Below are 72089 nucleotides of genomic sequence, written 5' to 3' on the forward strand. Positions count from 1 at the left end.
AAGAGTCAATATTTGCAGTGTTGACCCTTCTTTTTGAAGACCTCTGCAATTCGCTCTGACATGCTGTCAATCAACTTCTGGGCCACATACTGACTGATGGCCGCCCATTCTTGCCTAATCAATGCTTAGAGTTTGTCTTAATTTGTGAGTTTTTGTTTGTCCACTCGCCTCGTGGATTGACCACAAGTTTTCAATGGGATTAAGGTTTGGGGAGTTTCATGGCCTTGCACCCAAAATGTTGATGTTTTGATGCCCAAGCCACTTAGTTATCACTTTTGCCTTATGACAAGGGGCTCCATCATGCTGGAAAAGGCATTGTTCATCACCAAACTGTTCTTAGATGTTCTTAGGCAAAATTGTGAGTGAGCCTACTCATTTGGGTGAAACCCAACCCCACACATGAATGGTTCCAGGATTCTTTACTGTTGGCATGACACAGGACTGATGGTAGCGCTCACCTTTCCTTCTCCAGACAAGTATTTTTCCAGATGCCCTAAACAATCTGAAAGGGGATTCATTAGCGAAAATGACGACTTCACCCCAGTCCTCGCAGTCCAATCCCTGTACCATTTGATGAATATCAGTCTGTTACTGATGTTTTTCCTGGAGAGAAATGGCTTCTTTGCTGGCCTTCTTGGCACTAGGCCATCCTCCAAAAGTCTTCACCTCACTGTGCGTGTAGATGCACTCACACCTGCCTGTTGCCATTTCTGAGCAAGCTCTGCAATAGTGGTGCCCCGATTCCGTAGCTGAATCAACTTTAGGAGACGGTCCTGGCACTTGCTGGACGTTCTTGGGTGTCCTGAAGCCTTCCTCACAGCTATTGAACCTCTCTCCTTGAAGTTTTTGATGAGCCGATAAACGGTTGATTTAGATGCAATCTTACTAGCAGCAATATCCTTGCCTGTGAAGCCCTTTTTGTGCAAAGCAATTATGAATGCACGCGTTTCCTTGCAGATAACCATGGTTAACAGCAGAAGAACAATGATTTCAAGCACCGCCCTCATTTGAAGCTTCCAGTCTGTTATTCTAACTCAATCAGCATTAGAGAGTGATCTCCAGCCTTGTCCTCATCAACATTCTCACCTGTGTTAACAAGAGAATCACTGACATGATGTCAGCTGGTCCTTTTGTGGCAGGGCTGAAATGCAGTGGAAATGTTTTTTGGGATAAAGTTAATTTTCATGACAAAGAAGGACTTTGAAATTAATTGCAATTCATCTGATCACACTTCTTGACATTCTGGAGTATATGCAAATTGCCATCATAAAAACTGAGGCAGCAGACTTTGTGAAAAATAGTATTTGTGTCATTCTCAAAACTTTTGGCCATGACTGTATATCTTTTTCCCCTAAAGCTTTACAGTGCCTCTTAATTTACTGCCATTATGTAATAAGCAGTTCTATGCTTCACAATACATTGTATGAACTTAAAAAGGACCACTAACCCTAAAATAAAACTTGTCCTATACAAAAAAACTACATGTCTTTTAAAAAAAACAAACAAAAAAAAACAACAATTATACATACATAAAATTATCAGTTATTTTCATTTTATTATTCTATAAATATTTAGTAAAAAGTGTGCAAAAGTCATTCTGCACAAAGTATCTCACTTTTATGCATATGTACATGTGTGGGAACAGTCAAATATCAGCCATATGCTTCAATGAAGCTTTACTAGGTCCAATTCATCATCATCAATAAAAATACAACTTGCTTGGCTTTACTGATGAATAAGTAATGAAAAAAAAACCCAACATTTCTCATATCGGTTCCCTTGTTTTTTTTCCCCAACAAATTCTCAACATAATATTATTTTTAAAATATGCAAAATGTTTTAAGCATTAAGAATGTGGAGTAGGCCATGTTTTCTCAGTCTGAAAATGTACATCCCTTTCTTCTTTGATCCCAAAGCTTGGGGTGTACTGTAGAGAAAACTATTGGGGTGACTAGGTTGAAGAATCAGGTTTTCTTTAGACATATGGGAACATTTTGATGGCTGTCGATTTCTGGTGTCACTTGCCCGGCTGTCTTTTTAGCACACTGATAAATGCATCTTTAGGCACTTCCACGTTGCCAATTATCCTCATCTTCTTCTTCCCTTCAGCTTGTCGCTTTAGCAGCTTCATTTTTCTTGAGATGTCACCACCATACTGCAAAATATGATCAATTTCAGATATTTAAGCTAGTTAGCAAGCCACCCAAAGTAGCCCTTTAGGTACAAGCATAGATACCAGAAAGACTTCACCAAACTGCAGTTCCAAAGAGCATGAAAGCATGGATGGGAGAGGTCATGGCTGGTGGACAGATTGAAACTAGGACAGGGGTGTCCAATGTTTTCTTGAATGTGTGTCTTGTCCAATCAGATGCCACATTCGCTACACTCTTCCAATACCAGCATAATGACTGTCATCCAGACATGCTGACATCTTTCCCTTCTGCATGATGTCACACAAGGAGGTATAGGTAAAAAGTGGACGTTCTAGTTAAAGACTGAATATGCTATTTTAATGATTGAGTGTCCACTTTTGGGCAGAGTATCACTTTTCATCCATTCTCTACGGACTTAAGAACACTGGATAAAACACAATATGTGACTTTTATGAACAGTGGTGGTGTGTCAATATAGCTATTAATTCTGTCATTTGCAAGTAAACATTAGAAAATAAACACAAAGCAGTAACCAATTTGGTTCAAATTGGCTACTGCTTTTTTATGCTCAGGTAACTGTCCATTAGTTATCATACATGTCCCATGTCTGTATTTCAGAATGAAATGTGTTTTTGTTTAAGTGTGTCGTTCCATTCTTTTAACTGAATGACATCCTGCAAATTCATGAAAAATACATTTGTTTTGTTTTTGCAATCACTAGAATGCAACAAAAACTTTTAAAACGTGGAGAAAGCATTTCACAAGTTAATGTATTCTACAATGCTGCCATACTGTGTTTTAATATTTAATAGGCTCAGAGACATTTATTAAAAATAAAATAAAGAATATCACGCTTCTCACGATTGTCTGATTGAACTGAAAATTCTAAAAGATCTAGTAACTAAATCTTACAATCTAGCAAAATAATAAAAGTTGCATATTTCATAAAATAGGTATAATAAAGTCATCTTTGGATCTTTTAATGGAATGTAACTTAAATCTTACAAGTATATTTTATAATATTATAAAAAATATATTAAATAATTTATAAAAAAAATATATAAAAAAATTGTACTTACACATTTTGCCAAGACATTCTTCCTATAAGCTTTAATTCTGGGGGAAAAAAAACAAACCAAAATTTGTGTAAATATACATCCAAATGAAACAATGCCATTAGTGGTGACAATATATTTTAATAGAAAAAAAAAACACAAATGAAAATTATACTTTGCAATTCTCTCTCAAGTCCACTCAAAACTAGTTTATTATGCACATAACAGCTATTATATTTTATTCTGTGAAAATAAAATAATGTTACAGTGTACTACAAGGTAATTACTGTCTATCACCGCATTGTTTGTCATGTGGAGGGCAGCAAACAACATGGAATACACAGTTCAAAAATGTTGGCTGTATTGCATCAACACATTAATACTTACGTTTCTCTTGCAATTATCTTGCTGCCGATAGCTGCCTGAACGGCTATTTCAAACAGTTGTCTTGGTATAGCATCTCTTAACTTTTCACAGATCGCTTTACCAACTTCATACGCCTTTTCCCTAAATGACCCAAAAAAATTGTTACCCCCTTTAACATTTCCCAGTTAAAAAAAACACAACCTCACATTAAGGTCAGAGTACTAGTCCCTTCTACTTAACTGAGTCTTTGAAATCTGAACAGTTCCATTATTTTGAAGCATATTTGTTTTTTAAGAAAAGTGCATAACACACTGTGTGATCTTGCTTAAGTCTGCCATTCTACCATTAAAATACAGCGGAGGGGGGATATTGTGGTGTGTAGTTGCTAAACATCTGTACCCTATAGTTTATTTAACTGCTGGCAAGTTATAGGTTATCACATGGAAGAAAGCAAGCAAATCTGCACAAGGGTACAGTAGACGGATGATAAAAAGACCATTTAACCAAGCTAAGATAAGGCACCGGGATAACCTACTGTACCCGACAGTATGGAAGATAGAATCCAATAAAATTAGTTTTATTGATGAATATTGCTGAGAGTGGAAAGAGATCCGATAAAGATCTAAGATCTATTTTGGATGATAGACTAAATCTGGCATGGCAAAGAGCCAGAAATCTAAAACACAGACTAGTCAAGAGTAATTTTGCTCATAAGAAAAATACATCATTTGAGATCAAGGGTCATATAAATGTGGGGGCTATAAGGCCTGGAAGTATATGACCAAAAGATTGAGTTTCAAGATAGGTATGGGGACAACCATAAAATCAACCAATTTCTCAATTGTAACTCAAAGGGAGTTATCTACGCTCTTAGATGCCTATGTAATAAATTTTATGTGGGTATGACTAGTAGAGCTATGACACTATGAATTCTTGAACATTTGGGCACAGTAAGGAATGAGAGGACTGAAAGAAAAATTAAAACAATTCACCTCTGTAGCAAGACACTTTCTTAGTCAACATGAAGGAACAGCCCGTGTATTAAGAGCATTTGCCATAGAAAAGATCCAATTGGGGATAAGAGGGGGCGTTGTTCATAGACAACTGCTTCAGAGAGAAAGTAGATGGATTTTTTTTTTTTTTTTTACTGGACTCTCCGATACCCAATGGGCTCGATGAGAATACTAGTTATGCAAACTTTTTGGGTTGACTTTGTTTGATTATAATCCTATGTAGCCTACATGACAAACTGATCTATAAATACATGAGTACAAGATTGGCCTATTTACTATGAATGAATATTCCACCATATAGATGTACAAGAAAATGTAATCATGTGTTGTAAATAAATGGGGCTTAACTTAATTCTGAATCATGTTTGTATGATCCCTTATATATGGGCTAATTGAACCATGAGTGGAATTTAGTAGAGTTAGTATTTGTTCCTAAAAGTAAGATTGGTTAATATTAATATTTATTTATGGAATTATTAATAATACCCCTAATCACCTTTACACACGTTTATGTATACAATGTAACACTATTTTATTATATAATACACTAACTTTTACACTTTATTCTGATGCAAAATTGATAATTTATTCTAGCTCTCAAACCACATAAAATAAATTGTAAGATATTTTATTTTACTCCCACACAATTGATTATTTATAGCACATCACTTATTATTTTTCACATGAATTAGGTATTTATATTCATCGATTTGGAATATCGATAATGCTACTTTATATTTTATCACCTTCTATTAAAGTTCATAATTTAATTAGTTTATCCCAATTATTATTTCATTTATCTATAATTGTGTAATTACAGAGTATCCTCTGTATACATACATGAGGACGGGCACACACACAATAACCTATTTGACTATATATATGTCCATTGAGACTAATGTTTATTGTTAGTTGAACGAATATGGGGAATAACCCTCAGCAAACCTAATAGGCTTATTGATATGTCCATCAAAATCTAGTAATTGGATTGGTTAGTTCCTGTATAAAGGCAATGTCAGTGCCTGTAAATCGGGTTCCCTAGATAAAGCTATACCGAGTGAATCTTACGTCTGGTAATGTCATGTATGATGTCACAATCTGGAAGTGGGGCCAGTAAGCGGCAATGCCGCTAGCGCTCTCCAGTAAAAGCTACACAAATCTGAATATCGATATACATCATAGCCTTCTGATCCAGTATAGAGTTCCCTCTGAATTTATATCTATCTCTCCAGCTGCCCTTGCACTGAATATATATTATGGGTAGAGATTTGGCTGTAAGACTGGTATTCCTTTTGGTTAATCAGCGATAGGAGGTCTGGGGTTTATGCAATAGGAGATTGCCTTATTTAATATGAGCCATATACCGAAGTGAAAAACCACATCTCCAGGATAGTTATTATTGACAGACTATTGAATCGATATTTACAATAACACACAGTGAATGGTATTGCAAGTAGAGTATAATTTGGAAACTATACTGGCCAAGATAACAGATTATAAATAGTTCGGGAAGCTGGGGAGCGGATATTTAGGGAATTCTTTATATCATCATGAGTAACTATTGACAGCTAATTAATGGTGTCCACAAGTTTGCAAGAATAATTAGAATGTGTAAATATACGACAAATTCAATGAAAATGACACCAATACATAAATACAATTGTACATTTTGTTGACCTCAATGGAAGTCACATATGTGGCAAATAAATGATAAGAATATATGTTAATAAATGTAACAATTTCAGTTACATAGTAACTGTTTAATGTTAAGGATCCCATTTACAGGCTTCACTTGGTTGTTGATTATTGTAATACACTATTTCCTTTCTATTCTTAGAATTCTTTCTATGTTTTAATATTTCACCGTTATGGACCAAGGATTAATAATGTGCTCAGAGTTAATTATAAAAAAAAAATCCTTTTTTAATTAAATATAATTCATAAAAGGTGTGAAACCAACATATTTTAACATGATAGTCAAAATAGTATAGGAGTGCCTTCTTGTATCCATGTTTTCTCTTCTTCCTTAAGGTTATAGGTTATGCAATGGTCACATTAAATATGAAAACAATTATTACAAAATGATAAAGCCAAAAAAAGCTGTTAGAACAAGAGGACATGTACTTTGGTGATGTCTGCAAATGTGGTAAAACAAAACAGAAAAAAACTAAAATAAAAACGACTATTAACTTGCCTGGGACTACTATGGTTTAGCCATTTTGTCTTCTTTTATTTTTTTAAAGCCAAACCTCCACCCCCTTCCTGCTTTCTAGATGTACGGAGAAGTCCACTTTCGGACTCCTCTCCCACGCCACACAAATCTGAAGCAAAGAACCAATCACAATGCAAACTTGCAGCAGTGGAGAGAGGGAGCCTGTCCATGCTTCACCCACAGAGCTCAATAGAAGCGTACTTTACATTTAAATTGAGCTTAATCAGACATTACTCCAATTTATATACCTTTGTACATTTTCTTTTATAAATACAAATGATTAAAAGTAAACAGACACCTTCTAAACCACATCACAGTAAATGTGCCGGTTAATGTAAGAAATTATAGACATCTTTGTACAACAGGACTGCATATAAACTGTGCTGTGTGAACAAATGACTTGCTTGCATTCAGCATATCTTTGTGCGTGTTTTCTCTTGTGTATGCAAGAGGTGCAGTTCTCAAAAAGAAAATGTTCATCCAAAACAGACCAATTACATTTAACGATATACTGTATGCGACAATTCTCTACTCACCACAAAGCTTACCTATTTGCAATAGTCACCAATTCTTCAACAGGACGACCATTCAATAAAATATCCATTTTCACCAGATCTGCTAGCTGGTAGCCTGCATCTTCATAGTCAAAGCTAATAAAGCACAAAATAACCTTAACTACACAAATACATTATTTTAGGTGCTAAAACATGATTTTTTTTTTTTATATCAGCCAAATGCTATAAATAAGCAAATAACCCAAATATAAAAAAAACTACAGCACAAAAGGATGTCTAATGAAAATGAAATTATATTGGCTTTTGGTGGCGCAGTGTCTGCTTCATATTCGGTGAAAAATTATTTTTCTTTAAAAACAGAGTAGCAATTATCCTCCTAGTTTGAGAGCAACAGACCACAAAGAGATACCCATGGGCATTGCTAAGGTCATGAATCACTGAAGACCCAGCATTTGTGGTTTCTTCCATCAAGCATACACACTACACAAACACAACACTGGTGTTGGAATCAAATAACCGTTTAAATATATCAAATAGGGAGCTTTAAAGCATTTTTTTTTAAACCACTTAAAGAAAATGAAAAACCTGGGTCACTGAGCATCACGCCTGAAACTCTGGTGCTGGGGCTTAACGCACACCTCCTGAATGTCCAGAGTCAGATGGGACAGACAGATTGGAGGACGGTCAGTGAAGACCGTCTGACTACCGGGAATGTTGAGAGGAATGTACCGATCACCATGGTGAGGAGGTGAACCAGGCAATGCAAGGGGAGGAAAGGGGGCTTACGCTTCAGAAGATTGAAGTGCACATGATCTTGCAAAGTGCATAGGGGCAATGTTGAGATATAGGCTAAAAATATATCTTTTTATTGCACTTAATAAAAATTGGGAGTCATATTCATTAATTATCTTTGTGAATGAAAGAAATATGAGCAAGGTATTATCAGATATTCTCAAACTACACATTCCATTTTAAACAAACATGCCTACTCTTTTGGAACATCCAGGGGAACTTCCAAAGTTCAGGGAGCCTTTCTGGATACTAGGGAAGTGGGCACGGCCAGGATCACACAATTCGCTGCGAATCCTGACATTGATGTGAGCTGGTATGTTGTAACAGGCTTGTATCATCAAGACCTTTTCCCGTTACAAGAAGGAGAGGTGGGAACCCGGGAGAGTAATCTACTCTGCTGGGAGAAATTCTGTAGTCTCCTGGACATTCTAGGGAGTAGACAAGAGTGCTCAAACCTAACATCAACTGAGAGTAATCTTTAGTCTGAAAAAAATAAAAGGGCATATATCCAGCCCAAGCCCCCTTTACTACACAACTTCTAGGTTATACAGTTCACTGTAATATTATAAGTGTCTGTAGGACTTGCCTCGCATATCCAGAAGATAGAGATTTTAAATTATCATAAAAGTCCACCACAACTTCATTTAAAGGAAACAGATATTTTATCAGGATTCTGTGATCATCAATATACATCAAACTTTTATGTTCAGCTCGTCGGGACTGAGGACAGAAACAAATTGCAATAAATTTAAGGAACTATTAATCACATCACAAGGCAAAAACAAGTTTTCCAATGTTTGTCAGCCATATGCATGGTCAGTGATCTAATATTACATCTTGCATTTGTGGTTCATGTTTATAATGTGATTTTATTTATTGGCATAATATACTATACTAATCAGTATGGCTTTTGCTTTATAGAAACAATCACCAGTAAGCTGCATAAACTTTTTGCAGGAATTGCAGATCACTGGTTGTGATCATTGACCCGGAGAGGTTTTTAACTTGAATGGTTATGCAGCGTCATACAGGGCAGTAAGGCATTGGTTACGACGTGCGTGCTCCATCTCTTTCAAACCTCTCCCGTCTAAAACTAGCAATTTAGGTCACGGATTTGTCCAAACCCTTTAACCACATAGACCCAGCAATGCCCTATAAACAAATAAAACTTGTGTTTATGCTTAATATTGCAGTTATTATTTATATGGCATGAGTAATTATTAAAACTTGTACACAATAAAAAAATATTTCAGTGATTCTAAAAAAATAATACACTTGAATTGCAGATAAGCATATAGGTTGTTAGTTATGTCATGCTTGCTTAACCTATAGATCTTAAGAGTGTTATTCAATAAATGTAATAACTGTACTACATATACACATTTGTTAAGTGGAATATTACCTTGAGTGAAAGGGTTGTTTGTTTTTTTTGTAGATTGTACAAAAAAAAAAAAAAAAAAAATTACTATCTATAATATTAGATCTCATCAGAACATTGTCAATGAGTTGGAATAGCTCTGCGTATTTGCTTGCATCTAAAATGGCTGCAATGTTGAAGCTCATTTTTATTTTGCAGTTGGCCCAGTAAAAGGAGAACTACAAAAAAAGAAAAAAACAAAAAAGAAAAAAACAAACAATCTTTAAATGTGGCCCTGATGAGACGGATGCTGGTGTCAGATTCTTGTGGCTCATGGTCCTCTATTATACTGTACGTATATTGTCAGTCTGTACTATTGTTCTAGTTATCCATATAACCTTTGTAAGTGGTGTTGTGTTCCATCATAAAAAGTAAATTATTTATATATATTTTTTTTATTTTTTATTTTATATAACCTATTTTGTTTTGTCAGGAGCATAGAGCTCAATATACTTTAGCTCAAAATAGTCACTCACCAAGCTAGAATACTGGACAGAATTTGCAAAAATAATTTTTTTCTCTAGTATTGGGAAGTCGCTTTAAATAAACCAACTGCAAAGTTTTTGGGAAAGTACCTGTAATATTCCTCCAATGGTGGTCTTAAGTATATGCTGAACATTTGTAGAGATATTTTATGATTTTTACCAACCTGACAAAGAGCCATTATTTTTCCTAGGTAGTCGTCCGGTGAAATAATGCTGCCCAGTATCATAGGCTCGAGATATTCCGCTACTACAGTTTTATCAGGAAATTCAGCTGGGTTTACAATGATTATCTCTTGTGCTCCGTGTTCCTACACAGAATCAGGGAAGCAATAGAGATTACAAAAGCTCTATGAAGCTGAAGCTTACAATTATTGAAAGGAAGAAGATCAGTTAAAATGACAGGAAATGAATAGCTCAATTGCGCCAAGCATACCGTTGTATAACTAATCAAACTAAAAAGAAAAAACTATAAAAGAATAACCTTTGGAAACAAATGAGCAACCCAATTCCATATCAAGAAACAAAATATGCTGTATAATTTTAGTTTTTAAAACAAGTTATTTCAAAATGTATCTACTGTACTAAATATCATTACTTATAATTAAAACCTATGAAAAATGGTCAAATTTGTAAATCAAAATATTTTTGTGAGTTAGATTTATTCTTTATTAGCTAATAAAACCTGCAGCGTTTTACTGTTTTCTTTGGATGGAGAACAATCATATAGGTTGTTCTCTGTTAACATCTCTACTACTGCGTCATCTGCTATAGGCAATGGCTTTTGACTCGCTTTGTAAATAGCTTTTCAAACCTGGTAATTTAAAAACCTCAGATGCTGGGCAAACGATGCGGCAGATGGGAATGGACAAACAGTTTTCAACTGCAGGTATTATTAGATAGACTTTAGAGGATGTATCTTACCAATGAAAAAAAAGCAAGATTTTTGGTTTTATTCAACTGACCAGTTAGTTATGTTCTGTAGCCTTAATAATCCCACCTATGGAATATACTGGTTGAACAATGGCAGCAATGAAAAAACACGGCACAGGCAAGATGGAAGAAAATGGTGCATGCGCTTTCTGGCGTTGTGTACAACACAGGCCTATCGGCACAGAGAGCCATGATACCGCAGCATGTTATCTGCCGCTCCCTTCCATCCATTTTCCGGTTGGAACACAAGTTAATTTGCAAAAGAGCTCCAGTGGATAAGCAGTTAGCCTTTGGTTGAAGAGAGTAGAGGTAAAAGGACAGAGGAGAGAGGAATGAGAAGAGCGCAACATAGCAGAATAAGATCTGAGCACATAGGAAACAAATAATCAGGTGCAGGAAAGCTGGTTAAAGATGAATTTGATGCTTGTTAAAAATACAAGAACAAAATGAGTTTGTTTATGTAATACTTTTGTTTAACAAAGTCTGATTTTCTCTGCAAAACTTTTTAATGTGTTCATAACCTGCTTTGAATTAAAGTGTGGGCTTACTAATGCAATAATAGACAGCCGTCGGTAGCTGCCTCTGTTTATATAACTGCATTGTGCAGGTTGGTAAACGGTGCTACAGGACATTTTCAGTAATTACTCAATTTATAAACATACAAAAAAAAAAAGAAGCTTGCTGAGGCGACCAGAAATGTTTTATTCTTATCGTGAATGCAGTAAAATGTGGTATTATTATAAATATATATATATGTACAATATCCCAGACTAAAATTGGTTGTTTTTTGCAGGCCTACATCTGTGGATTCTCAAAATGTTTCTTTAACCTGTACAAAAAAAGTTGTTGCGTAAGTGTATGCGTTCGTTAAAACAGCAGTGACCGCTATTGTGTGGGTTGTACTAACATTAATGCAACCAATAATTCCCTTGGAGCTTGTGGCATCACTGGGGCATGAGTCCCTTCGAAACTAATGTACAGATTACATCATTGCTTAAACTTAAAAACGGTCTGCCTCCAGTAGGGGGCAGAACAGTGTATCGCTGGGGCCCATAGCAAAATAAGGATAGGGGCGCGGTGATGCCGTTTTCACCTAGCTGGCCCTCCGCTCTGCCCTTAATATAGCCAACCAAGCATTACTGGGCCCCCCACAACCCCAGATTCGATAGTGACCACACTGTGCTCACTGTAGTTCCATCCCTTGCCTCCAATGTGTGCAGGTAACAGATACACTTAATTAAGAAAAAGTAAAAAAAAAAAAAAAGTACTTTGCAAAAGTAAAAAATAATGCAGAACACACACAGTACCATGGTTTATTGTTGTGGGCCGCATTAATATGACAGTCCATATTAATATAAATATATGGTTTCCTACACAGCATAGTAAAGTCTTATTGTGGAGCTAAAAAAATGGAAATGAAAAAGATACTGACCTTTATCAGTTTTTGTGAAGAAAGCACAGCTTTGTATGGGACTGTAGGAGCGGTCATAATAACAGATGCGTTATATTCCTGCTCCAGTCGCTGGTTGAAAACTTCCATATGTAGGAGCCCAAGAAAGCCCAACCTGTGCAAATATTATTACACATTATGTATACAGAACCAACTTGCTCACTGTACACACAAAGTCCAATGAATCCTGTCAATGCTTAATTAAATGTGCAACAGTCCATAAATTGTTACTTTTTGCATCCCTGTATCACCAGTGCATCATGTCTTATAATAATTTAATTAAAAAAAAAACAAAAAAAAACCATCCAGACTCCTTTGTCACCAACTATGGATAAAATCTAGCAATGGTTGTCCAGGGCTGGTGGTTTACAGATATTCTTCAAGATGTAGTTAAAAGAGATGAGAAGCAAGGTTAGTAAATATCATTCACTCATGTGGGTGGATGATTCATCCAGCATACTTCACAGTGCATGCCTAATCCTCTGCTACCTAGAAGTAAGCCTAGGTGGGCAGAGGCGGAAATCCTCATGTGACATCTTAAGTTTTGCACAGTGCACCTCTTCAGAGTCCTCCAACCAATTTGTTACCACCCCCTATTAATAAACTTTTTTTCACCTAAAATACTGCTTGCCTTATACCCCTTTTATAGCTTGGACCAGTGGATCCCAAACTTTCTCAGTTCAAGGCACCCTTAAGGTCTTCATAATTTTTTCAAGGCATCCCCCAAGTCAAAATAATTATCAAGTTGCCCCCGTCTTGCTTACCAACGGCCCTAGCCGTGGCACCTCAGTGAGACTGCCACGGCACCCAGTTTGGGAACCACTGGCTTGGACTATAGCTGGGACTATCTTTAACAATAGTGAGATCGATTGACTATTACATAAGAATCAAGAGCAAGGGAATCCAGATTTGACCATTAGAGATCAGCTGGAATCTTTTGCACATTTGGTATGGGTGCACTTGACCTTGCTATGCTTTATACCACACTTGTAATATACTACACCATTGAGTGCCTATACCTCTCTTATGTTCTACTAATGTAATAATACAGTTCCAGAAGAAGGAATGTAAGAAACAAGCAACAGCTGAATCACCTCCAGCCAGCTCCCAGTGCAGCACTGCTGTCCCGACTGACAGAGACACTGGAGTCATTCAAGGTCAGCTTATCTAGCGCATTCTTCAAATTGCTGTACTCCGATTGGTCAACTGGAAACATTCCTTTAAAAAAAAAAAAAAAAGTTATGAAAACCAAAATATGAATTGTTTAGTTCAAACTTTTATCATTTAAATATGTATCAAAGAGCATCACTGCACCAAAAGAAAAACAAACTTCAAAGACAGAATGAGAAGAGACACAAGATGAATTATTCATCATTGCGTGGCATTATCAATCCCCTTATTTCAGCAATTTCTGACAATGTGGCAAAAACTTGTCAACATCTCACGGCTGGGAGCTGACTAGTTCTTTTCTAAAGAGTGATTTTCTGTTTACATCTCTACTAAGCAACTGAAAAATAAACAAAACTAAAGTAAAGAAAAATGAAATAGTGTGTAAAGAAATGTTGTTTTTTTTTAGTTTTTGTTTTTTAATAACGATATGTTTATCGCCACTGACACACTATCCGTGTTCTTCGATAACCTTACAACATGCTTACGTTATGAACATTTTGTGTTGCAAACTAAACAAAATTGGATCAGAACTCTTGAGTTGAACTTACTGCGCATTTACCGTGATGAAATAACGGGGCCAAAAGTTGTTTCTCAAGTATCGGTACTTGGGAACTGTATTTATTGTGGAGCTTATAATTATGCTATAATAGCTCCATCGCCATTGTGATGTCATATTTTACCAATTTTAAAGTTATTTATCAGGTTAACTCATTTACCACAAAGCTGGTAGGTGCCATCAAGTTAAGTTTGCAGTTACCTGGAGCCCTCACCATTGCCTACATATCACAGCCTGTACTCGCTATTTACCAACACTGATGGGCTCAATAGTTTGTGCTGTGATTTTTTTTCACCCAAGTCAAGGGCAGTGGTGGGACCATCGCTGGAGAAGTTCATGTGGCAGTTATGGGGCCTGGTAGGACTGGTCCATCCGCTACAAAAGCCCTAGTACTACTTTTCTGAGTATGCCCAGCGAAGCCCAGTTTATGCTTTCAGTTCCAAATAGAGCAGGGACCTCAGCATCGGAAGGGCCACTCCTCCCCCCCCAAAAAAAAAAAATATTTTGCCATAGATCCTAGCAGTTCAGTGTTACTTCCCAGGCCAAGGGGTTATTGGCAGAGGATGACATGTTGTCTTAAAATGTACAACCAGTTTCAATTTTGCTTTTTGGGGTGAAAGGCGGTAGGAAAAGACATTACAATGGGCCAGAAGTCCAGGCTAATTCATCTTACCTGCAAATACCATAGGCTTTGCGTCTTTGAATCCTGGCAGTGGCTCCACAGGCTGCTTATATAGATGGAAAGTGTCACCTATTTGTGCTTCTTGTACCTCTTTCATTCCAGCGATCAGGTATCCTACCTGTCCAGCATATCTAAAATAAATACATAAGTAATAACATGGCAAACATTTCTTTTTTCATATCGGAGCTTTAAAAAAAAAAAAAAAAAAAAGTAACACATACCAAATGTGCAGTCTAATGACAAAACATGCTTGGTGCTCTAATAATTCATCAACTTGAACATTACCGCATTACTCATATAAAGACTTCTTTGCTAAATTTTCAATGAGCAATACAGGATTACAATAGTGGATATGGACAGACTGACTGCTCACAGCTTCACTTACCAACATTAAAGAAAAAAAGAAAATGTAAATTACGATGTTTTACTTCCAGGCTATTTGCTGTCATTTATGTGGTGAATGTCCTGTAGGACATAAACCTGTAACATTTGCGCTCTCAGTGTGTCATGATAAAGTGGACGAGTCTCTAAGGAAAAGCATTTTTTTTCCAAACTTGTGCAAATTTTGGGAAAAGGAGTAACAAAGTTTTTCTTTATCTACTCTTCCTTGTAGCACTCACGAGCCAGGGGAGCAGTGAGTAAGGCAGCTGCCCGATCGGAAGGATAGAGCAATAAGTGAGCAGACTCTCAGTCACCACATTTTCATATGGGAAGCAAAGTGTTTACACTAATATACTGCACTAGACACTATGTCATAGTTGCCAACATTGGCAGGTTAAGTCCTGGGAGGTCTGGGGGTCAGGTGGGTGTGTGGGGGCGGGGCTCAAAGAACTGCGCCATTAGCCCATCCCCCAAAGCTGTCACCACCTTTTTCGTCCAATAAAACTAGGGGGCGGGGTCACAATGACGCGTCCATGATGCCGATAAGCCCCGCCTCCTCCATTTACTTTCTACAGCCGCACGGGAATCGGGAGAATTGCCCTCTCACCCAGGAGACTGACCCAGATTTCGGGATCCGGGAGAGTTGGCAAGTATGCACTATGTAAAATATGTTATAGATCCATTTTAAATAAATCTATGTGAAATGCACAATGACATTTTTTCATTAAACTAATGCAAAACATATATTAAAATTTTCTATTACACCAAATTAGCAATGGTATCCATTAATATCTGTTTTGGTTTTTTTTTTTAAAGTTCTTTCAAGTTTAGTCATTTCCAATTATCATACCACCATCTAGTGGCCTAAAAGTATAACTAGGTGCATTAACATACATATTGACACAAATAATTACCTCACATAGCTTACATATTATGAATATCCATTATTTATAAATTTTTCCACAATGCAAACTGGAAAAGTGCAAACAAAATACACACTTTCAAACAGTGCTCCAGCACATTAGTAAACAAACCAAGATTCTATGGCCCTGTTCAGAAACCGCACATACATTACAGTGCACATGATGCTGTCCACTTAGATGTGGATAAAGTAAACTTTATTAAACATTCTCTTGCTCAGTTATTTCAAATTTGCTACAGGCTGCAATCATGGTTCTTCAAATGGAAAGATGGGAGTTACGGCGAGACATCTGCAGCAATAAGGCTTTATCCACTTGTCCTGCAATGTGGTGCCAAATCTCATTGCTAGAAGGCTACAATTAGCTACAGTGTTTGAGCCACAACCCAACCTCTATTGGTCCTTAGATTAGACTATTCCAGTATACATGGTGTTTACATTTTCTTTTTTATATAAAGTAACTCTAAGGGGCTTACATCAACCTGAACGCCTGGAACTATGGACAAGAAAGGCGATTAAAAATACTTTTGTGTTCATTTCATTACCTCAATTATGGTGACTACCAGGAGATCTAATACTTACAATTTATCAGTCGGCATCTCTTCCGGAGTCAGTATGCCAACCTCATTGACGTCATAGCTCTTACCAGTGTGAGAAGACACAATTTTGTTGCCTTTGCACACTTCCCCGCCAAAGAGGGCAATACTGGCTACCACACCTCTGTAGTGATCGAACGTGGAGTCAAAGAGCAGGGCTTTAAGGGGGCTGCCTTTTTCAATTTTAGGTCTGAAACACAAAAGACAGTCAAGCTAAACATTTAATGTTCGTCACTGAAACAACTCACAACCCCCCCCCCCCCCCCCTCGCCAAGACAAATGAACTGAAATGTACTTGACAATAAACAAGAAAACAACTGGAGAAAGCAGGATGACCAGCTTGAGTAATAAAAACAGACACTTTAAAATACCCTTTCTCCTGCATATAAACTGCAACCATATGTATATTGTACGGTAACAACTGTTGCGGATAATAACTGCTACACACCGTTTTAGTATGCGATTATGGGTTTATACCTGTAAACTCATATACAGCTTTTGTAAAATAATAGTGTGTGATGTATTTAACCGGAATGACAGTGCATAGACAGAGCAGGTACTTTTACATGTTTAGTTGAATGTTTACATTTATAGAAATCATATCTGAGGTTTCTTGTAATTTAGGAAGGAGAGTGCCAGAGATAATCGGATACATTGTTCAAATCACTGGGCTTAAAAGAGTTTTAGAGAGTGTATGGGTGGTAATTTCATTATGTCGTCAGTTAACCCTATTATTTGAAGTATAGCCCCAAGTCAGCCAGACATCATGCAGCTTGGGAAAGATCACTAGATTATGGGTATAAAGAAGTGATGCAAAAAGATTTGTGTGTTCTACTTTGGGAGAAGGATCCAGGTTCTGACAGTTTGAGCTTTCCTTCGTCGGTGTAGCCGGCTGTGTGAGACGATATCTCAAGCTGAGAGAGACACGTAGCTACTCCGTGCTCCTATAGAGAACTAAAGACTTGGCGTCTACCCAGAGTGCCATTGGGGACTGCTTGACACCAACATAGCTTGCTAAAATCTGCTATACCTCACCAATTCTGCACTTGTGGCAGACACACTATAGCGGCAACATACTTGGCTGTATATTGCCGCCGATTACATTTTCAATAAAACCCACCATTATTTTATCCCTTTGGTGCTATGTCAGAGTGATTACGTAACCCATAAGAAGGTACCAGTCCTGGTAACTGAAAAGTCTTTACAATAAGCTTGATGTCCCCGAAATTAACACAAGGATGTAGGTGTGATGTCTATGAGCCCTCCATTTGGAATATACTCACAAAGTGGCCCATTTAGAGATGGACATAGTATTTTTTTTCCAGAAGATATTATGACATTACCGTACTAAAAAAAAAAAAGTATACGTCTGTATTCAGATTTACGTCTCCTTGCAGGCAAGCGTAGGGCAAGTACAGTAATGGTGTGTTCACGTAATTGTGACATAACTGAACGTGGCACTGGAGGGCGGGTGCAATAATACACCACTTCTGATTGGCTAACTGCGAACTGACCCCTCTAGCTGATGGTACTTAAATCATTGCATTGCAGCTATATTATCAAGTCACATCTGTCCATTTCCATTATTTAAATCGACATATTTCATTTGGACTACTACAGAAAAGAAGATCCCATTGAAATTTTAAATGGGTGAACGATAGATATGGAGTTGTTTGCTTTTAATTAGAGACTTTATTACATTATTATATTGTGTGCAATAGGGTAAAGTGACCTTAGCATTTGCTAACAATTTCAAGCCACATCTCTATGCCATCATGAGACGCAAGTACACACAACTGTATGTCTGATGTATGTCCGACACAAATCCTACTAATTTTGAGCGAGATGCATATTATAATGTGTCCAAGTTCACCATATACACGATTACATTTGTTTGCATGCATCTCTTGCTGCGAATCTTCAGTGTGCAAATGCTTCCAACTCCAATTGCTATTTTCCTGCCACAGATGACACTTATGTTGGTAGCAGTTTGGTGGTTGTTGTAGCTGCCCAATCAACAGCTAAGTGCATCAGGGACGAAATGTAAGATTCCCCAGACAGCTGTGACAGGGGAACTCTTTTAGAGTGCACTATTTAAATGAGCAAGGTGTGATTATATAATTAGTGTCATTGCAAGACAAGTAGCAATAGGAGCAACCACAGCTGGCACTGGGACCTTCAAGTCTAGCTGTGTAGGCATATTTATTTCTGCTATTTTTAAATTCTGGAAACATCAGAATGACCTGTTTAGCATTAGCTGGAGGCTTTCTAAACCAGAAGCATTGTGATGACAGCATTGCATAGCTCTCCCACGGGGTGTCAAAACTAAGTCTATTATCCAGTCAACATACAATGCTGGGGCTGCCATAGTCACAAGGAAGAAGGAAGTGGAAATAGACACTGAAGACAGATATAAACGACCAGGTGGAACAAATAAAGATAAACAAGAGAAAAGTAGAGAGCAGCCAGCGAGGCAAGCAGGACAGGCAAAGTGTCTGTGGATGAGGTTGGTGGGATGTGTGTATGTGGCAGGTATTATTAAATAGTGGGGAGTTGTCAAACCAGGGCCCAAAGACTTTTCCCCACTGTGTATAGAAAATGTTCCCCTGTATAGAAATCCATACTCACGGTGGGAGTCTTCTAACAACTTCTTGAAGAACTATTTCCACATTAGTTCCAAACTTTGCCGAGATCTAAGGAATGAAAGAAAAAGAAAAGATGAAATACCATTTATTCCGTGTTGCCATAACTCACAAATATTGCAGACAAAACAGCAGAAATAGTTATGACATCAGATTGGTGCCTGTGTAAGAGAAGAAAATCACATCTACACTAGGTATATATAGAAACGGTTGTAATTCCTACACCGTTCACCTGATTTGGATGTAAATACCCTCAAATTAAAGCTGAAAGTCTGCAGTTAAAGCACAGCTTGTTAGTTTCATTTCAAATCCATGGTGGTGGTGTATAGAGCCCCAAATATGAGAATTGTGTTGATGTCCCAATATTTATGGACTTGACTGTATATAGTCATCCGAGGGAGGCTGTATATTATCTCTTAATAGTATTTTATATATCCTTTAGATTTCCACCCTTTTCAAGTTAAGTACATGAGCAGGGAGGTAAGCACTTGGAAGTGGATTCAGAAGAAAAAGTATAAAAGAGAAATGCACTCAAATGATGTATTTAATATGTTTAAAATCTAAATCTTTATTATTTCTCCATTAAAATTAATTAGAAGATCCATGTTCAACAAAATATACAAAACAAGGCAGTGAAAATTGTGAAAGTGATCAATTTGATCAGAATGGCGTATTCCTGCAGATTTCCAATGCCAGTTTTCAAGCAACCATTTTCCGCCTGGGTGCACACAATTCAATGCAAATACATACAATAACTTTATGTTGAACCCAGGATGTCAGTGCTTGTATGGCACTTTATAAACAACCACTAACACACAATAAACAAGATAGCCAGAATGCTATATTGAGTGCTGGGCAGGTAACAAGGTTAACCCAAACCTTCAGTGCACTTTTAAGAAAAATATCATCTAAGATGCCCATACATCCGCAAATCAGGCTGCCCAGCTTAGGCAGAGAAAGAAAACGGTGTCCAAATAACATGAGGCCAAACAGCACCAAATCCTCATGCCAAAATTCTGAATCCTATGGGGCCCAATTACTATAGTTGGCCAATCGTGACACAAACTGGCAGATTGCCTGGAACTTCTAATAACCAGAATTTTGATCTACTCCCATTGAGTCTGGCCAGGACTGTTGATTGTTGTCAGCACACATACAGCGAATTTGCCCATTTTAGATGAGAAAACCAAATAATCCATCCAAATCGATGTGTGTACAGACAGTTTAACAATACTCACACACATCTAGTATGAGCTGGATTTCCCCATAACAACCATATTGGCGAAGTGCTTACACACCCTAATGCAATCACTGGCTGGAATGTCGAACATCTTTTCAATTTGTTTCTCCACTCTCTCAGGGTCTGCATTCTTTAAATCTATCTTAAAAACAAAATAGGTTACATGATACTCATTAAAACAAATATCTTGGTTTAAAAATAACATTTTGGCAAACAGTTAAAAAAAACAAAAAAAAAACAAAAAAAACAAACAAACCTCACAGCATGTTCATACCTAAACAAGCCCCAAATAAAGGCTGAAAAGGAAGCGACTGACCGTTCCTGAAATACCATTTATTCTAAATAATATACTGCCAGGCTTATTAATGTACATACATTCTGACCAGACAAAACAGCAGAAACAGTCATAACAGTTGTCTGGTGCATCCCTCCAAAGGTTTAACACGTTTTGAGGTTAACGTTATTAAAAAAAGGACAGAAGAAGAAAATGGCAGTTTTCATGCGACTATGTCCAGCCATAGCACACACAATTCATACATACAAATGGCCACAAGGGTGTCAGTGCTCTTTAGGCACTTAATAAGTTACCAATAACAATAAACTGCAAAGCCAGACTTCCATATTCAGTGGTGGGCAAGTAATAGGGAGCACTCAGACATGTATTGAGATAAATATTAGATAGCATTAACTCCTCTGAGCAGAGACTTTCTAAGTCACGCTCACACCTACAGATCAGGTCTCCCTGTTGCAGGGTTATGCAGCTAGTCTAACAATGTTCACCTCTTGCTGAGGTACCCGCTTGTGAGTAATATGCTGAATAACTCAGTCAGTAGGGTGAGACACTCGATGTAAACATGAGCCGTACTAAAGCGCCTCTGATGTACGACTACTAGTAATTGAGTAAGTAGGGAGGAAAAAAAAGCAAAACAATAATCTCTATTCACTTTCTGAAGCTACATCTTAATGGACTGTCAACAATTTGCTGAAACTGCGTTAAGACTAGTTAAAGATAATTTGAATTTCTGAGTATTCTGCAGGAATGTCATTAATAATCTCAACATCAGATAACACTAGAAGCTTTATCAACATTTACAATTTATGCACTGTGCAACTTGTTTAACCATGGGTGGAAAAGAAAGGGGGGGGGGAGGGTGAGGAGAGAGAAAAAAAAACAAAAAAAAACGCAGGGTGAATTCTGCTTATCTTAACGATGCCTTTATTTAATATACAGTCGGCTCACAGAGTTATACCTACTTGGAACCACAGGTATTATTTATCATTTTATCCACTACTGGATTAAAGGTTTAGTTTGATCAAGGGTACGGTCCGGAAAGCTCTTTACCTTGTTTATGACGGGAATAATTGAAAGCTGTGCTTCAAAGGCGAGAAAGAAGTTTGCCACAGTCTGTGCTTGAATACCCTTAAGGGAATGTAAAATGAGATACACAAATATTGAAACATATAACTGCACAGATACATCAAACTAGGTGAAATGGTAAATGACTTGCCCTCTAGTGTTTTAAATTTCTGTCATTCAGTAGTAATTTAAAAACAGCTGTACATTTTTCCTGATTGCCAGCCTACAATTCAAATAAAAAAAAAAGCATTTTACGCTTTATTTGATATGCATTTTCTAGCAACTCCGCTCAAGAAATATCCAATTTATTTTGCTGTACGCTATATAACAGAACATGTGGCCTAACCAAATATCTACACTTCCCACATCGCTTTGTAGCTCGTTTCCCCATTTCCTTCAGTACATTGTAGCAAATACATTTTGTGCCGTGTTTTTTTAATGGAAACTGAGACAAGTAGATAACAGACACCAGTTAATACATTTTAATCGTGCCTGGGACCCTCTTTTCAGGAAGAGGGCAGCACATTTTCCTGGGGTTCTAAAATATTCATGTATGAAATATCATAATGTATGTATAATGTTTAAACATGGCAACCCTAAAAGAGCTACAATCACCCCAACGTATCTCCCTTTGAGCTTTGTGTCTTGTTGCTGCTTTTCCCCAATATGCCCGATACCCATATCCCTACAGGAACTATTACAGTACTATCCGTCAGTGAGGACTGCCTGGCCTAGTGGGGCTAGCCCTGCAGGAAGCAACATACAGGATTATAGTACACCCCAGGTTATTAGAGTAACAGGTTCACTTAGAGTGAACCAGTCCTCTCCACTGTAATATTATAATTGTTCCCCAAACCTATCACCATTGTTGGGATCCCCCATCTCTGATTTAGTGGAGCTACCTGCAGCAGGAAACTCAGTGGACTAATGTGCAGACACTCTGTCCCCTTGTCACCCCCAATACAAAGGCAGTCAATACACACCAAACCCAGGTGTGGGGTAGTAGAGATAGTCACTGTGGGCAATCTTCACTGGTCAGGATGGGAAAAATAAGGTCCATGCAGGTATGATGACAGAAACAAAGTTTAAAATCAGGAAAGCATAGGGTAGTGATAAATTGATGCTTTCTGCAACAAGCATATAGCAGCCTCTGGACCCTGCTCTTTATGAACACCATATGATATGATAATGAGGGTCATATGTCAGATTTATTCACCATCTCTTGTCATATATTCGCAGATAATATGCTCCTATTAAGTTATTAAACATCCGACAATTAGCCATCTTAAATCATCACAAAACATCTGATACACCTGGTTAGCTTTTAGATCTCCTCTAATCCATGATGGTACTCAAAATTGTGGTACTGGTATCAATCCTATAAGAAAAATATATAAAAAAAAAAAAAAGACATTACCAGTCTCTTTGCTTGTTGCTGGCCAGAGTTCACCGCCTATCATTCAAACTCTCAAATCTTAAGCATTATGCTGGTGCACAATGGAGTATTCTCCGGGAGTTAGCACAGTTCTATTAGGTATCCTGCAATATAGGTCTGACCGCACATATATACAGTCATGGCCAAAAGTTTTGAGAATGACACAAATATTGATTTTCCACAAACTTTGCTGCTTCAGTGTTTTTAGACCTTTTTGTCAGATGTTGCTATGGTATATTGAAGTAAAATTACAAGCATTTCATAAGTGCCAAAGGCTTTTATTGACAATTACATTAAGTTTATGCAAAGAGACAATATTTGAAGTTGACCCTGTCTTTTTGAAGACCTCTGCAATTCGCCCTGTCATGCTGTCAATCAACTTCTAGGCCACATACTGACTGATGGCCGCCCATTCTTGTCTAATCAATGCTTGGAGTTTGTCAGAATTTGTGGGTTTTTGTTTGTCCACCCGCCTCTTGAGGATTGACCACAAGTTCTCAAATGGGATTGAGGTCTGGGGAGTTTCCTGGCCATGGACCCAAAATTTCGATGTTTTGATCCCCGAGCCACTTAGTTATCAGTTTTGCCTTATGGCAAGGTGCTCCATCATGCTGGAAAAGGCATTGTTCGTCACCAAACTGTTCTCGGATGGTTGGGAGAAGTTGCTCTTGGAGGATGTTTCGGTACCATTCTTTATTTATGGCTATGTTCTTTGGCAAAATTGTGAGCAGCGAGCCCACTACCTTGGCTGAGAAGCAACCCCACACATAAATGGTCTCAGGATGCTTTACTATTGGCATGACACAGTACTGATGGTAGCGCTCACCTTTCCTTCTCCAGACAAGCGTTTATACAGATGCCCCAAACAATCTGAAAGGGAATTCATAAGAGAAAATGACTTTACCCCAGTCCTCAGCAGTCCAGTCTCTTTGGCCTTTTTGACACCAGGCCATCCTCCAAAAGTCTTCGCCTTATTGTACGTGCAGATGCACTCACGCCTGTCTGCTGCCAATCCTAAGCAATCTCTGCACTGGTCGTGCCCCGATCCTGCAACTGAATCAACTTTAGGAGATGGTCCTGGCGCTTGCTGGACGTTCTTGGGCGTCCTGAAGCCTTCTTCACAACTATTGAACCTCTCTCCTTGAAGTTCTTGATGATGTGATAAATGTTTGATTTAGGTGTAATCTTACTAGCAGCAATATCCTTGCCTGTGAAGCCCTTTTTGTGCAAAGCAATGATGATTGCATGTGTTTGCTTGCAGATAACCATGGAAAACAGAGGAAAAACAATGATTTCAAGCACCACCCTCCTTTCAAAGTTCCCAGTCTGTTATTCTAACTCAATCAGCATGACAGAGTGGTCTCCAGCCTCGTCCTCATCAACACTCTCACCTGTGTTAATGAGAGAATCACTGACCTGATGTCAGCTGGTCCTTTTGTGGCAGAACTGAATATGTCAATAAAGAGTAACTGGTTCTCCACTACAAAAGGTAAGTAAATCTCCTGAAGCATTCTTGCAAAATCAATAGTTGTTTCTTCAGAGTTGCCGGTTTTTACAATAAATGTGTACTTTGATTGGGCGCTAGTGTTCATGCTTTCAATTTCTTCAAGTTGTGGTTAATCCTAGTAAGGGATGGCAGGTCCCACTTTGTAAGCCGTGACAATGCTTCCCATAAACAAGTGTGTGATCCATCATTTTTCAATGTTGCACTAGCCCTCCAGCATCCATTAGATGCGCCTCCAAAAAGGTGTATTTGCATATGTGTAACTCACAATTACATGAACACGCCTTTACGTACCCAACCTGCAGCTACCCGCGACTGTTCCTCCTCAACTCAAGTCAACAATACTCAAAAAACAAACACCACACAACCATACATTCAAATGCATTTGCATTTTTGGTACATCTGTGAAATATGGAAATATGTATCATATGCAAAAAAATTAGTTATGTCCCAAGTTTTTTAATAATATGCAATACGTTATATTTAAAAGGTCAAATTAAGCTCATCAATGGTCATGAATTATCAGCATAGGTAGAACACCTAAAATTTCAATTATGGTAATATCTACTAAAGTGCTTAGATTGTGCTGTAAAAGATAAAATTAACAAAAGTACATATGAGACCTTTCCAACAATGATAGTTACTATAAATTCGATCTTGTCCATCATACATGTATAATCAACACAGCATGTAAGTGTGCTTAGCACATTAAGATAAGGTAGCTATTACAAGCTTGAAAAATGCAGGGCACAGTCCTTTACAGTAAAACGTCTATTTAAAAATTTAAAAGGAATTCTTGTCCATACTTTTTGATAACCTGGTTATGCTTTACCTTCATAACATTTCACAGTTCTAATGTGTCGATGTTAAATGAAAAGTAGATCTAAAAATATATAATTTTTGTTGCTGTTTGGTTTAATTACTTTGTGTGTTCCAAGCAATTTCACATTGCTTGCTTGGAATAAGTAGGACTTTCTTTTAGTAGCACAGTGCCGAGAAGCCCATTTCATATAGGCAGCATCTGTACTTTTGGGATAACCTGGATCTAACAGCAGCTGAAGTGTCAGTTACTTTTAGATCTAAGTAACACTGTTGAAGTGCTGACAAGTGGGGGATATCTGAAACCAATCGCACCTGCAGCTCCCTGGCCTTTCCTTAATTCAGGATAATTTCCATGACACTGTTAAAACCTCACAAGATTTCTCTTTATTAATGTGGAAGTGCAGGGTGTCCAGTAGAGACAGAAAGACAAGGGTCCTGGAGAGAGACTAAGAAACAGCAGAGTTCTGAGAGAGGCTGCCCTGAATGGGGTTAGGTGTTATTTTCAATTTGCGGTTTGCTGTTTATTAAAGCACATTTATGTTGAAGTTTTCTGGCCGGAGACCATTAACCGGCATCCAAACACAGTTACAGAATATACTTCTCTTTACTCCAGCACAGTCTATAATCAGTCATTCAGTGGCAAATAATACTTATGTTAAATCCTTTTCTTTTAGTCCATTGGGGGACATCGGACATTGGTAGCGAGTGCAGTATAGGAGCGAAAGCTATTTAAAGTTCAACATTTATACTGTGACTCACCCTCTTTCCCCTCCATACCCCGCACCTGCCAGAGCAATTACTTGTTCCATATTAACTAAGCCCCAGAGGATAGAGTAAGAGAAACACAAAAACAAGGAGAGGAGAACCAAAGCATAAAAGGGTGGGAGTCTGGTGTTCCCTAATGGACTAAGAGAAAAGGTTTTAACACAAGTATAAAATCTCACATTTTTCTGTCCTCCCCCCGACATTTGGGAACATCCCTAAGCTACCCTTATGGATGGGTTTTACACTCAGTAGAAGCACCTTCCTCTCGAAACTGGCATCCTTATATGCACACACATTAAACTTATAAAATTTGGTAGATGTGCGAATAGAGGACCAGGTAGTAGCTGCCACCTGCTCAGTTGAGGACCCATGCTGTGTCACCCAAGAGGCCACCACCAACACAGTGGAATGAGCCCTGATAATTTACTAGAACAGATTGCCCTGCTCCCCTGTAAGCCTGATGGATTGCTATCCATCTTGTAATAGATATCTTGGACGCTGATCAATCCTTCTTATGGGCCTCACACAGGACCTAAGGACTTTCTATTTTGCGAATATCGCGAATCCTCAGAACCCTGACCACATCCAGAGTCCTCTTCTTCTGGAGACCTACTGTGGACCAAAGCCGGAATAAGTATATCCTGGTTAAGGTGAAATCTAGAAACCACTATAGGCTGTAAGAAAGCCCTACCCTCGTGGAAAATAAGAGGAGGATACTTGCAGGACAAAGCTGGCAGCTGTGAAACACTTCTCGCAGTTGATATATTTAGAAAAATAAAAGCAAAAAAAACAAGCACTGAATCCTTACTGCGACTCTTACTTAAAATCTCCCTTCCAGTAATTTGCTGGGAGGGAGTTTACCTACCTTAGACCACTCTCTGGTATGCAGTGTTGCAGCAACTGCCCCCTGCAGTTACTGACTCACTACCTCACTACCTGTGACAGCAGTGACTTGTGCCCCCAGAGCTATCCATCACTGGCACAACTCTGTACCTCCACTCCCCACTCCAGCAACACACAGCTGTCCGTGCTGTACGATGCACTGTTGCTGCTTCTGACACGCTATGTGCTTCCCCTCTCACCGCCGCGACCAGGTCCCTGCTAAAACAATCGTCGCTATACGACTTTAGCAAAGAAAAAGTGAGAGATAACAATACTAAAAGCTGCTATAGCAGCTGTTAAAAAGGTTCCCACTCTAAGAAACTGGCGATTGCGTGGGCAGCAGGTACGGAGGGGAATGGTGAGGAGCTACAGTATAAATGTTGAAACTTAAAATGCCCTCGCTCCTTATATGGCACTCAACAACCCAATGTCCTGGGTTACCTTACAGGGGACTAGTCCCCACAGGTTCTGGTGCTCATTTCATGAATAATGTTTGTCATATCAAATAAGTTAAAATGTCCTAATGTTTAGAATAATGATCTAAGTATACAACATACTGTGTTGCTGTCATAAAGTTCATATACTGATTATGGAAGCTTGGTAGTTAATTCATTAATTAGCTTTCTGCAATAATTATGTATTAAACAGTGTCTTTTCTCATTCCAATCGTAACTCGGTCAGACATATTTCACCCGGACTGATTTCTCTTTATCACACAACTACACTCTGAGGTAATTAAGCTATTCTCCCCCTCACAGAACTCTACACTATAGTATACAGTTATTTTCTGAGGTAAATTCTCCCTCAAATCTGTCACATTACACTCCTGTTGTCTATTCTCATTTCACTTATTCTCTGTCCTAACGTACTTTGCCACTCAAGGCAAAAGTCCTTTTCCCCTCCATCTTGTTAAAAGACCACTAAAGCTGCCATGAATGAGGGGAGGGGATGTAAATGAAGAACCATGGGACAAATATGGAAGTGAAAGGGCAAAAGCAGTTTGGACAATAGTGTACAGGAAAAAGGCAAGTATGACAATCCACAAGCTGCCCACAGTATGTCTGCATCATCTAGTGTTTGAACCCTGAGAGGTAACACCTGCAGAGAAGATAACACAAGTGGGAGAGAGCATTCCCCAAGGCTGCATAGCAACGTGTTACAGCAACCAAACTAAACCATATCACTTCACAGGAGTCCTAGAATGGCTGGATTTTCTAAATAAAAGGTCGCAGGTATCAAAATGTATTCACGAAAAACTAGATTTAGACCGAATATATTTAAATAAAGACACTTGTTTGAACATGGAATTATCCTCAAATTTACCTCATTTGCATCAACCACGAGTAGGACACCTTGACAAGCAGATAGGGACCTTGAAACTTCATAGCTAAAATCTACATGACCCTACAAAAGTAAATAAACCGCATTATAAATGCCACACAGTGAATACTGAATATTGACTAAAATGCTTTGAAACAGACTTGTTTTGACTGATTATATTATTCTTAATAAAACATAATCATGTATTAATTTTATTAAAATATTGCCAAAGCACAACAAAACAGTACATTAATGAAGACTGATTATTTATAACACAGGTAACTAGGTCACTGACCACCAGCTGAAGCCCAGGAGTCACACAGTGAAGACATACAGACATGGGAGCAATTTATCCAGGGAATAAGGACAGGGGAGAATATGTGTAATGCTATAGAAAGGACAGAACTGTCATTGTAACTGTAGTTTCATCCCAAAGTCGCCAACTGTGTGCCCATTTTTTACAGGACACTACTTAATAAAAGTAACTTATACACCACTGCATATAAAACAAAGCCCCCTTACTTGCAAGAGTTATAAGGAAATAGAAACAAATGTTAGTGAGCATACTGGAAGAGAAGTTTAAATGAATGAGAAAGGCCAGGGGCTAGATTTACTAAACAGCGGGTTTGGAAAAGTGGAGATGTTGCCTATAGCAACCAATCAGATCATAGCTTTCATTTATTTAGTGCATTCTACAAAATGACAGCTAGAATCTCATTGGTTGCTATAGGCAACATCTCCACTATTTCAAACCCGCAGTTTAGTAAATATACCCCCAGATGTGATAGAAGACCGTGCTTGTTGTGATGTGCTTACTGCTACAAGACCTTCACAGCCACAATGATCACACATATATATATATACACCTCTGCTAATTTTAATATCTGAGAACATATCATTAAAATACAAAAGAGAACAAAAATCCAGGAGAGCAAAACCTAATTTTCAATAAACCTACCGGTGTATCAATTAAGTTTAAGAGATATTTTTTTCCTTCGAAGGTGTAAAAAAGTGATGCAGTTTGAGCTTTCACTGTAATCCCCCTTTCTCGTTCTACCTGCAGCTTGTCCAGAACTTGCTTATTGGTGGAGACTTTTGGAATACACCCTGAGAGAAAGAAACAAGATACACATATAAACAGCATAAACAATGTCATGTACTAAAGATAGGTAGGTAAGCAAGAAGTCACACTCCAGCACCTAGGTAAAGGTATGAGCAGACAGCATGGAGTAGTTATATGATGCTCATGTCAAACACACAATATCAATTTATTGCAAGACCAAAGACTATTCTATACAATGGAAATGCCTGCATACTCATGTTTTAGATTTGCATGTTAATCATACTTGGAAACTTTAATAATTAAAACTCCAGGAGATCCCTGTCAGGGGAAGGGGGGTTGGGGGTTGTCTGGAGGGGGTGGGACACTATCGCATATTTTGGCCCCGCGACAGAAACGTCATGTGACAGGGGCAGGACCAAAATAAGGAAGTGGGCAAGATGCAGGAGAATCCGGGAGACCTACCCCGATTTCGGGAGTCGGTCTCCCGAAAGCAGAAATGACCGAACTAGACACGGATGAAACTAGAAGTATAACAACTTGTATATGCATGGACAGGATTGAAGGCATATACAGGGAAAAAAACCCAAAACTGATCAATAATTAACAGATGTTTCCTTACCTGTAATTTCAAGAAGTCTGTCAGCAAGGGTACTTTTACCATGATCCACATGGGCGATTATGCTAAAATTTCTAATATAATCTACATCATATTCAGATATGTCAATTCTTTCCTGAAACCGATAACACAAACATCAAAAAAAGTATTGTTTTTTTACTTTTACAATGTATTTTGTTAATACTTACTACATTGATTCATTAATAATGAAGACAGAATATTCTATTTATAAATAAATCCTCGTGTATAAATGGTTATGCAGAATTTGAATTAATAATTCATGTTACTAGGGAGTATATTTAAAAGCTTACAGATACACGTTAGTTGGGGAAGCATCAATGTGCTAGAGCACATATTTACATTCTATATAACTGTCTTCACCTTTTTAGAGCTGAACTGCACAGCCTGTGATAGATTAATAGGAAGAAAAGTTTGCAACAAGCAGCGACTTCCATAGAGCACATCACCGAGCCATTTCTGGGTTGTCAGAGGTCTATAGACCGTACGAATGTTATGCCTCCACTTGCAAAGGTGCAAACATTTTGCAGTGTGATGTGGATTTAAAGCAAACATCTCAAAGAGTCCAGTGTGTCTACAATCAGCTCTGTATTATTCCTGATAAGGCCTCATAAATGCAGTTCAGTCCAGTGTTTGAAACGGTGCTCTTTAATACACGTATACTCCATCTTTTCCATGCAGATATGTCTAGAAGAAAAAATAAATAAATCATATATCAATATGTATTTAACATGCTGTTTGAGAATTTGAAGTGGTTAAAATGTACTTTAAAGTTACTATATGCATAGGTTCCTAGCTGTCCCTCAACCAGAAAAATAGAGATTTTGTTATCTATAACAGTTTTATCAACAAATGAAAGAAAGACAAAAAAATAACTATCCTGATCAGGATGCCGATTCATGTGTACACACTATAAACGTTTTACAAGATTTACCTTCAAATCTGTGCTCTTAATCTGTCATAACCATTGGCTGAAAAGATCATGACTCTGCAAACTCTATGGAGATCCTGTACATGAGTGCATACACACTGCAGGATTGAAATGGCATTGTTCCATCGTTGAACTTCATTTTTAGTCCAGTTTAAAAATCATATGAAAAAATATGAAGGGCTTTGGAATGATAGTCGCTCATCGTTACAGTGTACACATGAACGTGATATCGGTTCAAACAGTTGTGCGATTGGCCAAATAATTGTCTGAAAACCCTGTAGTGTGTACCCAGCTTAACACAGACACTGTATGGACAGATTGTATGCAATTAAAGAGGCAAGCCTGTCTGCATAATAAATATATCATACAAGTTAACCCGTGCATGATACTCATGCATTCTAGTCAAATCAAGCTACTTAAGGTGTTAAAAAGGTACTTGTTATGCATTTGGGGATAAGCCAGGCCTCCTCAGGGGAAGAGCGTTACTTCCCGACGTAAGCGCCCTTTTTTAACGTGGTTTTGACAACATGTCACCACCTCATTATTCTTCTCCATCACCTCATCCTTCATCTTCATTGCCACATACTTAATCTCCATCGTCTTACTGTTCTAAAACCTCTCGATACACAACGTTTCTGCTAAACACCTTATCGCTGTGCTCAATCAGTCTTCCTTGAAGGGCAGTATTCATAACCTGCACTTTCACATCACTGCTTCTCCGTACTCGTGAAAATGCGACATACAATTCTCCATGACCAAACACAGGCTCTGGTAAATAAATACCCACACGGTCAAGAGTTTGAGCCCTCAACTCGTAAATTTAGCCTTTACTACCCCTCCCACGGGGGGAAGGGGGGGATGATGGAAGTTAACTGACTTCACCATTATAATTTTTTCGTCAAATAATGTCAGTATACCAAATTTCAGGTCAATTGGATGAGCCCTTTCTGAGAAAATAGTTTTTTACACACACACACAGCTAGGCTTATATATATTAGATACTCAGCAATTGCACCAATAACATAGTAGCATGCAATAGCTTCTTTAATGGTTAAATAAATCACTAGGTAAGTGATCCATAGATTACACATTTTGTTTATGGTAAATAAAGGGATGTTGAGCCTTATAACACCTTAAAGTATATATCCAGCCAAATAAACTTTTCCTATCCAGGCAGTTAAATAATAAAAATGCACAGAATGTGCATACTATTTAAAAAAAAATGATAGTCTGCAAACCTTATGTAAATAGCATAACTAATCTGCCAACTATAGAAACATATGAGACTTCATTTTGATCAGTATACACAACAAGTTCAAATATATCAGATGTTTTTACTTGTGGACTGACAGCAAAGAGCAACTAACAACACCTCCTCCCTTGTAATAAAGGTCCTATTCGGATGATTTTGCAAACTTTCCAGGTCATCACTACTCTCATTTAAATGCCCGCATGGTAATTGAGACAGATATATTCAATGTAAGTGTGCATAGGAGGTAAAACCACTGCACATGTACTAGGAGAGCTGTATCCACCAGTGTAACACAGTATATACAATGTAACAGCTGAAGCCCAGGAGTCACACTGTGTGCTCAGGACCATGTCCCACAATCACTGCCACCAGCACAGCACACATTATACATTATACTCACCTTCCAGCATATGTCCTACACAGCCCAGGACTCCATGTGATACTAATCACCCAGCATGCACCGCGTCACAGCTAGTCTTAAAGCGGCAATGCCACAACTTGTTTTTAAAAGGGAAATTCCAGGTTCTAAAAAAGCAGCAATTTTCTCTTTTGAGATGTGTTGTTTAGTTGTCATCAACATGGTATTTATTTACCTACATTTTTATACGTTTTCCATGCAAATATTCATATAGCTTTTTCATAAATGTGTTAATGTCTTGGAATAGGGATGTAATAAACAGATAGATCATAGAAAAGTGTGTTCTGCTGTTTTCCTGCAGTTTATCTTTTTGCAGTGTGAAACACCAACTTTACTTTAATACAATTCTCTCAATTTGGTAAAAGTGACATATTTACAGTACCTGTATTTACAAATCAAAGAGTTAATGTTTTATATCTGTGACAGGTTTCTATATTTTGCACAGTGTTTGCAAGTTAAATACATTTTAATATACATACCAGTATGTAAAAAAATAACAATAAAATGTAATTACAAATTACTATTATTGTTTATTGACATGCAGGGCCAGATAAAGGGAATGGAGGCCTCCGGGCTAAGGTTACCGTGAGCCCCCCTTCCTGATATATATAATATAGCACTTACCTGGTCCTCTGCTCTCGCTGTGCACCATGGCGAGACGGACAGCAGGGCAGCTAACAGCATCAGATTTGCTGTTAGTTGCGCCTGCCTAGAATGAATAGGACCCAATCGCCAGCAATATTACATAAAAAACTTTGCTAGGCCCCCAGCTGCCCGAGGCTCTTGGGCTATAGCCCAGAAAGACCATTAGTTTAATCCGGCTCTGTTGACAAGGCTCCACAAGAGTTCTGAAAGCGCCGAACAGTAGGTGGGACTAGATGGGTAAACAGGACAAATAATATAACGTTATGTAACATGACATAATGTAGCATCACACAATTGGCATGACATATAACGTCAACAAAACACGTATCCGAACATAATACGTTGTAGAATGCTAACATTTAGGAGGTCGAGGGAGGGACATGGCAGGGGTAAAAATTTAATAATATCCCTTAATAAAACCCCAGATTAAAGATCAGCAAAAACAGCATTATTTGAGCAGATGTTAATAATATAAATGTTATACTCTACCGCTATCTGGTGGTAGACTTTAGGGTAAGGATACATTTACAAGGTACCTTTAGTATGGAGTACAGAGATTACAGCATTTACTTAGAAATAAGATCCTTGGGAATATTGTGGTGTTAGGTTCATATTAATATATGGATTCTTGGCTTGGGGGCTTTCTTTAACTCATCCCAATCATGCTCACCTTCAGAACACAACCTCCGTCTCTGCCTCTACCTCTCCAAGATACCTTGTTCAGCATGTGCAGGGTTTCCCATCTATAATCAGGGAGAGTAACGGGACAGGGCAAGTAACACGAATATACCAGGTGAACAACACACCACTATAATAATCCAGTTTAGAGTAAGTAGTCAAGATAAGTAAAAGTCATATTCAACCATTGTTCCCTAACTGCTATAGAGCCTAGGTACTCAAACTGTGGAACGAACATCACAAGCAGGGGCTGGCTGGCAAGTTGTAGCCCTGGGGCGCGAGACTCGGGTCAGTAGCTTATTAGGAACATTTTAAAGAAAAAAAATGCAAGTAGCCCAGTGACCCAGCCAAGGTAGCCCACTATGGGACCAGTCTGGGGGGGTAGATGCCCCACAGCACAGTCAGCGCCTTCCACAAGGTGTACCTCAGATGAGATTCAAGAGAGAATTTTAGTGTGTTCATTATAATATTACTTACATTGGTTATTAAAAAGGATATTTTTAAAATATGTATTTGCTTAAGAAATGACTTGGTATTCCTTTACTCAGATTATGAGAAACTTACTATAAAGAAACACCTTAAGGAGTACATGCTGTTTTAACTGATGGTATGGTTGTAGCTTTACATACATGACATATTGATACGAAGGAAAAAAATGACAACAGACTCAAAGTTGTGATGAAAAGAAATATATTGTCTACTTAGCTTCAATTACAGGTTAACATACAGGTAAAATGTCTGTAAGAGTGCAGGAAATCCCATTATATGCAGCCACAAGATGATGCACGCAATGATCTAGACAACTAAAAAAAGTGTACCAGTGTTAGCCATTTTTGAGACCACACATGCTTGTTCTGCTAGTGTCTCTATAATAGAAACTAATTACAAGGTTCTAACAAGATGGTATAGGTGCCCAGCCCAACTAGCAAACTTTTGCCAGGGTGTTTCTGACTCCTGTTGGAGATGCCAGAATGCCCGGGGCACTACTATGCATATCTGGTGGGATTGTGAGATATTCAGACCTTTCTGGTCCAAGGTCATGGAGGTCTCTACTGAAATATTAGGAGATGTGGTTCCTGATAGTCCCGCCTTCTGGCTTCTCAACAAGATCGACGTTCCAATTTCCAGGTTTAAAAAAAACATTTTAAGTTATCTGATTTCGGCTGCGAAAGCAGTGATTCCAACCCATTGGAGATCTCCTAACCCCCAACCATCCGGGACTGGTTCCAGAGATTGGAGTTTTATAGAGTTATGGATGAGCTTTTACTTTCATCTGCTGATAAAGTTACTGAATATTACTCCATTTGGAGCCCATGGCTCGAATTCCAGGACTCCGATAAATTTAATCATTTAAACAAACCAGTTCTCTCACCTACTCTCCTTGCTAGGACTTGAATTGTTTATTTACATAATCTGTACTAGGAAACATTGCCCCCCCCCCCCCCTACCTATCCCCGTCTCTGTCTTTTCCTTTTTTTTCTCTTCCTTATTCTTCTATTATAATTTATTTATTTGAATGTGTTATTATGACATTTTATATTAATGAGGTGGTTTTGTTACCCACTTATCTGTTCTTGTGAATCTCTATTGAAACTGCCTTAAAAACTTCAATAAAGATAAATATTATAAAAAGAAAAGTGTGTACCAGGGAACGTGAATTTTCAAAGCCCACTGGAACAATTTTAAAGAATGAATGCGGAGCTCCCCTGTTGTAAACTGATCATTACAACCATAAGAAAAACATATATTAGAAAGTAGATGGCAGCATTACTCTACATATGTGACTATTATATATTACAGTAAATGGCAGCAGCAATACATCTAAGTTCACATATGAAGAATGTAATGTTCCTTATTTTCAAGGTCTTGTCCCTTACTGCCACAAATACAGAACATTATTTCAATCACATACACCAAATATTTTCTTGTCCCACCTTGGTATTCGCTTACAGACTTCAAACAGTAAACTTCTCTTCCATGACCCTTCTGACACTTTAATTGTTAAGAAGAGAAACAAAATATGAGCCTGATTCAGAATGGACTGCAAGCGCTACTTGCAATCGAAAAAGTTGCACGCAAGTGTATTCAGAGTTGAACATATGTACAGTTCTGAATGAGTAGCAGATGCCCCTGCTTGGCAACAGACACACCCCTCAGACACTTACGTCTAACTTGCTAACATGTACAAAAACCTTTTATTGTATATGTTCCGAATGCGATTGCTATGAAACACCATTTAAACTTGAGTAACCTTGCTATGACAGCAGTAACAATGTCCCTTGATGCATACATGTACCGAGCAAGTGCTACAACATGACTGGTAAATCCTAATCTATGGCCAACTGCAAATCATTCGCAAACCTCTACTTAAAAGTCCCTGACCACCTGCAAATAAAACCACCTTTTCAGTTATATCTGTAACTACCTCCAGTGTGAATCCGTGCGCTAGTGCTTGAACACACCCTTACTGTACATTGTCTACAATCACATACCTCCCAAATCTCCCACAAGCAGGACAGCGCTGTCCCTTTCGGGATGGAAGGAGAGAGCCCTCAAATCAGGACTGTCCCGCCTGAATCGGGACAGCAGTTTACGATTACCACTACTCCTACATGGACAAGACCTACAAAAGAAATTTAAAGCAGAAATGTAGGGACCCCCATGGTTAAGTGTTTAAACACTTAACCCCACATTGCCGCTTTAAATTTCTATTGACACACGTCGTGATGACGTCAGTCTGCACTGCCGAATACTTCTCCAATCGGAATCACTTGCTGTCAGCATAGTGCTCCCATCGGACATCTCCAGCGTCGAGTTGAAGGTAAGTCTCTATATTTTCACATTGGTTTTTCAGAAAGTCAAAATATCTTTGTAGGGCTTGTCCATGTCGGAGTACTGCTATTCGGTGAACCATACCCAACCACGGGACAGTTGGGAGGTATGTCTTAATCACTTGCTGCATATAGTCAATAGAATCAGTGACCCACACACATGTATATATATTTAGAATAAACATTTCTAAAACACAAAAAAGAAAAAAAATCCAGACACACTGGACAACATGGTAGATCCACCACTGCTGCTTTCTATTGGCTAAATGATCCACCAATCAGATTTCCCTGCCTGTGATGCCACTAGTCTCTAAGTACATTACTTATTATCATTACACCAAGATTCCAGCTCCCCCAGATATCTTTATACATCCATTCCATACACATAATGCAGCATGAAGGGGTTCAGTGAAGGTGACAGTGATGGTGTGTAAGTGTCTGATAGGGTTACACAGTAAATAAAATGACAGCTGTCCAGCTTCATAATCTAGATTTATCCTCACTCTATCACAGGGAATATTATCAGATAACCGTATTTCTTTCCTGTCATGTATCACTGAATACTGATTTGTATGCCACCTCAAGCACCAGGACTTTTTATTATTCCCAATATATGACTGATCTCCTCTCCTGACTATACTGGGATAACACATGCCGACCCTCCAGCTCACTGATTTACTGATCTCCACTTCCCAGTAATGTCGCCCTGATGAAAAACTCTTGGTGCTTAAAACCTGGTAATCCCGAAATCTGTCTGGTGTTCCTTTACGATTCTGGTTTATGTCTGACAAGGATGCAGTTTTTATGTCATCTGATATATGTATATTATTAGCAGCTGTGTTTATATCCAGTAATATGTCCTCAGATTTCTGCACATAGATCCCCATATTTATACCTGTTATTATATCAGATAATTTGTGTAGTGTCCCTAAGACAAGACCCACATCCAGATCTCCTACATTATACACCTGTTTATCATGTGTCTCTCGGTCCTCAGTATGACATATATCTGGTTCCTGTAAGACAGTCACTGGGTCAGTCATGTTACACAGCTCCTCAATGTGATGCTTCTTCTTAGACATCTCATCCTGCTTTGCTTCCAGCTGCTCTATCAGATCAGATATGGAGAGTGATACGCACTCTTCCTGCTTGGAGATCTCACTCAGGACCCTCTTCTCTAGGTCTTCTATTAGTCTCCTGATATCTCTAAACAGGGCAGTGGCTCTCTCTGTTATATCAGCTGCTTTTTCCTGATGTTCTCTCTTACGTTCCTGCAGACTCTGGACTCTGTTCTCAGTCTCCTCTTTCTTTGTGATCAGTTTCTGCAGAACACTTCTCAGCTTCTCCTTCTTCTTTTCAGAGGCCTCATACAGCATCTCCACCTGGTGTCCCTTGTGTTCTCCAGCCAAATTGCAGGACACACAGATACAGACAGAGTCATCAATGCAGTAATATTTCAAGAGCTCCTTATGGATAGAACATTTTCTGCTCCCCAGGGAAGTGGTGGGATCAGATAAGACATGTTCTGCTGACTTGCAGTGTACTCTCAGGTGATTCTCACACAGAGAAGCTTCACACATCAGACAGGATTTAGCAGCAGGTACAGGAGAGTGAATACAGTAAGTACAGAAGATCCCAGTCTTATCCTGATCTGGTGGAGTAGACTGGAAACTCTCCACGATGTTACACAGAGTTATGCTCCTTATCAGTGCAGGACGTTTCTTGAACTCTGCTCTACATTCAGGACAAGTATAAACTCCAGTCCCCTCTTGTGTATCCAGCACATGATCAATACAGACCTTGCAGTAGTTGTGTCCACATCTCAATGTTACAGGATCTGTATAAATGTTCAGGCAGATGGAACAATCCAGCTCCTTTCTCAGATCAGCAGACGCCATCACTAACAACAGAAGAGAGAAACGAAAGTGAAAGTCTCTGACACTCAGAAACTAGTGAATTTATTTGCACAGTTTCCACTGGACGAGACTGAACTTGTTACTCAGATTATATCTATAGACTCAGTTTTACAAAATGACACATCCAATACATAAAGAGCAATCATGCAGAAATAAGTACTTATTTTGGAAACAGTGAAGACTATTTAATAAGCTGAAAAGGATTCATTTTATTTTGACAGATCTATTATTATGATTTATTTTTAAGGTAATAAATCTGTAGCAGTGTACAATGGGGAATGGAAGAATAACAACATAATACAGAATACAAGCTGGAATCATGACAGCAAAAAAACATAGGACAAAATAAATTAGGTGAGTAATAGGTGCAATAAAGAATGTACAGGACGTAAAGGACCAGGATGCACAGTTGGACATGAAGGAAGCAGTCAAGAAGACAAGATGAAGGAGGGCCCTGCTTAAGAAAGCTTACATTGTAAAGGGAAAAGGCTGACACATGAGAGGGTGACATGAGGTCCTAATTCATCAGGGCATACTGAGCGCAACGTGCGTTTGTTTTAAAAGCGGTTCTGCGCATTCCGAATAAAACAAGAACGGATCTGAAGATACGTGCACTGATGAATTCAAGTGTAGGTCTGCTCTGCTCTACTACACAGGTCACTACAAGATATGTCCAATACCTATTTGGGTTATAAATTTGCAAAAGAGCGCACAGAAAAAAATAAATTGTATTCATGTCACATGTTAATGAGAAAATAGTTAAAAAAAAATATAATAAAAAATATATTTTCCCCCCATGAAATACAATTATTAGGATGTTCTTTATGTCTACTGAGCATGAAATACATTTTTACAGTGGCTCCTGATTGCAAACACATGTTATACCATGCATACAAGATTGTCATCACTAGTAATCAGGACTTAGACTAGCCCTGTAGCTGGAGCAGGAGATATGGCAGAAAAACAAATAACTTTGAGATGCCCAGAACTTGATTCAAAAGTGGCTGCGTGCGCTTGAGTCTGGCATGCCCTTACTGTAAATTGATGTAGCGCTGGTGACCCAAGCAACATGCGCTTTAGATACCTCCCCTGCCAGCTGATAACTACATCTCCCAGTGAGGAGGGGGAGTCTGTGAAAGAGCCATTACAAATGACATTTGGAGATTCTGAGAGGCACTCAGGGAGACAGACAGGTTTTAGAGACAGAGAGATTAAGGAGAGAGAGACACCCCGAGGGAGTGGAGAAGACTTTACAGTGGAGAATTGGAGAGCTGACCAGATACCTAAGCAGAGAGGAGTCATTTTGGATACAGATGCTGGAGACCAGTGGTGATAAGTAACCCATGTTACCTTCTTATTGATCTACTTGGACAGATTATTTTTTTTACTAGTCAGCTAGGGAACAGGTGGGGAGATCTGAAGAACATTTCATAATACCCTTTGCGGGTCTGTGATATAGTAACAAGGGTGAAGAGTAGAGAAAGATAGTTAGGGGATAGAGACTAAAACTGCACCAAACACCTTGACATTATTTGCTATATGTGGGAAAGTCCTGTGTGTTGAGGAGTCAGCTTGTACTAAAGTAACTGTATTCTTGCACCAAAGAAGAAAAGTGGGAACATTGGGGGTGTAAAATGTATTCTACATTCATGTCAAATTGGATGAAATACAGACAAGAGAGTATGTTTTATCACCTGGAGAAAGTAACTGTTTATTGGAGAAGAGTAAGATTGCAAAGTGCCAATGTGTGTAATTATCAGTGTTAAGCAGGGCCGGATTAATGGAATGGAGGCCCCTGGGCTAAGGGGGCCTCCATTCCCCCGTGAGGGCCCCCCCCCGTGATCTGAGCCGCCCCCTCCCCTCCCCCCCGTGATCCGAGCTGCCCCCAAGACACTTACCTCTTTCTCCTGGCATTGCGGTCCTACCCCGGCACGCTGTACGCTCTTTACTGAAGAGATCTTGTGAGAGTGAGACTCACGAGATCTTCTCAGTAAGGAGACTACAGCGTGCCGGGGAAGGACCGCAGTGAAAGTGCTCAGCAGCACTGATCGCCCAGGGGCGCCTCCGCCCCCGACTGATCAATTATGCTGTTGAGCACTTTCAAGGGCCCCCTGGATGCCCAAGGCCCCTGGGCTGTAGCCCAGTTAGCCCTATGGTTAATCCGGCCCTGGTGTTAAGTCAATATTGAGTAACCGTAGGAACTATGACATTGCTCTGTGCTATTTGCAATCATAATGCCTGTTTGACCTGTGAAGGAGAAGTGATCTGTATTGGTACTGCTTTTTAAGAACTGCATGACTGTATACATTTGTCTAATATTCAAATGTATGATATGTATTAGCCAAGCTAAGGCAACTCTGATAGAGCTTAATATATCTTGCTAGTTATAGTTATCGAAGTTATCGTGGTTAGAGAGATATTGCAGGACAGTCATTAGAAGGGATAGAGGTACCTCTTAGCTGTATAGAACTAGTGAGCCCTGTATAAATAGAGTGTAAGATATTAGTTAGTCTTGCATTTAAATTGCTATGCATTTACAGTGTTTACTGCATTACAAAGTTCCCTGTTACCATTGTTTGAACCAAAGAGATATATTTTTTATATATAAAATTTACAAAAAACCTTTAGAAGCCGATGACCCACCAATAAATATGCTGGTGTGGCTTCTAAAGACCAGCCTTGTGTATTACTATATCATTTGTGTGTGTCTTTGGTATTAAGTAAGGGGAAGGAGGATTCCTTAGTCACCCTCTGATGTTGCTCATTCCAAGAACATTACCCCACGAAGACCCTACGGTAGTCAGACTAAGGTGAAGGCACTGCGCATCAAATGAAAGAGATAAAGAGTTTATTTAGAGACAGGACATACAAGTTTTTTGGGCAAAACCAAATCCAAAAGACAAAGATGGTTTTAGAATCAAAACCAAAACCAAGTTAAAGTGTTTATTATGACCAATAGTGTGGTTGGGAATCACTTACCTTAATTTGGGTACACTGAATCCATATCATTGATGTACTGTTTTTCTTTTAATCCAAACTATGGTTCACAATATGTGTATTTTTTCAGGCAACTTAGAACACAGAAAACTTGTGACTTGCACGACGACTGACATTTAAATTAAAAATAGACAGTTTTATAGTGCAAATCAATATTTTCTTTCCTAGAACAAGCCCAGTGGGACAGAGTACATTGACTAACTAACACCTTTGTTCCTAATATTGCTGTTATTTAAGAGAGACAGAAATGTCAACGATTTGCTACAGGGGCTCCAGAACTATTTTTTTTCAGTAACTGTTCCCAGGGGGAAGCAATTCACTAGAAATTATTTCCCCGGCATTTCAGCACAACAGTCCATACTAATATAATCCAGATGTTATCACAACCGTTGAATACAAGTAATTTAATGTGCACAGAACAAATGTTGTTGTAATGAATGAAAAGCATTGTATATATACCAGGTATGAGTTATAAAACAAATAACTGTTTTTAATAGTGAAGCTGTATCTTCGTCTCTGAATAACCCTATTTGCTGGTGAAAAAAGGGGCGGGGCAATTCGCATAATTTGATGACGCGATAGGCAGAATGCAGGAGACTTCTCTGCTCTCCTGGGAGACCTACTCGGAATTCACGAGTTTCTCAGACATTATGGGATAGTGGGTAAGTATGTGCAAAATATTGTCCCCTCCACAGTCTTCCCAACCTTCCTCTCCTATGTAATGAATATCTCCTGCAATCACTATTCAGAGATGGCAATCCTGAAAGGAAGATTGAGACAGTGCATTACTGTTGTGATCCCTGTTAAATAGGCTTCCGCTTGCAAAGCATGGCAAAGCTTTCATCAGAGAGGCCCAGTGACATACTTCTCTGGCGGGGCTACCGCCGGTAATAGCACAGCAGAAGCCTTTAATAAATAAGGAGAAGCCTTATCTCCGGCGAAAACTCCAATTTCCATTGGAAATAAGGCTTTTCTCCCTTTAATGAATACCATTACTGTGTGAAATAAAAAGTTAGCCAAGTACCGTTATAGAAAGAATTAGAGAAATCTGGCATAACTTGAGTTTATGGCACTGCAACATTCATGGGATACACTTTTTCTTGTAGTACCAGTACTGGCCATTTGGGGAGTTTTACAGCATACTATATTAAAGTAATTTTATCGTTTTAAAATAAGCATTGCCCAATCAATTGTATGTGTGTCCAAAGCACATGGTGGTTTATTTTAACAGATGTAAATAGTCAACAATTCAATACATTATTATATCATGATAAAGTACAGCACAGCACAGCCAATACCAAAAGATAAGTACATACCAAATGCAATCGCTTGCGCACGCTGCGCAATCACCGGACCCGATGGACAATATTCTGTATAGAATATTGTGTCAGAGTTGACTGAGGCCCCGGTGAGATGCAACTAATATATATACAGTCAGTGTTACATTGTGAACAATAGAGATGACGTAGATTGTTTCTATAGGTCCAGACGTTGGGTGGGTCCAGGCCAGACAGGTAATAGGTTGATTCAATCTAAGGAATCCAAAGGTGGGGGTCTTCTCTCCAGGGGGTCTGCTCCTTTTCATAGCCAGTATCATACAAAGGTTTCACTCTCTAATATCAATAACTAAGGTATGCAATGTGCGATCTCTTCGCCGACTGCACCGGACAGCTGCTGATGATTAGGGCTTCAATATGATATCAGGCATGACACCTTTCCTATTACCTAAACCTTTAATAACACTACAATGTACATATAATCAACATATACGTATATATATATATATATATATATATATATATATATATATATATATATATATATATATATATATATATATATAGACTAATAATAAACCGAATACTATCTGCTCCTGAATTACAGTGTAACAGAACCAATATGAAATTATATAAATAACTAACTGTTGTAATGCGAGTGTGTGCGTGCGTATTTTACCATGCGAACGCACCACGTCACGTAACACGTGGCATACGCTTCGCAATACGCACGGCAAACCAATATTAAACCAATATACTTTCGTTCATCCAATTATACGACTTCAACAGTCCACCCTTTGATAGTACAATAAACTATCACCTTAAAGATGTTATAAGCAGGATCTCAGTACCACGTTTCATTGTTATGTAATACAAATCCCCTTTGGTGTATGTCCACACTGTTTGTAGATCTAAACAAGTTATCATGAGAGAGTCTTAATCCTCTAAACGACTTCTTCTTTTACTATAAACCGTACACTTCTGGAGCTTGGAGATAACCTTTTGTATGCCCTTCAAGGGTGCAATAAAACACTTAATACATTATTTGGAAAGGTACAAGGTACAGTAGAACGTGTATCAGCTATACAGAATTCTCTACTACAGTTCTTCAAGTTTAACAGGTTCTTCTGTCCAACGCATGTCTTTAAGCTCAGAATACATTTAAACACTTCATGTTCATCAATAGCATCATCCTATGTCTATCAATAATGTCATATGCAATCTCCTTCAGCTTACGTTAATATACACACATCTAATAATGTCACCACTTCTTTTCATCAACACTTGTGGGCGGGCTATTGTCTGCTCGTTCTTCCCAGTCTCTCAATACTCAGATTTAACAGTGATCGGCTTGTAAAGCATTGGGAGACTTCAGACTAAGGGACCTAGGTGTCCTACTTTTTCCCCTAGTGACCTCCCACCCCTAGTTCGGGTACCTCAAGAATATTTAGTGGAAAGAGAACTAATCCTACTTGATATAATCACTGAGGCACGCGTGAGCACGCCCAGCACTTTGTTTGGTCTAAAACCTTACCCTCCCAAGAATGATAATCATTCTCAAGGATGCCTGCTCGAGTCCGGATATTACTGGACTGGCATTGCTGGGTGTGTCTCTTTTTTTTTTTTAACTATGGGGTCGCCGTACTTACGGATGTAATGCTACTCAGACAATAGCCCCTCGCACTTTCTCCAAGCTCCAAGGTTTCCAAATTTTCCTTTACCCCTGAATTGAATAGAGTAATTGGCCGGACTGATTATGCTACTAACTTCTTCCTCCCCAATACCTCCTTATCATTACCCGAACCAGTCTCTGTCACCTGCTAATAATCAAAAGAATTAACCGTCCCGAGAAGAGAGTGAAATGAGAGAACACAAAACAGGAAAAACTACAACTTCATGCTGGACAACAGTCTTAGCCTTTGGCTCAGGTGCTACTAACTGCATTCGAGGCCTTCCAGTACAGACTCATGAGTGCCCTTGGACCCTTCTCTGAGTGTTGGCCCCTCTGCAGTGGGTGGTATGGGCACCAGTGTGTCTCTGCTACCCTTGAAGCCGTGAGGCTGGTAGCCTACACCTGGTATCTGTCTGGCAAATAACCTAAGCTATAGAAATTTCTGCTCCACAACTTACTCTCCTGATCCAACATCCTGACAGTTAGTGTGACCTTTCAGGAAACAGTGTTTTGGACGTTCTCAGTTGCTGTCTCACTATTTACCTTCTCTCAAGGTCTAACCTAGCCTCCCAGTTACAATCTCATCTCACGAGGGGTCAAGAACATTTTAAAAACTGACAGGTTAGGAGTCTGCCCAGGGGTGATCTCTTGGTAGCGGGAAAGGACTAGTGGCACTTCAATCAAGTTCCAACTCTTATTCTATTCAATTCATTCTACCGAGTACCACTACTTTATGTTCACACTGGTTTATGGCTAATTGAAAGTATGTGATTTGTTACCACTACTCATACATTATACATCTATTATCAATAACATGAATACCCCTATCATCTATTATAACTCTAGGACTATCACATTGAATAACAAAAGCTTTGAGTATGAAACAGTAATACATTAGACACATTTCAATACACCTCTACCCAGACATATTTCATTGGTACACCTGTGTATACTTGAGGATCCTGCATGGTGGTAATTGGATGACGTGTATTTGTTTTACCTGGAGGAAAACCCATCAGCAGGAGGGATATGGGATGGCTCTATTAGTCTACCTTGTCCATCTCTCCAGAGTCCACCAGACTCCTCACCACATCTCTTCACCTTCCAGACAGTTTATCCTTCAGGTAACACAAATCTTCCTATATTAACCAATATGTGTATGCGTGCATGTGTGTGTGTGTTCACCTTTTTAAAACTAAAACAATACAACGAAAAACAAACAAAACATAGATTTGTTAGCTGTCACATAAAACCCTGTTGTCTATTTGACAGCTATGTTCTCCCTGGTGTGACAGCCCTGTATGGTTGTGCGTGTAAGTGTGGACCTTACTAGCAGCTACTTCAGTTGGTAACTGTGTCACTGTATAAAGTCCTCTATGTAGTGTCCTAATCATGTGCTGGTATTGCTATAAAACGATTTCTCAGTCACCTCAACATCGCCCTCTAGACTAGAAAAATGCTAAAGACCAATGTATATCAATCGATTTTCCCTCTGCCAACTCACATGTCATTCTCAGTACCTCATATTCAGCTACTTGACTAAGTGGGAAAGGCAAAGAGCTCTCTTTCTATAACACTTTCTTCAAATATAACAGTATCCAGTACATGCCTGTCTAACAGTGAAAATTATAAAACATGAAAATTCTACATTTTCTAGGGTTTCACATTATGTCGTATCTTGTGGTAAAAATCCTACTCCAATGTTCTATACAGAGATGCATATCTGTATGCCTATCCTCTAGCAATCTCCTGTCTCCACCCTTTGTGCATCCATAAAAGGCACATTTTTGTACAGGAGGCACGAGCCAAAACAAAAAAAAAACAAAACAGATATGCAATCTATAACACATGAATCGTATTTCCACAACAGAACCTTTCTGCTTAAAATCAGCAGTTTCTATACACATGAAAACAAAACCCCTGACTGTTTCTGTAACTCATATCAATCTAGTGTGTGTATCTCTGAATTTGTCTTATGTAAAAACATAAAAATATGTTTTAGCCCCATTGTTGAGACTGTGTCTGATTTTATCTCTACCAGAGCAGAGAGAGAGAGAGAGAGAGAGAGAGACTAGCATTTGTGTAAAGAATGAGAAATAGGAAAGCAATGAATGATGGGAATACAAAGGTTTGAATACAAACATACATGTAGAAAGGGAGATTTTTTTACAACAAAATGACAGCTGGATTGGACTCTGACTCTATGGGGAAATGGCTGTATTCATTCCACTGTTCCCCTTAGCTATTTGCTAACTATGACCCCTCCCCATACTTGACTAGGGGTTCTTAACAGTGCAATCCAGTGTCGTCCGTCATTTGTTCGTTAAGAACTCGGTATCTCATTGACTACATACCTTTGCAACGGACTTTTCTAACTTATAATAGAGAAATGTAAAAATGTACTCTTAGTGACTCATATTTTCTCTGAAATACATAAAACGATATTTTGGAGCAAAGTATATACATACTTCATTGTTGGAGAATGATTCTCAGCCAAACAAATTATCATGAGTCACTGCAGCCTAAAACAAAAGAGTGTTCCAATTGTCTATTGTTAATTAGTCTTTCAAGAGTAATTCTTCTATTTCTCTATCTCACCCCTTTTAAACACTTGTCTATACTTCTTTTGTGTCCCTTTTATCTGTGAAAAGAAAAACAAGATAGTTATCTTAAAACAGCAAACAAAACAAACATTTCTATTCTTTGCCGTCGGCTAGCAATTTAGGAAAACAAACATGTGACAACATAAAACGAACAAACAAAATCAACAAAGATTACTTTTAAAAAAATAAGTTTCTTTCTACATTTTGCACCTTAATGCTCACCACAGATTAACTCTAGAGTCGGCTATATTTCTCCCCCAGAATATTAGTTGTTACAGAGTGTGCAATCAATTAAAGGGGAACCTCTGAGAGAAGTGTACGCCTCCTTTGTGGATGTCTATGTGATTTCCAACCCAGGTATTCATTCTTCTCTCTACACAGTTCCTACTCATGTGTCCCTTCTTATGGCAGTAGAAGCACGTCCCTGTCATGTCTGCACAATGTTTTGCTAGGTGTCCTATTTTATTGCCTTGAAAACACTTCCTCAACTCGTGTTGTTTCTCTTTCTTTTTACAATCTTTCCTAATGTGTCCTTCTTCTCTGCAATTGTAACATCTAACTATTCTGGGTTTCCTGTTATGTGGGTTGTATTCTGGTGGTCGTGTGTGCAGTCCCTCTAGTGCTGGGATACTTACCATCATTGCCCTATCACTTAGTGCTTTTTCCTCTTTACATATATTTTTATCATGTCCTATAGCTGACTCCCTGAGAACACTTACAGTGATTCCTTTCCAGTTTGGTAATGAAGTTTGCACCCTTCTTTTCAAGTTTTCCCTGAGGCCATCCATTAGAACTTTAACAGCAACCTCCCTGTAATATACATTATCTTTTATGTCTGGTACCCCAGTATATTTGCCCATTGCTATCAAAGCTCTGCAAAAATAGTCTGTTGCCTTTTCACTATCTTTTTGCTGGATAGTAAAAATTTTACTCCAGTTCACTATCACTGGAAAATATATGGCCAACTGTGTGATTATATGTCTAATATTGTCCTGATTATCATCCTCGGTTAAGGATTCATCCTCCTCCAACATACAATCCTTAATGAACTTTTGTATATCAGTATTGAGAGGAAGACAGGTCTTCAATAATACTCGCCAATCGTTATTAGTTGGCTCATACATATTACCATAATATCTAATAAACTTCTGACATTTGGTCAAATCCTTCTTAGGATCAGGGAAATTAGACAAAATTGAAAATGTTTCAGACCTAGCGCATGGATCATGCTTTGCTACATGTTTTAAGGGAACATCACTATTCCTGTCTGCTTTCCCATTGGGAACTGCTGTTGTGCAGACAGGATGTAAGTCTACCAAATCATTAAAACTAGTTGCTGAAATTGCTGCTGCAGTGCAATGGATGTCTCCCCCTGTGTTAACCTTTTCATTATTCTCACCACTTTCAGCAGCTGCCCCTGCTGGTGGGACCGTTCCTCTTCTTTGTCCTGAAACATTACTTTTAACGTTACTTAAAACAACATACAACTTACTAGTTACAGTTTTTACATTTTTGGTATTGGCTGTACTTCCCGCCCCGACCGAATTTATCGGGGGCGTGTTTGCGCTCAGTTCGCCACGCTTTGCAACGCACACTTCCGGAATGCTTGTTTCCGGTACGCTTACTTCCGCTGAACACGTGTTTTTCCTTACACTCACTTCCGCTGTGCGTTCGCTGCTCGGCCACGTGTTACCTTCCATTTGCCACAATTTTAAACAGTCATCATGTTCAATTCTCGTTTTTGTTGATTTAATCAACCGCACTTTATCTCTAACATTATTTAACACCTCTGAGTCAAGAGTACCTATGTTTGGGAAAGGTTTCACACACTCCCGGGTCATCTTGACCCATTTGCCGCAGTATGCCGTAGCATACGCACCGTATTTATTATACATAACATATTTTGCCGAACCAACCGGCCATTCATTAGGCAGCACAACATGAACTATCTCTAACGTTTGCTTCGTATCCATTGTGAAAACAACCTATTTCTCAACGCTACACAAAAAGACTTTTACCTGTTCTCTTTCGAAACAGAACTTACTAGAGATTTTTTTTTATTCATGGACGTTTTCAACAGGCATGTCCCCTTAAGATATCAATGCCCTTTCTAGTTTGAGTACTTTACCACTGTCAGCACCAGATATCAATCAAGAATATCAGTGGTTGCAGCGTATTTCCTCCCACATCTCCCAAGTCCCAATCACGGCTGCACTAAATCAACCATGCGGTCCGATCGCACCGCCTACGGATACTAACTATCGGTAAGCTTTGCGATTAATATTTGGGAATGCCGCGAAAACCTGTTATTTTCGCTTTGAGTATACCTGCCAAGTATACTCTGTGGTGTCTCTTTATCACCTGCTCTTTGTTAGAACAGAACACCACTCACACAAAGGTTTCTTTATATCCTGCTCAGCCCTAGAACAGAACCTTTGTTGTCAGGTCACCTTTTTTTAACATGCCCCGTCAGACACACCTGAACTAAAGCGCTATCAATTTTCAAATAGTACCACACTGCCCTCCCAATACTCAATCACGGCCTTGCCATGCGGTCGATTTGCACAGCTCAATGATTCATTATGCGGACCACAGATAACACTGCCATGCTCTGTCCTTTCCAGCAAACAATACCCTTTATCAGTGAATGTCGTGATTAGTATTGGGTGCACGTGCGAAAACCTATAGTTGCCTATAATTACCAGTATACTTTTTCCTTTATGTATTCATTCACATACACACACATAACCTTTGTTTTCTGTACAGAAAATAACTTTCCCAAACAATGGCACTATCTTTCCAGAGACTTTACCAAGTTCTTACAGTATAACAACTATCAAAACTATTGTTCAACCACGTGGCAAATCTACCGGAAGTTCGCGTACGCACAGCAGGAACTACACATACGCACAGCAATGCAATACACTTTTAAAACATAAAACGACAATAAAAAGAAACATTTTTCTTTCTTGTCCCTAGATTCTAATTAGCGTTCCTTCAGTCTATGCAACAACGGACATTCGGTTTCGCAAAACACACAGTGAACCACAGGTATTAGACGCATTGCGTTCTTTCCTGCTTTATGCGACGCGTCCGTCCATCCACCCTTTGTTGAGGAACCGAATATCGTAAGCGTTGCATACCTGCCGGTAACGTAATTCCTAACTCACGAGCCCCCAAATTATTAAAGTAATTTTATCGTTTTAAAATAAGCATTGCCCAATCAATTGTATGTGTGTCCAAAGCACATGGTGGTTTATTTTAACAGATGTAAATAGTCAACAATTCAATACATTATTATATCATGATAAAGTACAGCACAGCACAGCCAATACCAAAAGATAAGTACATACCAAATGCAATCGCTTGCGCACGCTGCGCAATCACCGGACCCGATGGACAATATTCTGTATAGAATATTGTGTCAGAGTTGACTGAGGCCCCGGTGAGATGCAACTAATATATATACAGTCAGTGTTACATTGTGAACAATAGAGATGACGTAGATTGTTTCTATAGGTCCAGACGTTGGGTGGGTCCAGGCCAGACAGGTAATAGGTTGATTCAATCTAAGGAATCCAAAGGTGGGGGTCTTCTCTCCAGGGGGTCTGCTCCTTTTCATAGCCAGTATCATACAAAGGTTTCACTCTCTAATATCAATAACTAAGGTATGCAATGTGCGATCTCTTCGCCGACTGCACCGGACAGCTGCTGATGATTAGGGCTTCAATATGATATCAGGCATGACACCTTTCCTATTACCTAAACCTTTAATAACACTACAATGTACATATAATCAACATATACGTATATATATATATATATATATATATATATATATATATATATATATATATATATATAGACTAATAATAAACCGAATACTATCTGCTCCTGAATTACAGTGTAACAGAACCAATATGAAATTATATAAATAACTAACTGTTGTAATGCGAGTGTGTGCGTGCGTATTTTACCATGCGAACGCACCACGTCACGTAACACGTGGCATACGCTTCGCAATACGCACGGCAAACCAATATTAAACCAATATACTTTCGTTCATCCAATTATACGACTTCAACAACTATGAAAGTGATTAACATACGGTATAGATCCATCCAGAGCAAAGATGCAGCAGTCACTTTCATCATCTTCTTCTTCTCTGGGCCAAGCTGTTGGAATTAATTAATAAATCAATTAAATAAAGAATGAACCCCCATAACAAGACAATGAGTGTGGAGTCCCCCTGCTAAGTGGAAACTAACATCAATCTAAGCAGACTGCGCTGATACCACTATAACAGGGAACTGCACAGTGTTGGGTTCCCCGTCATAGCAGGATCTCAGTGAATGCATATTGTCAAACACCACAGGTCAGGATTCAGGTTGCTTGATTGTGACTTTACACTCAACGTCAAAACACTGTCTACCTGACTTCGTCATTGTGCAAAACACTGCTAATTACAAATGATGTCAAATAAATAAAACAATTATATATCAAATCATGAATGCCATCAGAGGAAAATATCAGATTGTGTCAATATATTAGAAAATAAAATTGCATTCATATTGTTGAATGAGCAGCACGAACATTTTTGATATAAACATATGATTCAACAGGTTCACAAAGTTGTGCACATAAGTAACAGGGATTTCTATCAACATTCACTGAGATTTTGATAAATAAATAATACATTCACATAATGTATGCACAAAAACTTATTCTCATAAAAGGCATATACATGTTAAAATTCTAATATATTTAGCACAAATTGAATAAACGAGTAATGGATTCAATTTATATGGCTGAATAAGCAGTTTAGATTCTCTCAATACAGAATCAAGATTTAGTCAATATGTAGTGTTGTGTCTATCAAAATAGCTCTAGAGCTGAATCGTTCAGATTTTATCAGACCGAGCAACGTTCCAGTTTTGATATGTATCATTTGAAAGAATGTAACAGGGATCTGACACTTGTAGTGGTGTGAACATATTGCGCCACAGAAAGTCAAATATATATATATATATATGTATATATATATATATATATATATATATATATATATATATATATATATATATATATATAGCCCCGCACTGATTCGGATGCAACCAACACAAGGTGGTCCATTTGGATTCCAGACAGATTTAAAGGGGTTTAGAGACCCGGTTGAACCTCCCTTTTGTTTACACTGGCCAGAAATTTGACCCACAGACCCTGTTCTGAGCCTTCCACTGAATGAATTTGGACGAAAATTTCAAAAGACTTTTAACATTGGATCCCAAAAGACATACTAGGGGGGTGTAGGTCTGAGTCAGACCTCCCTTTACTGTGAGCTGGCCAGAATTTTGACCTGGGGAGCCTGTTCTGAACCTTCCACTTGATAGATTTGGACAAAAACTTCATAGACTGGTAACATTGGACCCCAGAAGACATATTAGGGGGTTAAGGTACCGGTCAGACCTCCCGCTGGTGTATGCGGGCCAGAACTTTGACCCGGGTAGCCTGTTCTGGGCATTCCACTGGATGGATTTGGTTTGTTTGTCTGTCTGGTTATACATTCGGACACCCTTGCACCGATTGGGATGATATCAATGCAATGTGGTCCAGTTGGATCCTGGGCAGTGTTTAAGGGGGTTAGGGTCCTGGTCGGTCCTCCCGTTGGTGTACGATGGGCAGAGCTTTCGACCAGGGATGTAGATGTATATTTATCGATTGCGCAGTAATGCTCCAAATCTCTCATTCCACCACATCCCAGAATTGCTCTGTTGGATTGAGATAATTTGACTGTAGAGATCATTGCAGCACATTGAACTCATTGTTAAGTTCATAGAACTAGCTTGTTGTGATGTGTGCTGTGCCGTCATGAATGCTGGAGTTTTCAAACCTTTGACATCTGCCTAGCTTGGTTCTACTCAACCCAGAGGTGTGTAGTGTAACGAGGCAGATGGTGTTTGCCAGAGACCCAAGGAGGTATGGACTTCACAGACTCTGCCTCACAGGTCAAGTCTGAAAGAGTGCAGGCAAGATCATTTGGGAAAACCTAGATGGCTAGGAGTAACAGGAAGGAAGAGAGAGCACACCAGAAGTGGTAGATTAAAGGAGTGACGACAACCAGTAACCAGATACTGAGACGGAGTTGTCTGCAGATGAGTATATAGGACTGCAAATCGTGGAGGTGGATGCAATGGAAAGATGCTCTGCAGACATGTTATTACCACTACGGACAGTGGAGCATGGTACGATGGAGAGATGCTCTGGGGACAGGTTATTACCACTACGGATAGTGGAGCAGGATACCATGGAGAGATGCTTTGCAGACAGGTTATTACCACTGCGGATAGCGGAGCAGGATACAATGGAGAAATGCTCTGCAGAGAGGTTATTACCACTACGGACAGCGGAGCAGGATACATGGAGAGATGCTATAGGCGCTAGGTGAGCACAGGATCCACAATATTGGAGAAAAGCGCAGGGAGAGCTCAGGATACCCAATGTGCAGGATAGTGCTAGGAGATCACAGGGAGCCACATCTGGAAATAGCATGGGAGCTAAGACAAAGAACAGGCACCTAGACTTGCTCCAGGTGCCTTAAATATCCTCTAGTTAATAAGGACTACCTAATGAATGGGGAAAGGAGGAGATACAAGGATTGGTTCTGTGCATGTGCAAACCCAAAAAACAAGATGGCAGCCACCAGGGGAAGATCATGGAGCTCAGCGCTGGAAAGGATGGAGAAGTAAGCACTAGTCCCTAACTGGAGGGACCGGGGGACCGGCCTGTGACATGTACATTTAGAGATGTTCTTCTGAATACTACTTTTTTAATGCATGGTTGTTTGAGTTACTGTCGCCTTCCAGTTTTAGTCAGTCTGGACATTCTCCTCTGACTTCTTTCATTAACAAGGTGTTTTAGCCCACATAATTGCCTATCACTGGATGTTTTTTGTATTGCACACCATGACTCATAGAAAAATACTTGTGTATTTGGAATAATGCAACAGTTACCCGGATGTGTTATGTAGTGAAGGGGCTAGGCTTAAATGTTATATCACTGGGGCCAATTCTAATGCTTTAAGGAACAGGGAGAGAAAAGGTGCTCCACCATGATCCTCCTTGCCTGGGTGATCTGTTGCTATGGATGCCTCCAAACAGGTGCAGTCTGATCATGTGATCCCACTACACAGTATCACTACTAGGGGGCCCAGCTCATTAGGAGCCTCCTGATTGTCTCCCTACTGTTTATTATACTGCATTTTAATCCTGCTGTGCCAAATATATAGTCATGCAGTTCCTACTTATTGCCGGCCTCTCTACTTTGGACTTGGATTACTCTCTCAATTGCTGCCTGCCCTGATCCTTGCTTTGGACTCTGATTACTCTCTGGACTGCTGCCTTTTCTGACCTCAGCTTTGGGGCCTGACTTCTCTCTGGATTGCTGCCTGACATAACCTTGACATGGAACCTGACTTCTTTCTCACTCAATTGAACCTTGACCATTGCTTGGAGGCTGTCTGACTACCACACAGAAACAGCTCTTGGCCTGTTTGAGTACCTGTGTTTCTTGTTTGCAGTACGGTATTAAGTGACCGGTGTATCCTATAAATCTAGCGCTTGGATTGATTACGAAAAAAGCCCCTACTACTATGTGCCTAAAACATGGGGGCGACTGAGTATGAGTGAGCACCTTCTGCACTAAGGGAATGAATCTAGAAATTTTGATGTCTGGTCTCAAAGTTGCTGACTGCATTTCAGAAAGACAATAGACTGAAGGTAATATTCCCAGATTTACCTCTCCTTTCATACAAATAGCCTCCCAACTTAAGAAATCTCCTCGTTAGAAGTGTCCTCTCATCACCATCAGAGACTGGCACCTTCCCTTGCAAAAACAAAAAATCCAAAACCCTCACCCATGTCCTACCAGCAAATACAGTCCACATACCCAACACACAACAGGACCATAAAATCACTGACACATTCTCATGTACATCCTCCAATGTGGTGTACATGATACAGTGTACAAGGTGCCCTGAGAGAATTTACATTGGAGAGACCAAGCAGAAACTACAGTCCAGGATGAATCTACACAGACACACAATAAGTCTGGACACCCCCATTGGTAAACACTTTTCTGGACCAGGACACAGTATGACAGATTTAAAAGTCCTAATAGTGAAAGGTCTTTTTAAAAATGACAGAGAGAGAAAAATCTGGGAATTTAAGCTTATAAGAACATTCAACTCATTGACACAAGGGCTCAATCTAACACTGGATTTATGACCCAATACTTGGACACACTTCACACCCCACAGCAAAGTGACTCCAGGGGGTTTGAAAAGTGGAGATGTTGCCTATAGCAACCAATCAGATTCTAGCTTTCATTTTGTAGAATGTACTAAATAAATGATAGCTAGAATCTGATTGGATTTTGAAACCTGCCAGAAAACTCTCAGCTTGATACATTTACCTCCAGATCTCTGAACTCATAGGACTTTTACTCTTCCATCCATAACAAAAACCTCCGTTTTATTACTTTAGCTTATCTTAATGATATATTTCCCCCCACCACCCTGTACAAATTTCTGGATGTAACAGCTCTTAAATGTGGTGCCTGTTTCTTAGTCATTCATTTGTAAAGTTGCCTGATGAAGGGGCCTCTGTGCTCTGAAAGCTAGCAAATATAATAACATGTTTTTGGTTAGCCAATAAAGTATCACTCCTATAATACTTTTGTCTTTTTTGACACAAAAGTATTTAACATCACATAGATTTTTCTGACTAACACAGTCCTGCAATAATAATTTTTAAAAATAATTTTTTGCTTCACTTTTTAAACTGATAAGTGAAACACAAGGGAAAGACAAAACAACAAACAAATTCACACACTAAGAAAACACAGGGGAAATAAAGAAAACAATGAGCAAAAACTCAGCAAAAACCAACCAAATTTAAGCGCTGAAGATGCTGAACTCGCCGGAGTTGAAGAATCCATAGGTTCATACATTTACCCCCAAGAATACAAACATAGACAATAAGTCAAACAACGGCAGACAATGAACCAAAAAAAATAAATAATTACTTTTACCAACCTTCTCACACCAAATACACTCTCCCTGCCTTACCACTTCTCTCTCTCTCTAACTCCTTAAACCCCTTTCAACTGAAATAAGGAAGTAGCTGCCTTTTTATAATGTTAGTTAGGTCAAAATCCTGCGGGTTTTACTGTTCATACTGTCAACCAATCAGTAATGAGTATTGTGTTTCAAAAATAAATTTTAACCTAAACACGGGATAGTTACGTAAACACGGGAGAGTTAGCTAAATACGGGAGAATTTTAAATCATGGCAAATCACTAGAGATGAACAGCGATTTTGAAGATCAGAGTAAAAAAACGCAGCTTAATACATCTCACGACTTGGAAAGTAAAATTGCAGATTATCACCCGCGATTTGCCTCGATTTTAAATCTCTGAAAAAATAGGAGCTTGATGCATTTACCCCCGGGCCTCTGTTACTGTCAGCGCTAATCCAGGTGGGTGAAAGTGAATCCACTTTATCTGCTAGAATTGTGACACTAACTTAGTGTGCAAGGGACATAGAGAGAAATCATTTGTCACAAGAGTCTGTCTATATTGCATCAGAAATTTGATTCTATTGTGAAACTGCCTAAAATGGTTGCTGCGGAGAGCATTTCAAGTTGTTTAACTCTATAGTTGTTGGGAGAGATGGATTACTGATTTGATCTTGTACAAGTAAATAAGATTCATGTGTCCAGCTGAAACTTCGCTTTAAACTGTGGATTACAATTTAACCCTATGGGTTTTGTCTATTGTAAAGTGATCCTAATCTACAGTCATTTCTACTAAAGTATCTAACCTGAACAAGTTTAATTAATCCTTGTTGCATCTCTACTGATTTTGTGTGATAAGTGTTGTATAATTACACTAAAATCTTTTGTGATTGATTTGTTTCGATAATCTGCTGCAGCAGAATTTAGTTTAATAGTCTGATTAACTCGTTAGCAACCTTTTGTCTCTCAAAAGTATTTATCAAGTGAAACTCATTTCACTGAAACAGAGTGATTAACTTCAAAGTGAGATATATTTACTCAGTGACCTATGTGTTGTATTGGATTATTTTTGCATATGCCTGATATTGTTGAAACAAGATTCATAAAATGTTATTTATTTTGTGACATATTGAATAACATTGCATATTGCGGTATCGTGGTATTACTTCCCTACACTACCGCTACATATCTGTTGCTGTGGTGCCAACCATCCACCCCATTACACAAGTTGCTGCTGTTATTGTTTATTAATGTTTGTTAATGTATTATTAATGTAAATGTATTACTGTACCAGCCTCTCTTTGGAATCAGTAGTTAGGTAGTCTGTTGACGGAGCCAATGCTTTTGAGGTGTTGCCTCTCCAAAAACCTAGTGTAAAATTATAGCAAGAGACACTGTGTCAGATTAGTATACTGAGGTGTTGATTTAAATAGAACTGTATTTAGCCAACTAGCTGTTGCACTGGTAAAATCTATCATATTAAACTGACTTTTTAATTCAAGAACAAATAAGTTTTTATTAAGCACTGCAGAACTGTAATAAAGTCGAGTGACCTGGGGCTTCAATAATTATGTAGCAGAACAAATGTCAAACTGTATTTGAAAATTATGGGCCTCTTTTATATTTAGGATTAAATCAAGCCAGAAGGTGCAATTTTGCACTTTTATAAAACATGTTGCTCCTAAATATAAATGTGAACCTACGTGTGTGACATTGAAAACTTTAAAGACATTCTTCTCCTCTTAGTAAAAGAAAATACATATATATTGGCCTGGGATTTTAATACTTCATATAATACAGAGCTACTAAGAATAATTCATTTGTCTTGAAATCTATATATTATTAGCAAAAGTACAGGGCACATCATATACCAAATTAAAGGTATTGGACTATAGATTTGGTGTTGTAATCGGTTGCATTGTTTCAGAATTATTTTGCAAAACATCAACTCGCCATTTACAACCATGCATTACCATTGTCCTCTGGAAAATGTGACAGTTGGCAATACACCTGTGCACCTGCTTGTTGCTCTGTAAACTGTGACAGTTAGTGAACTCTCCCTGTGCACCTGCTGGCTGACATGAAACATGTGACCTGCTGGGTGCTCTGGAAACTGTGACAAAAAAAAAGTCACATTACATTTCAGTTTAATTTAAGTTGGTTAAAGCTGGGCTTCCCTAGTTAAACTGAATTCAGATATCACTGTGAGCATTTATTTAGTTACAATTAATATTAATAGAAGTCTATCGGGACATTTCTCAACATTTTGCTCCTCAATGCCACAAACGTAAAGAAGCATAAACCCTATTCCACCCATTTTGTCTATTTTGTCTCCTGCTGCTCTTTGAAAACATATGCCTCCATCCTGTTTCTATCCATATCCATACCTATTTTCAGCCCCACCATTCACCTCTGCACACTAGCAATCCCGTATTCACCAAGCTAAGCCCCCAATCTTTCCTGCCTTCAGGAAAGCCTGATCTGTCTATAACAAAATAGCCTCCAGCGACTTTCACCCCCAGATCCCTCTGCCTCCTGGGCCTCACTAAATCTTGATTGTTATATTCAGGCCCAATCTCTGCTCCAGCACTCTATTATTATTATTATTATTATTATTATACTTTAATTATAAGAAGGAACAAGGGTTGTGCAGTGCCATATATAGGTGGTTAGAACATACAACAAAATTACAAATGTATATAAATACAAACAACAAATTTATACAGTTACATAATTGCAACCCGCAAAATTACATAATAGCAAACATTAGGAGAGAGGGTCCTGATCATTAGAGATTAAATTCTAGAGGAGATGGGTTGACAATGAGAGGGTAAAACTGAATGGGAGAGCAGAGGAGGTGGATGCGGAGGTGGAAGAGTTATAAGGAGGGCTGGTAGGCTTGAATGAAATATTAAGGACATGTTTGAAGGCTTTGAGACTGGTCGATAAATTAATTTGGTGTGGGAGTGCATAGAGAGGTTGGGAGCTGCATTTAAGAAATGCTGACGGTGGGAGTAAGAAAAGATGAGGTTGTGGACACAGGAGGAAGTGGAGCGATCGGACTGAAGTACGGTGATGGGTTAACTACAGCCGGAGGAAGCTACACCTTCCATAGCAGTCCCTCGGGATTGGGTGAATTCCTTCAGTGTAGACAAGGTAAACCACCCTGGTAGGTACGCGGGGTAGCGACTCCCTTATATATGTTCAGCTTAAGAAAGCCCTGGTACAATCAAGATGAGATGGCTGATAGACAACTTGAAACGTGAGAGAGGATGGATGAGGAGTGATTGAGGTAGGAGAGGTAGATTTGAGTGTCATTGACATATTGGTGATATTGGAGGCCAAAAGAACTGATGAGATCGCTGGAGGACAAGATGGGTAGACCCAAGAATGAGGAAGGGGGAGAGATTGAGGGTGTTGAGAGAGGAACCTGTAGGGAGGACATGTCACAGTGAATGGTCTCTATTTTGAAGGTAGAGTGGGTTGCAAAGTCAACTGCTGTGAGGGTGGAAGAGTGGGGGAGAGGGGGTGGAAGGGAGAGGGAGAGTGTTGAGCAGAGGAGGGAGTTGAATCTGGCAAAAAGGTGATGGGGTTGTGTTATGAACTTACCCGTCTTGGTTCCAGCACCGGCAGTACTTCCTGGTGTTGGCTCACGTGATGGCTGGCTGGGGCGGCTTTTCAAACCTGCTCCTTTACTTAAACGGTGCTCTGACACTTGCTTAGTCTCAGAGCAGATTTGTTACAGTGCGTCTGACTCCTGGACCTGTCCTCTGTGCCTGCTCCAGTCCCTTCTCTCTGGATGCTCCTTGCTTGATTCCCCTGTATACTGAACCATTGCCTGTGCTGACCATTCTTCTGTCTAATATACCGGTGTACTGAAATATTGCCTGTGCTGACCATCCTCGCTCTGATATACTGTGTACCTGAGCTGGGTCTCCCTTGACTTTGAGTGTTGCCTATCTGTTTTTGACCCCAAAACTCGGGAACTAGTTAGACTCCGCACCTCTGGATATGCCAGCACCAATCAGGGTTAGTACTAGTTCTGCATTCATCCAGTTACGTGACAGGTTGGAGGTTTGGGAGGAAAAATGTGAAATATGCTTACCATTAATTCCTTTTTCTCTAATTACTCCATCGGAGTCATTACAATATGCAGGCTTCCACTTCAGTCACGGCAGAGACAAACCAAAAACACCCCCCAGACAGAAAACAAGGCAGCTTCTCCTCCAGCCCTGTGGCATTGTTTCCTACTTTCACCCTACTGCACTTAGCATATAATCACTCCTTATCCCTTTCTCTCCTTTTCCTCTTTCATAGTCTATAAAATGTGCCCCCCCCGTAATTGCAGACATTTATAGACCCCCCTGCTGAATATACTTTTCATATCATTTTTAGGGGCCTGGGAGCATCACTAAACAATCTAACTCAGCCTTCCCATTATCTGATCATAACCTACTTACCTCCAAATTTTAGCTTTATCCCTTACCCCCCCCCCCCGCTTCGATTTGATCCTACCCGCCTACATAGAGATCTCCTTAGAGTGAAACATAACATCCTCTCTGTCTCTCTTGTTATCATTTTTTCCCTAAACTCTACTGTCCTGACCAAGAGGTCAGCTAATGCAGTGGACTCTCAACTTCTCTGGATAAAGTTGTTTGTGCCAAACTGTCCTACCAAAGCACAAGTTTGGCACACTTATCTTACTGTCAGGCACCGCTGGGCGGCCGCCTGTACTTCTGTGAGTAGCGCGTCTGGCAACCAGATGCGTCACTGCCGCCCCCGCTTGGCCGACAGCTACAAGTGTCTAAGCATTCCCGTTGCTAGGCAACGGGACACTATTCGTGGTAAGCGCTACGGCGCTAATATATGACAGCGCGGCGGTGCTGAATCCTCATTGGCCACCAGTAATATTTTAACCCCTCCTGGTCCAAGCACCAGTGCCAGAGTTTCAGGTCTATTTCCTGTCTCCAGCGTTTTCCCTCAGTGTCCCTGTTGCTGCCTGTCTCCTGAATTATTGCCTGCCTCCTGATCTTTGCCTGTCTGCCTGTGACCCTTGTGACCCGGATTGCCTTTGACTACCCCTGTGGATCTCCCTTTTGTACCGCGCTGCCAGAACGCTACCGACCCGGCTTGACTCACCATCCCTTCGGATTCTCCTTGTTTACCTGCCTTGCCCGCACCATTGCCGAACCGGCCTGTCTGACAATTCTTCTCATGCTTCGCTATCTGACTCGTGGAAGGACCGCGACCTGCGTGTTTCCTGCAAGTCCAAACCTCCTTGCGGGGGTCTCTGGTGAACACCAGGGGCACGTTAGATTCCGCACCTTCCTTCGAGTTGTGCCAACGATAGCAGGTACGCTATACTCAGTCATGACACTTACAAGATCCCTGCAAAAGGCACACCTGTTGTTGAATGAAAATTGAGGAAATGTGGTTTAAAGTCTGTTTTTCTCAACTTCAACTCACAATTTCATGCCTTTAATTATCCTCAACTTGGCAACGGAAATTTGTTTTTCCACTCAAATACTCACAAGCCACAAATTTGACTCCCACCTTAACCCAATTCAACCTGTATCAACAACAACATTTAGTGCACAAAGCATTGTGGACTACTTCAAAGAAACAAATTATCACAATCCAGAGTGATGTTGGGCTGCACCAGACATCATAACTGAAGATTAAGTTGCCTCAATCCTTTGATCCTTTCGCTTCATAACCTGTCCACTTGATCAAATCCCTTCTGCGCACTCACTCCATGACACTGGTCCTTGACCAATTTATTCAACATTTCCCTCTCCACAGTTATGCTCCCCTCCACTACTGGAGCACATTGTTTATAATAGGCTGACCATTGTTCTCACTTCTAACTGCCTTCTATACCCTCTTAAATCTGGCTTTTGCCAATACACTCCACAGAAACTGTACTTGCATAAGTAGCTAACAACTTTCTTGTAGTAGAATCAAAGGTGAATCTACCCTTCTGTTACTCTTGGATCTCTCTTTGCATTTGACACTATTGCTGCACATTTTTCTACATTCTATACTTCAACCCCAATGTCACCTTGCAACATAAAGCACAAATTCGGGATACTGTAGATCCTCAAAAATACCCTCTTACCTGACACAACATGCCACCAAGCTTCTGATCCATGATAATTTTCCTCCGTGACTAATGCAACCTCATTCTGTCTGACAAACCAATGAAAACACTATCTTCTTGGCAATCAATGCTAATGCAAGATTCATCTATGTCCCCTGCTGCCCCTCTCTGTCAATCCCTTTATTGACTTTCCATTCATTTCAAAATCAAAATAAAGTTCAAAATACTAAGGCTTACCTTCAAGTCTTTCCATAATTCCTGTGCACCCTATGTATGGCTGCAAGATACTCTCTTGTACAGCTCCCTTTTACGGATCTCTCTCTAGCCCACCCTATCAGAATTTTCCCACTCTTCAAAAATGCTCCCCAACAACTAATTTATTTATATCAACCTATACCCTCTTCTCATTTCTCCCACAAGCATTTGTAAATATTATTTCTTTACCTTGTGTTTACCATGCGCCTTAGATTGTAAGCTTGTTTGGGCATAACCATCTTTGCCTTATGATTCAGATGATTTTATGTAATTTGTTTGCTTGGTGATCCCCTCAATGTGTAACAAGTTGCCACTTTATAAATAATGGATAATAAATAATATATTGGAATATGTGGTCCAACTATAAATTTTAAGGATATTATAAGATAACTTTACAAAAGGCACAAAGTCGTAGGACAAGTGTTTTTATAAAAGTCACATATCTCCAAGGTGACTTCTAATTTCCATTATTATTTACAGAAGGGAGTGTCAGCGCTTTATTCATTTTACAACACAAGTTTTTTTAAATGAACCAGGATGTAATGATGTCAAAATTCATCAATTATAAGCTATGAAATCACCACTTAGACAGACATTTTAGAGGAATGTATACATATATTAACATCATTTGTGTACATTATAATACAATAACAATAATGTAAACAGAAGCAATTTTTGATAAATACCACTAGATGTCACTGTTGATCTACTATTTACAATTGTGCACTGTATTTCTTATTATAAAGCATGGGCTGATACTGTTACTATTTCAAATCAAATAAACATAACACAAAGAACATACTATGAATAATATCATATATACTTGTAGCCTTAAGAAAAGGTCATGCTCAGATATCACATTTTCTCTCTACAAACTGCAATGCCTTGAATGCTGTGATTACAAAATAGCTTTATGTTGTGTGATGCATGCAGTGTTATAAAGGAAAATATGTAAGTGTCTCTTTTATTAAATGCTTGATTTTACAATAGGTGGATCTTACCATATCTCTCTTGGTCCAGTATCACCATCGTCAGTCTTTTTATAAGCGGCCAAGGTACACAGTGGCCCTGTAAAAAATTCTAAAAATGGCCAACTGTAGGTGGGACAAAATCAAATGTAAATGGAACAAAACAAATGTAGGTAGGGTTAGCACACAGCTTTAGCCACAGAGGTGGTAAAAGAGGCCAATGCAACATGGTGGGGGGAGTTACAGCAACTGCAGGAGCCAGAGGCGGAATTAGTGAGTTGTGGGCCCCTGATGCAGGGAAGAGGGTAGGAGGGAACCGAGGACTACAGATCGCTAGTTTCCCATGCAGCAGGCCCCATTATCTCCATGGGTCCCAATGCACCGTACCTGCTGCACTAATGGTAGTTCTGACCACTGGCAAGAGGGGCAGGCTGGGCTATGGGGAAGGGGGTATCTACCCCCCCCCCCCCCAGGGCGGTCCCATAGTGGGCTACATTGGGCTGGGTCACTGGGCCACCTGCATTTTTTTTTCCTTTAAAATGTTCCTAATAGGCTGCTGAGTCGAGTCTTACCCCCAGGCTAAACTTTGCCAGCCCTCCCTTACAGTAAATCTGTAGAATTGTATTGATGATACTAAGCCCAAATAGGGTAACTTGAGCAGTAAGGGTGAGGAAAGTGAATTGCCAAGGACTTGATAAATAGATGGAATGATACATAATTTGTGGCATGGAGGAGGCAGCATTCACTAAGGATAGTTGGACAACAGTGTTCTCCCCAGGACCTATTTTCCAGGTGCTCCACCCAGTGGTTTTTAGTTGCCACCTGGCTCATAGAGTCCAACGGAATCCTATTATTATAGTCCCTGTGTAAGCACAGCAGTGTGTCAGCAAGCAAGCAGGCAATAACCTCCAGAGTACTTATGAATAATAAAAGTGTTGGGAAAAATTAATAACATTATTATTATTGTGAAGCATTGCCCTGCTCGCACCTGGCTGCTTCTTAATGCCACCCGGCTGGAAAAATTTTCAGGGGAGAGCACTGGGCAATGAACAATACATAGGTGCCAGTGTTTATGCAGAGTGCAGTGAATTAATGGTTGGAAAATCCTGTGTGCATTGCTGTGTAAGAATTCTATACTGTATAACAACAAGCATAACGAAGTATATTAGAGAAATGACTGGAGTGATTGTGACTATTAGTTACTACGGCAACCCATCTAGAATTATTTGTAATGTTCACGTTACCATGAGTGAACGTGCAGTAATTTTATGTCATGAAAAAAATCCTTACACTTCAAGGTTCTCAAAGAAAACTATTGTCTGGGCACTATTTGTATTCTTTGCTATGGAAAAACTGAATTTTAAACTATAATTATTAATTCAGAGAACAATTTTTTTACAACATTCCCTTGAGAATGAGACATGCATCCTGAAATGCTGTGTTAAAATGTTTGTGTTGAGTGAACACTACACTATTATTTGTAACCAACAAGCTCAGTTTGTATCTCAATGATTCCAAGAAGTTAGATGCAATCGGTGCTTTTATTATAATGCATTAATGTTATACTCATCTTTACATCCATAAGGCTTTTTGTCTGTGCTGCCCTAAACCCACTTTACAGCCATAACTCTAAATCAGGGGTGTCCAACCTTTTAGCTTCCCTGGGCCACATTGGAAGACGACGAGTTGGTTTGGGCCGCACATAAAATACACTAACACTAACGATAGCTGATCATCAAAAAAAACATAGAAAACATAGTTAACATATTAAACTTACTTGGAAATGAAGTTAGTAAGAGTTAGGAAACCTGTTGCAGAATCATGATTAAAGCAGTAGTCCCATTACCAGCTACAATTTAACTTACCTGCATCTGCCCCTTAGTGGGGTTCGTGGAATTAAATGCCAAAAACTTTTTTTTCCTCTCTTTCTGCACACATGAATCATTTTTTTTATTGACCAGTTTGAAATGGTCACCAATATAGGTAGCATCAGCAGGACTAATAGAAATCTACAGAGATTTAAAGATAGGGTGGTGGGAAAAATGGCTCATGGAGCAGCCTCCGATGAGGGTAACAGTGGGGGATATTTTCACCCTACTCAGCACTGCACATTTAAAATGGTTTAAAATATTAAAAATACAATTATCTCTTAATATTTATATTAGATACATACAGAGAACACAGCTAGTTCCTAATTGCATGGTGCAGAAAGTCCTAATTCAGAGTAACAACAATAAGATACTGGATAATCTTTCACTGCTGCTGAGTTTGCGCGGGTGACTCCTCTGTACTGCGCTACGCAATGGATGTCAGGTGTGATGATGTCACCCCCGACATTCACTGCGAGCGCCACATGGAGGAGGAGACCAGGGAGGGAGCCGGATCGCCAGCTGACGTGACCGCAAGGTAAGTATTTTTTTATTTTTTTTTGCAGGATTTTTTTTTCAAGCACTGCACCCTTGCCACAACCAAAACTCCTGCTGGGCCACATTCACAGGCATGCTGGGCCGGGTTGGACAACCATGCTCTAAATGTTTCCATCCCCTACTGCACCTTCTTCATATAAGATAAATATATGAAAATAATTCAGCCCTCTTTGAGCCCATGGTTACAAGTAAATAAATAATTATTAATCTACAAACAGACATGTAAATAAAACTAATGAAAGATACATAATTAGCAACGAGCTGCCCTATCAGCCCTGCCACCATAGGACCAGTACTCTATGGCCTTTCAACACATTGGAGCCTGGACATTGTTGCTATGCAGCCATAAAAAACTTGACACTGGGGATTAAAAGTTCTATACAACTTATTAAACAAAACAATACACTAAAATGATTATAACTACACTGATAGTTCTATTGACAAAATGCAGTTTTATAATGTCATTATACACAATAATGTTTAAAAATAATCATGATAGCTCACTTTATAAAATGTAGAAATAAAATAATGTGATCAGGAAATAGCATACATTGTAACTATTCATCAAAGAGCGATAAGCCCTTTATCAGCAACGGCAACTACTTTTAACATGGGATGACAATCAATATGTATTGCTGCAAATGAAATACCACTGTATTTACCATGCTGGGGCTGCGCTGGGAGCTCTGTAATGATATCTTGTTATTCACTGACAGCCTAACGCTGTCGGCAAATAGAGGATGTGCTATGAGCAAAGCACTTGCACAGGAGACGGATCCAAGGAAGCCAGAGAGATCTCAGCTGGATCCCATTGTAAAATACCAGTAACGCCATTGTGAGATGCCGTTACTTTGTTAATAAGTTAACTAGTGCTACTGTCTCTATAGAGGTCTATGGGGACAGCAGTAAGCATTGGTAATTGGGCTAAGGTCATAGAGATCTCTGATTTCTCTGGTGTTAACCCTTTCATAAATAGCAAAAAGCAGTGAAAGAGCCTTATGCCTGTGTTTGCGTCCAGCACTTTGGCTCTTCATAGCTTCTTATATAGACCCCACAGATTCCATCAATGTGCAGGGTGTCATAGATGGAGAACTGCTGTCAGACAAGAGGGTGTGTTATAAAGTGGGGAAGAACAGAAATACCGTAGTAAATTCTTATTTAAAATATTATTAATAACATATTCTATAAAATTATTATTCGATTCAAAGACACAACTACAGAACACATGCACTTGATAATTTTTTTTTAAGAAAATAGTTGTAAAAAGGGCACAAATAGGAAAATGTAATACATTGGTCTGCTGTAAAACTAAAGGTAAACCCTCATTTTAAAGGTTTGTTTTGCAACAAAATTACTTTTTCAGCTGACTTTAAATTTACATTTTAAATTAGTTCTTTTTGACATATTGGTGAAACACTAAAATGACTCTTAAACTTTAAAAGTCAATTTCAAGAGATTATCTTCCAGGGAGTCTCCATTCTAAGGCTCTTAAGATGGTGAAAGTGGCTACAAGGAGGAGAACCTGGTTGAGATAGGCTAGTTATCATATTAAATGATTGATAACTGCTGACAGATTCTTGTGAAGCAATTTTGCATAGTTGTCTACTCTCTCGACATATCCGGGAGACTCCCGAATTTCTGGGAGTACGAGAGCAGGGCAACCTCCCAGATCCTGGCTAGTTCAGTAAGTTAAATGGAGGGGGCGTGGCTTAGTGACGTGATTTCCGTGTCATAGTAGCCCCACCCCTGCTGTTATAGGCCAAAATTCCAAAATTGGTGATGACAGTTTAGGGGGCGGGGCAAATGACACGATTCTCCGAGTCCCGCCCCACACGCCCACCTGCCCCCAGGACCTCCCGAAAGACAAATTACCAAAGTTGGCAAGTATGATTTTGCTTTAATCTAATGTCAACTATAGGTCGTTCCAATCACAGTCATGTCCGTTTCTGGTAGGCAACACACCTTTTGACAGCCAAAGTTTGGTTCTGTCCCAAGAAAATTGGTTGGGTCACAATCCAACAAGAGCAGTTAAGATGAACACGGCTTGCACATGTGCAATAATACTGAAAGCCTAGATTACCCAAAGCCCAAATTCCACTGCTATGAAAAACGTTAAATAAATTCTTTAGCTAGTTGTAGATATAATATAAAAGTTGTATTATATCTAACTGTTAATTTAATATTAATATTCAAATTCTTAGCTATCTATGGGGACAACGATAACCAATGACAATGGCGTTATCTGAGAAAAAAGGATTTATTGCCCTTTCATAAATAGGCTTCTGAGTTACAATATATGTCATTTCCTGATCACATTACTGATGTTGATACTTGAAGGCTTTTGTGTCCCTTACAAATGTGAAACGTAATCACTGCCAATGAATTATTAAGGCTAAAACTTACTACACGAGCAATACATTATAATTACAGATGTCATTGGGTGATATATAATAGGAGATTAAAGTGTTTGTCATTGATCTGAGGGATTACAATGCAACAAACAGATATGTACAGCAATTTAAGCTTCATTTCTCTTTACTTTTAATTGCTCATTAATTGATCTGAACATATTCATATTCAATGATGTATAGATTCCTATTTATTTTCTCATTATTTCCTTGCTTTGGTACATTGGTTTCTTATAATGATCAGATTTATTAAGCTATTATAAAAATTGGTAGTTATTAAGTTATTATAAAAAGAAAACATTTTTCCTGAATATATTGTAATATTTTTTTCAATGGAATTTTAGGGGGTCATTTTGAGTTGAATGTAAAGGTAATTTGCAAGCGTAAAATATGCCTTTTTGATCCGCACATGAAAAATATGTATCCCTACGTTCATATTAACCTATTTGGATATCAGTGACAGCTCTTCTTTACGTGTGAAGAGGTGAAAGGGAGGGCAAGCAGGGCTAGTACAGTGAAGGCATGTATTAGTACTTGCTGTGTATGTGGAGGTCGAGATGACCACAGATACGTCAGGAGGAGTGTCAGTTGTGGATGCTGGAGCCCTTAAACAAAATACGTGCTGATGATGTTGAGCTGGTGACAATCTAACAGGGAAATCTGTAATGTTGGGTCCCCCTGTCACATGCCTCCCAACATTTGGAGTGCCGAAAGAGGGACAAATAAGCCACGCCCCCGTCGAGCCTAATCACCGCCTACAAACTTCCTCTTTGCGCAGTTCACACATTCGCAGTAGCGGGTTCGGACACGTCCTGCACAACTTCCTCCTAGACCACCGGGGAAACTGGCTGCTATGTCCCGCTATCGCAGCATGCGCTACAATATCAGGATAAATTGTAAGTCGGGCGGGACAGTGGGACAGTCTACTGAAATCGGGACTGAGCCGCTGGAATCGGGACACTTGGGAGGCATGCTGTCATAATGTCACATTGCCTGTTCATGGACTGATCTCCCTAGGGGAGTCGGGCCCACACAAAAAAAATGTGGCACCCCCTATAAAACAGCCTGCACTACTGCACTTCTGGTCCCAGGATGTCCTGGCAGCACTGAACTGCTTGGGTATGCTGGGGCTTGTAGAACTACAAGTACCAGCATGCCCTGACTGCTCTTTGCTGTTACTGGTCCCAGGTGATCTAAAAACTAATGATGAGGCATAGATCTGGTCAGAAGCAAGCCAGAAGTCAGACAATACTGTTGCAATGTCAAAACAGGGCAATGGTCAGAGTCACAGGTAGAAAGCAATGGTCAATGAAAAGCTGTGTCAGTAATGGAGTGACAGGTACACAATCATCGAGCAGACACAGGTTAAGAAGAGACAAGCCAGGTCAGTAGCAGGTGGTATCTAAAATAAAGAAAGCGTTAAGGCCCAAATCCCTTTTGCGTTGAAGTGTACACTGAGCTGTCCTTGTACACTTTCCACCTATTGCGGTCAGCAGATTAGGCCACGTGTCGTGGCACAAAAGAGGAAGTGCAGGCACGCGCTTCTAGCGACAGGACTGCTAGATATAATGACCACTATTGTTTAGGGTTTTTTCAGTTTCATGATAGTTCTTCTTTCTATATAGTTAACTGATGGCATCCATTATTGTCACATAGGCTTCTGAGACCAGTGCCATAGATATACACCTGCTTAACTTAATCAGCGGATACTCAGTGTTGTCCACTAAACATGGGAGGCCTGAGTCATTAAGGCAAAAAAGTAGTAAATGTTCTCTGGAACAAACCATGTTACAATGCAAGAGGTGCAAATTAGTTTATTATTTTACACATAAGTTAAATACTGGCTGTTTTTTTATCTAACACACAAATACTTAATAACTTTATTATTACACTGAAATTTAATGTTGATCTAGGACATGCCCTACCCAACTATAAATCTTTCCCCACATTTTAAATTTACCTCCCCCTCCAATGCAACATGGTTTTGCCCAGGTGCAAATGATACTCCTTTTTTATGCTTTGCTCTCCTTAATGACTCAGGCCCGGGGTTGTTAAAGCCCATTCATACTGAGATTATTAAAATGTTTACTCATGCATCCTTTACAGTTAACCATCTTATAAACCGTCGAAAACAATGTGTCTGTCACGGGGATTTGTTGACGTCAATGACACCTACTGCTGTCTGTTCCCTCTTAAGTGCATAGAAAACTGAAATGCGCTACAAGAACTAATAATGCAGCACTTTCAGGTCCTCTATATTAAACATGTGATTAAATATAAACAGACAAGAACAGTTGTCACAAGATCATTGATCCCTGTAATACAGGCTTTTAGGAGGATCGCAAGATATTTTCCTGCAGAGGACACATTGCAAACAATTGCGTCACAACTGTCAATGTACAAAAGCCCTTAAGTAATCTAAGGTTATGCTTACATAAAAGAGAAGCAAAGTGTGTGCTTCCATGCGTATGTCACCAATTCTAATGCATTTCATGGACAGCAAGCTTTTTAAAGAAAAAATCTTTAAGTGTTAATGCACATGCTGTGGTGCTTAGTGTGGAATATACCAAAGACTAATTCATTTTATTCAAATCGATTTACTATGTAGATAATCTTTGCAACTCCTAGGGAGCAAAATATTTTTTATCCAGAAAACAAGAAAGCTTCCCTTCGAATAATGTGTGCCCTCTGTGCACTTCCCCATTGAGAAATAATTAGGAGATGACGGAGTGCAATGTCAGACATGCCGTAGGTTGCATACTGGCTGGGCATTTGTTTTCTAAAAGATTTATTAAGCAAGTGACATTTGTGGAAAACAGAGTTCCTGAATGTGGCATGATGAATAGATTTTTATCAGCACTTGCATTAAAACAACAACAATAACCAATAATAGTGATAATAATAATAATAATAATAATAATAATAATAATAATACTAATCTCTATATTATTATTATTATTTTTATTATTACAAATAGAGGATTTTCATGCCGTACTTTTTACTAAATACATTGTTCTATCATTTTAGCTTTCTAACATATTTTTCTAAATGCTTTTATACTATGCAGATATAGCTGCCTATCTTCAGTGCACTCTGCTATAAGTCAGCTGAGGTTTGTTCTGTACATTGAATACAAATGTATCCACAGAACAATTTTGCGATGTAACCAAGGGCAACTAAAGTAAAGGTGATGGTAAAGATGAAATGAAGTCTTTGGTTTAGAACACTGAAGAAGGTAAAAGTTGCAGAAGGGTCTGTACAGACCAATATATTAAAAGTTAAAG

The 72089-nt window shown here is 39.1% G+C and overlaps 2 protein-coding genes across 4 annotated transcripts; both read right to left on the reverse strand.

The window, feature by feature from the left end:
* Positions 1 to 1535: 1535 nt before the first annotated feature.
* On the reverse strand, positions 1536 to 33003 carry GUF1 (GTP binding elongation factor GUF1). 3 transcript variants are annotated; one of them, XM_075195187.1, is made up of 18 exons: positions 32940 to 33003; positions 30720 to 31043; positions 30342 to 30453; positions 29618 to 29766; positions 28663 to 28743; positions 21917 to 21994; positions 20633 to 20716; positions 19321 to 19385; positions 16679 to 16882; positions 14788 to 14927; positions 13483 to 13606; positions 12371 to 12503; positions 10173 to 10316; positions 8693 to 8826; positions 7348 to 7449; positions 3596 to 3715; positions 3233 to 3269; positions 1536 to 2155 (listed from the first exon to the last, which is right to left on the reverse strand). In XM_075195187.1, exons 2-18 carry the CDS (start codon positions 30909 to 30911, stop codon positions 2018 to 2020), a joined length of 2037 nt encoding a protein of 678 aa, XP_075051288.1. In that variant the 5' UTR covers positions 30912 to 31043; positions 32940 to 33003; the 3' UTR covers positions 1536 to 2017. The 3 variants fall into 3 exon arrangements, with proteins under 3 accessions (XP_075051288.1, XP_075051306.1, XP_075051297.1); XM_075195196.1 differs by lacking the exons at positions 1536 to 2155; positions 3233 to 3269; positions 3596 to 3715; positions 7348 to 7449; positions 8693 to 8826 and adding an exon at positions 9490 to 9702; XM_075195205.1 differs by lacking the exons at positions 28663 to 28743; positions 29618 to 29766; positions 30342 to 30453; positions 30720 to 31043; positions 32940 to 33003 and having other exon boundaries at positions 20633 to 20712.
* Positions 33004 to 34953: 1950 nt separating this feature from the next.
* On the reverse strand, positions 34954 to 39016 carry LOC142138471 (E3 ubiquitin/ISG15 ligase TRIM25-like). The gene has a single exon (XM_075195172.1). The coding sequence runs from the start codon at positions 39007 to 39009 to the stop codon at positions 37444 to 37446; it is 1566 nt and encodes a 521-aa protein (XP_075051273.1). The 5' UTR covers positions 39010 to 39016; the 3' UTR covers positions 34954 to 37443.
* Positions 39017 to 72089: the final 33073 nt, after the last annotated feature.

The sequence above is a fragment of the Mixophyes fleayi genome, chromosome 1, assembly GCF_038048845.1.
Source record: "Mixophyes fleayi isolate aMixFle1 chromosome 1, aMixFle1.hap1, whole genome shotgun sequence".
Taxonomy (NCBI): Eukaryota; Metazoa; Chordata; class Amphibia; order Anura; family Limnodynastidae; genus Mixophyes; species Mixophyes fleayi.

Bases quoted from the DNA above. Each gene is read 5' to 3' on its own strand.
- GUF1 (XM_075195187.1), bottom strand. From the start codon at position 30,911: ATGTTTGCTTTAAATCCACATCACACTGCAAAATGTTTGCACCTTTGC. The intron at 12,504-13,482 runs GTGATTCAGCTG...ATATTTGCACAG, and splicing joins GCACTGGGAGCTGGCTGGAG to GTTGGGCTTTCTTGGGCTCC. The intron at 3,716-7,347 runs GTAAGCTTTGTG...TGGGTCATTTAG, and splicing joins TTGGTGACTATTGCAAATAG to GGAAAAGGCGTATGAAGTTG.
- LOC142138471 (XM_075195172.1), bottom strand. From the start codon at position 39,009: ATGGCGTCTGCTGATCTGAGAAAGGAGCTGGATTGTTCCATCTGCCTG.